This window comes from Cetorhinus maximus, chromosome 17 (genome assembly GCF_964194155.1).
Source record: "Cetorhinus maximus chromosome 17, sCetMax3.hap1.1, whole genome shotgun sequence".
Classification (NCBI taxonomy): Eukaryota; Metazoa; Chordata; class Chondrichthyes; order Lamniformes; family Cetorhinidae; genus Cetorhinus; species Cetorhinus maximus.
The window spans coordinates 34,225,632-34,297,720 of NC_135895.1; the positions used below are offsets into that span (position 1 = coordinate 34,225,632).

The following is a 72,089-nucleotide window of genomic DNA, read 5'->3' on the forward strand; positions in this document are numbered from 1 at the left end:
AGCAAAATACTGCAGATGCTGGAGATCTGAAATAAAAACAAAAAGTGCTGGAAATACTCAGCACATCAGGCATCTGTGGAGAGAAACAAAGTTAACTTTTCAGGTCGATGACCTTTCATCTGAATTGAGAAAAGTTAGAAATGTGATAGATTTTGAGCAAGTGTTAGGGAACAAGAACAAATGTGTGATTGGGTAGAGGGCAGGGGAGATTAAATGATGAAAAGTTGGTGGTGCAAGGCAAAAAGGGGGTGAAAACAGGACAAGAATCAAAAGGTGTGTCTAGAGGTGGTGTGAATGGCAGAATGCTGGACAGCTGCCCTGAAAAGCAAAAAACAAGAGTAAAATGAGAACCTGCAATAAAAAAGGAAACAAAATGGAGGCAGAGGTTACAGTCTGCAATTATTGAATTCAATGTTGCAGCATGAGGTCATGCTTGTGGACTGAACATCGACCGATAATAATATTCAGGCTTAATGCCCAAAATATGATGCTAACAGTTAGCTAGTGCAAGCAAACTATCCAGCATTGTAACCACACATTAGAAAGACTTGCATTTATGTAGCAGCTTTCACGACCACTGAACCAGTCAAAGAGCTTTGCAGGCAATGAAGTGCTTTTTGAAATATAATCACTGTTGTAATGTAGGAAATGTGGCAGCCCATTTGCACACAGCAAGCTCCCACGAATATCAATGTGATAATGCCCAGTTTCTCAATTTATTGTGATATTGATGAAGAAATAAATATGGGCCTGGATATCAGGGCCAACTCCCAAGCTCTTCTTTGAAACAGTGCCATGTCCACCTGAGAAGCTTAACGTTGCATCCAAAAGACGGCACTTCCAGAGGCGAGAAACCACCAACTGAGCCACAGCTGACACAAAGTGACAGAACAGAAAATAGCACACTGAGCAAAGGTCTGATACCATCATCTAAAAACACTGCCAATCTTAAAGTTACCTCCTTTTAAATCTACTTTTAAAAAATTTTCCAGTCATAAAATTGAGAAATGTTAGAGCTGGAATACATTCCCATTTTTTGCAATTTACACCATGACAACACCCGTACTCTTGGATTACAGGTTTATAATTGCTCCAAGTAACTATTCTCAACCAACTAAATCCCTTGGTGGTATCTAACTACAGCCTGCATTTTTCAGATACTTTTACAGGTCCCACAGAATTATATTTAATTCAGTCTGAGCTCAAGGTTCTTCCCTTGCAAAAAGCAACCAAAGCAAATGTTAAGATATGGGCATGCAGAATGCTTGCCTTAAATGTTATCAGAAATGTTTGAGTGGATGTTTCAAACACAATTGTGTCAGGAGTTATAGCATTTAATTGCATAAATTGCCTGGGAGGGTGGTGGAGGCGGGTTGCCTCACATCCTTTAAAAAGTACCTGGATGAGCACTTGGCATGCAATAACATTCAAGGCTATGGGCCAAGTGCTGTTAAATGGGATTAGGTAGGTAGGTTCAGGTGTTTCTCATGTGTCGGTGCAGACTCGATGGGCCGGAGGGCCTCATCTGCACTGTGATTCTGTGAAATATTTGGCCTGTCTGATAGGAAGCACTTTGCTGTACTCTCTCCTCCAGTAGACGGGCTTGCTGTTACAGGGGATGGATGTGAACTAATGTCCTGTCACACTGTAACATTATGCCACCTCCCAAAACTAGCATATATTTACCTAGAATTTAAATGCAAAAAATAAATTGCAGTGCCATATTTACTTTCATGCCATAGATTAGTTAATTGTTGTTACCACTATTTCAAGTAGGATTTGTGTGTTTACATCAGGCAGCTGGCGCTCAGCAAGGTGAATTCATGACATTAACTTAGCAGATTAAGATACACACAAGCATCACAGGACCAAACATGAGTGAACGATCAGCTTTTATTCAGGAACTTAATAGGCCATTAAACAAACAACTTCATCTAGTTCAGATGTAAAATATTAGCATGCAGCATCACGTAACAAAAGACAAAACTCAATTTAAACATTCCTAAAAGATTAGCATTAGTCTCAATGGTGTTCAGCCACTCAAAACGAGGGCTGCAATCAAGAGGTCCAAATAACAGTAAAACAACAGGGGAAAGTAATAAATATTAGCTGGAAGTCCACTTTGGTTCACACACCAGACCAGTTGGTTAGAGTGACAGTGGTAGAACCCACGAAGATGTCTGCTGTCTCCAGCAATCATCTCTAACAGATGACAGATGAATGTACATTGTTTGAGACCATGGAAAGTCAAGACAAATAAGGACAAAATCACTTTTCTGTGCAATCTTAGATTGAGGATAGCGATTGATATTTAATACGCAAGCCCTGCAGCTTTAACATAACATTTTTAGCAATTAATTATTTTCAAATGCAATGATCAGTACAAACTTTTTTTTTTAAATTACAAATGCTTCCTACAATGATTCAAATTTAATGAATCATAAAATACTATTACACTTTGGTAAAATTGTTAAAAGCCCTTTCCATGCAATTTGGCCAGAGGATTCCTATTGTAAAAAGCATTCCTGAGATTCCTGGGTATGAACACGCTCAATTCTGTTAACACACTGCAGACTCTGGGTACACCTGAACTATGTGAATCAGTCATTGCCGTGATCCAAAGTCCAGACCCGCCTATAGGTGAATCACATTTCTACAGACTCTGACATCATACACATAGATGACAACTTAGTTTCTCAGTTAGGGCTCCAGAGCATGGTCTGAAATTGGGCTCAGTAGTGTTTCAGCCTGCCAGTTTTACCGTCAGAATCCACTATATTAACTAAAACCAACATGTGTATTCAATCGCTCAATAGCTTAAGCCAGCGCTGCACAATGTCTTTGGCTAATGGGGCCATAATGTATTTTTCCTAGCCCACGAAAGGCCAAACATCTGATACATTCATTAGCAGGAATGGTCTTAAAAATGGTATAAGGTCCTCAAACACAACAGTATTAAGTGTCTACATGTTCTCAGAGTGCCAGTGAAGTGAACGGGTTGCTGTCTTTTTACCTAGATTAAGTCAGGAGCACTAGCAAGTCACCTCTCAAGAGCGTGCAGTGCTGAAAGGGCTGAATGTTCTGCCTGGTCTTTTTGGAGGAGGGCAAAAGGAAAGCAAAAAATTCAGTGAAACTAGCTTTGGTTAATAAAAGTGTATGTTACAGCGTAGGTGAAAAACCACCAGCCTCATCTTTTGGAATCACCATCAGGCTGATTTTCTCAAATGAAAGTGCATTAAGCACCAGCTAAAAATCATTCAGCAGGCCTCCCATTGTGCATCACTGCTTTAAGTGCATAGTTATCTGTGCGTCATCTAATACAACATTATTTTCCACTGCATATTTGCTAGTTAAAAACTTCACTTTCACTATTTTATAAAGTTAATTTACAAAACACTTTCTACCTTACAGCAGTGCTAAAATTAAAAATAGAATTGCTGGAAAGTGAAATAAAATCAGAAAACGTTGCAAATTGAATTCAGATCGGTCAGCATTTGTAAGATAGGTTAAAGAGCTTTTTGTGAGAAATTTGCGGTTCTCTCCAGATTTTCAATTCAAATCTGTTTACAAGCTATTAAATCGTTAGCAGCTTCTTGGTAGCAGTATTTCTGAACTCATCACCTGCAACATGTTGATGGATGTTGTGTGGATTTTCAGTTTATTTCCATTAACAGTATCTTCTAAAAACTAGGGCCAATTAAGAAAGTTGCAAATGACCATCTCAGGTACAAACAAAGCACAAATATTGAAAGGGTTATGCTTAACTTTAGTCTTTGATTAGCATCAATTGCATATCAACATGAGCTGATGCTATGGAGGTCCTTTCCATTATAAATTTCATTATTTACTGTAAGTAAGCTACAGGGTAGTGATTTTCCTTCCAACCACCCCCCCCAACCCAACAATATCAGTATTTTAGCTTGAAATTACTGGGCTACTTTAAATTCTCTTATTTAAATTCTCTTACTACCTCTTATTTGTTAAATACTCCACGTGTCTTATGAGTCCACATTTTGCTATGTTATGTTATGTAGGGAAGATCAATAACTTTTTTTGGGCCATTAGTAATTGACTTCAGGCAAAGGTTGGCAGAAGTCCATTGAGAAAAAAAACATTGGACTACAATCTTTCCACCAATTTTCATCGCTCCCTTCTTTTTGTGAGAGAAATGGCTGTTCATTAGGATTTGGTTCCACAGCTATTGGTTGCCTTTTGGCACTTCACCTTGACTCGAGTTTGATCGTCAAATTCAAGTTATGGCATACTATTTAACTAGTGGGGAGGGGAGCAAGCAGAGTCAGGCTCAGTCCTGTTTTCACTTGATGTTCACACAAGGCTCTCTGTTGATCATTGTTGCAAATCACAATTACTTCAATTTTTTAAAGCAACATCAGTAAAGCAAAATATCACAAAAAAAGAGGGGATGCAGACTATGTATGAACTAGAAGAACTGGTGAGGTGACTAAAGACATAAATGAGCAAAATAATTTCAGGAGGCTTTAGTAGGTGGGGATAGATAGCAAAATGAATAGCAGACCATGACTGAAAGAGGAGGATATGTGAGGCAAGACTAAGGCCTGGGGGGTAGGATATGGGGCTTGACCTAGAGTAAAGCGTTATGCCAAGTTTGAGCACTGCAAAGTCTAACCAAGCATCCAGCAAAGCTTAGTGGTCTTGGCAATATTAAAATGAAGAAAAATAATGGGCAATCCCAGACTTAATCCTGAACAAGTAATCAGATGGCACAGCAATAATTGTGAAGCTGCCAGAGAGGGAGATACTGCCAGATAAGGAGAGCAGAACATTGTTAGCACAGAATAAGTTTCTATTTCTTGCTTTGATGATGTGCCTAACTCGGGGATACCGGGGTGAACTCTAGCACTATTAACACCCAAGTTGAGCACAACTAGCAGACCAGAGGCTGGGGATCAAATTGAACCACTAGGAAAGCTACCACATTTACATTTTTAGCTGGAAAGTAGGAGTTCAATTGGAATGAAGCTTCACTAAGTTTTTAAGGCTTGTCTCTTAATCAGCAACTTTAAGGAGTCATAGAATTTTCACATAATCCTTCATAATACGGGACAAAAAAAGGTTGACCGAACTTAAGAAACCCACTCATTCTAGTCAGCAACAATGCACTCGTGTAATGTCTGTGTATATCTCTCAGTATTCAGTCTAGTTAGTTCCAAGGTGTAGGCTGTAAATTGAGGATGGAATTATGATCAACCTGGTAATTCTCTCCCATAGTGTCATTCCTTCTCAAATGGAAAGAGGCAAGATAAAAAAAAACTTATGCAATAAAATATATCCTTAAAAGTATTATAACAGCAAACAGTGCAACATGTAATTGTGCTTCAGCCTTACAGTTGGGGTGGGGGAGAGGGTGGAGGAGTGCGGGGCACAAGTGCTAAAAGCTCATACTTGCGTAAATTAGAATTCACTACACTAGGGTCCATTGAACACAGGTTGGCACATGTTACTTATTGACTCTCTATAGGTTTTCTTGTATGAATAGGTACAATAAATGAACAAAATCCATATTGTGTTTCCTTAAAACACCACTTATCCACATTTTACAATACATTCTTTTCTTTCATGTTTGTTGAATTGGAAAATGGGGCCACTTCTGATTGTGGCAAACTTTTGGCAACATTCCTATGCATTGAAGAGGCACATCTGCTTGGTATACAAGGAGCATCTTAAAACAAAACAGGTCTCCAGTGACAGTATTTATCAGTATGGCTTCTGATCATCCTTCAACCTGCTCAAAAAATTCAACCCAAATCTAAAAAATAAAATCATTTCTGGCAGCATCACTGACCTATTTGTGCTGTATTTTGCTTCACCAAGGTATATTAGGAGAGAGCTCTGCATAAAAGTCCTTTGAATATGAACAAGTTGTATGAGGGAACAGTTCACCAAAATCTGAACCTAATTACAAATCGCATTTATAACATAGGCATTTGTGGAGGGACAATAAAGATTTTGAGTGACCTATGCCCACAGATGACTGGATGGATGGCAAATGGGCATTCCTGTGAAATTTAGCTGGAATAACAAATGCCCTGTGAGCACCAGCAGGAGTCATAACTTCACATCATGGTTCAAAAAAAGTTACAGGAATCAAATCAAAGATTACAAAGTCTTAATACATGAAGTAAGAAAACAAATCATGGCTACTGCAGTGCAATTCGCTGCTACTGTTGTCAAGGGATATGTACAAAGTCCAAACAATTCTGTAGTAGCCAAATGAAATACATTTATCTTACAGTGCTACCTCTCGCAACTGCTCCAGCTTTAACTGTGCCATTGCAAGGTAAATGTGGTACCACTACTGCCACCATTTCTCATCAGTGCAGCCAGCTGTGCAAGGATAGCAACACAAGTTTTCATGCACAAGCTTCTATAGAAAAGTCCCTGGCATTGAGGAACAGCAGCAGCTTAAAGTGAAATTCATAATAGAATAGGGGCAGATGGATTCCATGGAACTAGACACCTCAGTATATTACAGAACTGTTAAACTTGGCTGAAACACTTGTTTTAAATTAAAAAAAAGATATACTTAATGGTGATAAGTCACAGGTGGTTATTATGAGCTGCCAGATGGAACTTCAAAGTACACACACAAATACTGATGACGCTTATGGACTACAGCAGCACTTAACCAAGGGGGTTTTCCGCCATGATAAAGAATGTATCCTAAGATATAAAACCGTTTCCCATCACCCAAAATAAAATGTACAAGTTTGATGTGAGGACTTTGATGCAGATACTCCCAAGTAGGTCAAGGATTGAAAGATAGTCTTTTCAGAGTTCATGCTTTTTTTGTCTTTTTCTGTATATAGGTTTTATAGTAGAAGTTGCTGAACAAAATAATAATGGTGATGATGTAGATGAATACGAAAAGATTAAACCCATCTGGGAAATCACAGTCTGTGAAGAGATTATAGGAAGTGTGCACAGCAATTCCAAAAAACTGGAGCTAAAATTTAAAAAATAAAATGGAACAAGTAAGTATACAAACATATGAAACTCATTACTAAGTCCTATAAGGTTCCCTCCATGCCCCAAAATAGCCCTCAAGGGGCTCACCAAAATTATTAACCCACCTTTCAGATACTAACCTATATTTCTAGCCATTTCTAATTTTCATTTATCTCAATATTTTTAAAATGTCTGTTGCAGGAGGTGGTCTTGCATAACTTCAATCATACATGTACAACTCCCAACCTCGATACATTTCAGGCAATATACCCAGCAATTTTTCCTGTAGTGCACAGATGATTTACTTAAGTGTGCAGGTCTTATACATTTTTTGGAGTGGTTGTGTACACATGATAACTTAAAGCAGTCTGCGCAAGAACTTTTGGCCGCCCAGTTTAGAGGGAACATTGATAACAGGTTGTCGTTTCTGCACAGAACTGGCATCCAGCATTAGAAAGGGATACTTCTATTCAGCGCCCAAGCATGGACTGCACATTTTGAGCTTATGGGCAGAATATTGCCGCCGGTGTGTGGGGGCGGGCCCGACATGCCGATGCGTAAAATGACATGCGATGACGTCAGGCGTGTGTCCTGCCGTCATTTCGCTATTTTGTTCGGCGGGATATGGCTGCGTGCCCGCCGAACTGTCAGCGGCCTATTAAGGCCATTTGAAAAAGTAATTAAAGTTGTTAACAACGCTGCCCGTCCAATTTTAATGTTGGCGCAGGCGAAGAGCCCAAGCGGCCTTCGCATTTTTCGGGAAACATCATCCACGGGCGGGATGAGGTTCCCTGAAGCTTGTATAAAATAAATAAATAAATTTGCTTGACTTCACAAACATGCCCCAGCTCATGAGGGGACATGTTTAAATAATTTTTACTTTATTATTTTAAAACTTTTGTTATCTACTTAATCTCCCTGAGGCACGGAGCTGCCTCAGTGAGATTGTTGCGCTCTTTCGCGCACAGGCCCTGACTCTCCCTCCTCCCCCCGCCTGCACAGGTAGTGCTGAGCACCACCGGCCACGCGTTATGTGGATGGGCCTTAATTGGCCCGCCCATGCAAAATGGCGGTGCACAGCCAATCAGCTCTGCGCCTGCCCCCGCCCGCTCCTGCCCAGCCCACCCGACATAGGTAAGGTTCTACCCTATGTTAAGGGGGCCATAGTTGTCAACACAATATCTGTGAAGAGTAGAAGGCAATGGCACATTAGCACTGCAGTGAGATCCTAATGCCAATTCCATCTGCTGCGATAAAATCTTAAAGCCAGACCTGCAGCAAATTCTCTCAATTGCAATACAGACTCATTGAGTTGTCTAAATACAGTAGCTTAAGGATAATTTACATAGAAAGTCTTTTCAAGTTTGAAGCTTCTTATGCAGTGCTACAAAGCAAGATGCATAAAATATTTGGGAGGAGTCGGTGGTTCAGTGGTAATGTCACTGGACTAGTAATCCGGAAATTCAGGCCAATGAGCCGAGGACATGGTTTCAAATCCCACCATGGCAGTTGGTGGAATTTAAATTCAATTATTAAAATCTGGAATGGTGTAATGATGACCATGAAACCATTGTTGATTGTCGTAAAAACCCACCTGGTTCACCAATATCCTTTTAGGGAGGGAAATCTGCCGTCCTTACCCTGTCTGGCATACATGTGATTCCAGGCTCACAACAACGTGGTTGACTCTTAACTGCCCTCTCATATGGCCTAGCAAGCCACTCAGTTCAAGGGCAATTAAGGATGGGCAACAAATGCTGGCCTTGCCAGAGGTACCCACATCCCATGAAAGAAAAAAATAAATCAGATATTATTAGATCTAATTTTTTTTGATAAAACCAAGGTTTTCTTTGGCACACTTTAAAATGAAAAACAACACAATGAATCACTAATTACAAAAATAGAATAAACCTACCAGCTGAAGCATGGTGAGATAACGCTTCCACCATAAGTACTTCTGCATGTGTGGTCCCATCGCAGCAATACCATAGTACAGGTACATCACAATATGAACAAAGGAATTCAACAAGCCAATGAAGAAAGCTGAAGAGGAGAAAGAAAACTTACTTGCAGCCATGTGAGTTAGATTTTGACAATAGCAGAACCTTATTTGCACTGTGTTTAAAAGGATCATTTGTCATGTTGTCAGCCAGCTAAATTTTAGCAAAGAGCCAGCAGAGAAGATGGGCCAAATGGTCTCTCCTCAACTGTAAGCTTCTGTCATTCTATTGGAAGTGAAAAGCTAGAAGACAATTTAGGAAAATAGAGAAATAAGCTTCACACCAGATGGTCTAATGGAGAGTTCAATGGATGGATAATGGGTGCTAGAAAATGCCAGTGAATACTCACTTGTCTCTGAACTGTAAACAGTACTGCCACCAAAACCTCTGTATGGCTGAAGTTAGCAGCATGCTAACATACCATACATAACAAGTTACCAATTGCATGCAGTTTTTAAAAAGTACCAAACACACAGTATTTACTACAGGAAAGTAAAGCAAAATCAGTGCCAGTGATCGTAGACTACTCGTGCAGCTCCCAGCAGTTGGATATAGAGAAAATCTCACAAAACATCCACGAGAACACATCCACAACATATGGTATGGTGGATGAAGCAAAATTAAAATATTTTAGATTTTCAATTTCAATTTCTCTAACAGTAGGCATATAACTGACATGCACGACCAGAGGCCATAGATTTAAAATAATTGGCAAAAGAACTAGAGGGGAAATGAGGAAAAAACATTTTATACAGAGGATTGTCAAGATCGGGAACACAGTACCTGAAAGGATAGTGGATCATGCTCCACAGGAACTTTCAAAAGGCAACTTGACATATATTTGAAGACAACTTATTTCCAGGGTTATGGGGAGGAAGCTGGGGGCTAAATTGGCCAGGGCTTTCAAAGAGCTGGCACAGATACAAAGGGCCAAATGGGACCCTTCTGTGCTGTAAGGTTCTCTGATTCCATATATTCTGTTCAGGTTATTCACAGTGATCAAGAAACCTGCTCCAATAATAACTGCTGTACTGGGAGAGCTGAATACGTTAATTATAAAACACCAGTTATTTTGTCAACAAATTGGCTGCCTGGACAAATACATCCCAACCTGAATGATGTAATGGAATAGGGTGGTTTATCTGCTAATCATTTGAATTAACTAACAGTAAATTTTCATGTAGGATTTGATTTTAAAAGTAAATGATCAATTACTTCATGCAATCTTTTCCAAAAGCTGTACTCGTCCTATAGGTCACAATTTGAGTAAATACTTACACTGGCCCCCTGGTACATACTTTACTCCAGCCCACCAGTTGAAAATCATTGTGCCATGGTGGTAAACATGAAGAAATGTGATCTGATTGTACTTTTTCCTCAGAATGAAAAATATCTGCCAAAAAATAATTAAATGGAGTCAGCAGGGCTGCAGAAATGACAAAACCAAGGGGGGGAAAACGCAAGATATGTACGGGTTATAGGGAAATAAAACACTAAATCCATTCAATCTGGTCTCTTGACACCTGTGGACAATGAGCAAAAAGGTTGAATGGTGACAAGGGGGAGCTGAGAAAATGAATAGTCAACACATTTTTTAAAATTTGGGCGTCGCTGGCTAGGCCAGCATTTATTGCCCATCCCTAATTGCCCTCGAGAAGGTGGTGGTGAGCTGCCTTCTTGAATTGCTGCAACCCATGTGGTGCAGGTACACCCACAGTGCTGTTTGGGAGGGAGTTCCAGGATTTTTACCCAGCAACAGTGAAGGAACAGTGATATATTTCCAAGTCAGGATGGTGAGTGGCTTGGAGGGTAACTTCCAGGTGGTGGTGTTCTCATGTGTCTAGTAGCGGTTGTGGGTTTGGAAAGAGCCTTGCTGAGTTCCTGCAGTGCATCTTGTAGATGGTACACACTACTGCCACTGTGTGTAGGTGGTGGAGGGAGTGAATGTTTGTGGATGGGGTGTTAATCAAAGTGGGCTGCTTTGTCCTGGATGGTGTCAAGCTTCTTGAATGTTGTTGGAACTGCACTCATCCAGGGCAGTGGAGAGTATTCCATCACACTCCTGACTTGTGCCTTGTAGATGGTGGACAGGCTTTGAGGAGTCAGGAGGTGAGTTACTTATCGCAGGAATCCTAGCCTATGACCTGCTCTTGTAGCCACAGTATTTATATGGCTAGTTCAGTTCAGTTTCTGGTCAATTGCAACCCCTAGGATGTTGATAGTGGGGGATCCAGTGATGGTAATGCCATTGCATGTCAAGGGGCGATGGTTAAATTCTCTCTTGTTGGAGATGGTCATTGCCTGGCAGTTGTTTGGCATGCATGTTACTTGCCACTTGTCAGCCCAAGCCTGGATATCGTCCAGGTCTTGCTCCGTTTGGATATGGACTGCTTCAACATCTGAGGAGTCACGAACGGCGATGAACATTGTGCTTTCATCAGTGAACATCCCCATTTCTGACCTTGTGACGTTGCTTTTCCTCTTAACTGAAATAAAATGTTTGTATCTATGCAAAGAACAAACTGGAATCAACCCTACATCACCCTCAGTGATGGTAAATTCACTGATATAGGGTTCATTAGATTTGACGTATATTATTCAGGATACTCTCTAATTATCTCTGATACAGACAGACTCGTCTATCACCAGGCCAGCGCCATTAATAATGTTAGTCTAGATAAAGCACTTTTTTTAAAAAAGTGTAAAATCTCTAAGGAGATATTAGTATTGATTTTATTCAGATTCCATTTTGAAGCCATGAAAATCATATTTCACACTGGGAGATTAAATTTCTAATAGGATTGCATTCAGTGTCCTCTTGCGTGGTACTCCACAGAGATGAATGTCAAAATAATTTAGCAGCGTGGCAATTGAAAAATATGCTTAGAATGTTCATTAAAAATTCTATGGCATAGCTGATGTTATTCAACTTTTAAAAATATTTTACAGCATACTTTAGCAGACAATAACAGACATTAGTAAGCAGATACATTTACAGAGTTTCCTTCATCACCCTGGCTACATATGGAAGCACATGCAATGCAACACCAATGTGCTAAAGGTAACAAATTAGCAGCTCATTCTCATTGTCCACAAGCCAGGCCCTGAATGTCAGATGGTGCTAATTAATTTTGCTTCCAATCTCCACCCCTCCATCATTTTCACATGGTCCATCTCTGACACTTCCCTTCCCTTCCTTGACCTCTCTGTCTCAATTTCTGGTGATAGACTGTCCACCAATATCCATTACAAGCCTACCGACTCCCACAGCTACCTCGACTACAGCTCCTCACACCCCGCTTCCTGTAAGGACTCTATCCCATTCTCTCAGTTCCCTCGCCTCCATCGCATCTGTTCTGATGATGCTACCTTCAAAAACAGTTCCTCTGACATGCCCTCCTTCTTCCTTAACCGAGGTTTTCCACCCACGGTCGTTGACAGGGCCCTCAACCGTGTCCGGCCCATATCCCGCGCATCTGCCCTCAAGCCTTCTCCTCCCTCCCAGAAACATGATAGGGTCCCCCTTGTCCTCACTTATCACCCCACCAGCCTCCGCATTTAAAGGATCATCCTCCGCCATTTCCGCCAACTCCAGCATGACGCCACCACCAAACACATCTTCCCTTCACCCCCCCTGGCGGCATTCCGTAGGGATCGTTCCCTTCAGGACACCCTGGTCCACTCCTCCATCACCCACTACTCCTCAACCCCCACCTATGGCACCTCCCCATGCCCACGCAGAAGATGCAACACCTGGCCCTTCACTTCCCCTCTCCTCACCGTCCAAGGGCCCAAACACTCCTTTCAAGTGAAGCAGCATTCCACTTGCATTTCGCCTAACTTAGTCTACTGCATTCGTTGCTCCCAATGCGGTCTCCTCTACATTGGAGAGACCAAACGTAAACTGGGCGACCGCTTTGCAGAACACCTGCGGTCTGTCCGCAAGAAAGACCCAAACCTCCCTGTCGCTTGCCATTTTAACACTCCACCCTGCTCTCTTGCCCACATGTCTGTCCTTGGCTTGCTGCATTGTTCCAGTGAAGCCCAACGCAAACTGGAGGAACAGCACCTCATCTTCCGACTAGGCACTTTACAGCCTTCCGGACTGAATATTGAATTCAACAACTTTAGATCTTGAACTCCCTCGTCCATCCGCACCCCCTTTCCGTTTCTTCCCCCTCCCTTTTGTTTTTTCCAATAATTTATATAGATTTTTCTTTTCCCACCTATTTCCATTATTTTTAAATCTATACCTGTAATGCCCTGTCAGTCTTTGAACAAGCATTCAAAACCAGGATACTAACCCTGTTTATTAAACCAATCCCTAGCAGGTGAACATTCCATTCACAACACTATTACTGGTAAGTGATACTCATTTCGAGTTTGATCATGAAACCTCGAGTTACCTTTTTGCTCTAACAGAAGTTAAAGATATCTTTAATGACATGAATGAAACAGATTTAGCAAAGAAGATCAAACTGTCATGTAGAGCTTCGAGGTCAAAGAAAGAGAAAAACCTACATTTTTACAGCACCTCAAAACTTCCTTCAGAAATATCTCACAGCGCTTAAATGACTTGGAACTGCAGCCACTGTTCTACGGGCAAATAGGGCAGCCATTTTGCACAAAAATGCTTCACAAACAGCCATGAGTTGAATAACCTCGTCATTTGTTTTTGGTGGAATGTGCTACAGAAAGAATGTTGGCCAGGGCAGAGGAAACTTTCATTCTTCTTTCATAGTCACATCAGATCCTTTAACATCCAGTTGAACAGGCACTTGGGGCCTTGGCTCACATCTCCAAGTGGATCGTTAATGAACTCAAGTCCTGCAGTGGAACTTGAAACAATAACTTTCTGACTTTCAGGTGAGAATCAATCAAAGTGAACCAAGCCAAGCAGTCATAAATGTGCTGGTTAGTGGTGTCACCTAAAATAAAGCACTCTCTATAATACTGCCTTGTCAGAAACAGTGAGACATGGACTTCACTCCTGGAGGTAAAGAGACATTGTCCTAATGAGTTGCACTCAATCCATCATCATCATTCATTTATTCACGTATATTAAGTACCTTGTGGTTTTAATTTCACTATGGAAACTCTACTATTGTGCCAGGGGTGCAGTCGCTAATTACTCCTTTATCAGTTTGAAGTAATGTTTCAAAAAAAAAAAAAAAAATCCTTCCAACAGCTTACTTACTCATTCAATTAAGGGAATTGTTAATGTTGGTCTCAGATTCAAAAGCTTCCAGGGAAAAAAGTCCTGAGAAAAATCGGTAAGACTGCCTCTTGAAAACAAGTAGTAGTTTTGAAAACCAAACCCAATATAACCACTGAAATAGTTGAAAATATTGTACTTTCAAAATTAAAAGATGGTTACTTACTGTATCCATCAGTTCAATGACTTTAGAGAAGAAAAACCACCAGCAGACATTTGCCATCTGTAAACAGACAAAGATGATAAAAAGAAAAAGCTGCAAAAGAGCAAAATCTAAGATATAAAATGGTAGAAATGCAAGCAAGTCTATCGCCATCTGAAATACAAAGGTTTTGAGTAGCCGTTTTGCAGCAAAAATTTTTAATGGGGCTCTGCTTAAAACATCGAGTTATCATTTTTCTATTCCCATGCTGACATGCATGATATTTATTTCCAATACTTTTAAAAACTTCAAGTTTTAGTGTTGCCTCACTTGCATCATGATTAAATTTCATTTGCCACTGTTCTGTTTAGATATATTTTGTCCAACATTTAAAAAAAAATTTCAGCTGTTAATTTGGTTTCAACTGCAAATGTAGCCAAATTGCACAGAGATTTTAAATCCAAGTTACGGAAGTAATTTAGAAACAGCAATAGCTCCAATGCCAATTCCTGGGATACCCAACTCAGCCCTCCTCCCCCCAGCCCCAGACACCTCCCTAAATATAGCTGCTGTAACAAATACATTCTCTTTAGCTAGTTTCTTATCTACGCCAAAGATTAATCCATAACCTCCACAACTTTGTAAATCTAGGTACATACAATAGAGCTCTCAATTATACACCTGCCTTTTCACTTCCTGAATAAAGTTGAAAAGGAAATTGGCTTGGCAGTATTTTCCCTTTCTAAAACAAGATTGACAGCAGATAGCTTATTGTACAGACAATCCTCATATTTACTCCTAATAATTTATTCCATTATTTTACATGGTACTGAAGAAAGATTAATGCATCCGTTATTGCCCATTTCTGCTTTGCTGCTTTTTTAAAAATTGGGACAACAACATTTGCCGATTTCCAATCCCCTGGTAATTCCCCAGGGTTCAGATAATTCCTCATAATGAGGAATCTTATTTACTAATCTGGGATAAATACTACTTATCCCTGAGGATTTATTTGTTTTGATTTTCCTTATTGATTAGTTCCTAAATTAAATGCTTAGATTTTACAACAAAACAGTATTGGCAGTCAATAACAGTTACCCACAAATTGCAACAGTAGTTGATTTTTTATATTATTTATGAACATATGCATATTTTGCTTTGATTTGCAATTATGGGGATGAGAGCCCTCATTTGATGCTTAGAACTTGGTACCAATGAATAAGCTGATTACCTACAGAATTGCTACCAACCCGTGATCTTTGTGCGCACTTGACATTCCAAAGTTCAAATTAGACCACTTTAATCAAAGTATGTTTACTGCATTTTCATATATTGATTCACACTTTCAAATACCGTAACATATTGTACATTATGCATTAATTATCAGAAATTTGTTGAAATGGTGCCCAGTGTTAGTCATTCTATAATTAAATAATTGTAGAAATACCAAGTTCTTGCATACATGTCACACCAACATGGGAACAAACAAAAGTATGACATCCAGTCAGCGATTGAATATTTGGTTGGGATAAAAAAAGGAAAATCAGCTGAAGTACAGCCAGGTCAAATAAAATTGAACTGGCATGCATACATTAGGGGTTATCTCATGCCAGTGCTGGAGCTAGAACAAACATTGGTTTGGAATAATCTTCCCACATTTGGGTTCATTTCTATAATTATACTCATGCTCCTCAGACTCAAATGTTAAGAGTGAATCTTGGGCTACCAAGCGGCATAATTTTTTGTGGAAAACAAAGCTAAAGAATCAATTCATAATACTACAGTTTTACAATTCTGCAACAATCAAAAAATTTCTATTGACTGCACAGTGACACAAGAGTAAACATCCCAAGCCATTTGCATAGTGTAATGATGGGATGAAGCTGGGGTGGGGAGAGGGCGAGGGGGAGAAAGTGTTGTGGTCAATGGATTTTCATACTCATAACGGAAACCTCTGTCAATCATACAGACTGTGTAAACAGTGTCCACGAGGCCGTTTTGAAAATATGACTTTTCAACTTTCAACTGACAGGAAATTTTGCAATTTGAATTGAGGCAGAACAAACTACTTAAAATGCAAGGCCACCTTCCAAGGTGAAAGTGAAAAACAAAGAAATCAGAGACCCACCAAAACTCATCTAAGGAACAGACATTAAAATGCAAAGTGGTGGATAGTGAAACAATGACTGCCACAGACAAACCAACCCAAAACCCCCTTGGAAATACACAATGGGTGAAGTATTTCAGGACAAGACTGCCAGCCACTACCGAGAGAGACTGCAAGTGACACAGGATGTGTCAAGAAAGTTTTCAGCAGAGGAAACAGGCTGGAAATCTGGGCTCTCTCTCTTTTGAAACAAGTGCATTACCCGGTTGGGAAGCCAATACTACTAGAAATCTTCCAGTGAATTAAGATCTTGTAATAATTGCAGCATCTTCTACATCTGACTGCATCCACGAAACCAGCTAATCCAAATCGGCTGCAACGTTTAAAAGTCTACGCCTCAAGGACAGTTGAAAGACACTTGACCACATATTCTTTTAAATTTTTTTTGTTGGACTCTAACTTCCCTTATTCCCGATACCTGTGCATGTGACGTCTCATTATTATTGTTTTTTTGTCGGGTTTATTGTTTTTTGTCGGGTTTATTGGTTAATAAATTTGCTCTTTTTTTAACTCAAGAAAGCTTTGTTTGATTGGTTCCTTATTGGTCACTGCATGAATAGTTAAATACATTATAATTTGGAAAAGGGACATCCTCATGAAAAAGAAACTAAAATCTTTGTTGTGGCCAACCAAGGGGGTTGAATAGAGGGGAGCCAGTGCACTCCTCCTCACCTTGTCTTAATAAAATTGGGATCTTGTATCCACAATTAGTTCCCACAGACTGATGATAAAATTAGAGTGGGGAAAGCAAATTGTTCCTTCAAAAACAATTTAAAAACTGCAAAAGGTTTTCTTGGGTCTATATTACCAAAATGCTAAAATGTCCACATTCGATGTCAATGCTTTCATACATCAAGATGAGATAACTGGCAAGAAGTTAAGGGCATTGCCCTTGGAAGAATTAAAAGGTGTAGCTAGGTGCTTTGCCCTAAAGCCAAAAACACAGAAATTTTAAAATGGGTGGAGAAACATCTAGAGGTGGAGATTGAGAACACTGGAACAGATAAATTAGCAGCAAAAAAATTAAGATTGGAGGAGCAGAAATTGGGACTGGAATTTGAGGGAAGGGAAGAAAAAGAGAGAGGGGGGCCGGATTAGGAGGAGAGAGAATTCCAAAGACGACAGCAAGAAAGGAAGATAAGACTATGTGAACTGTGTAGGGAGATAGAGGCAGCCAAGGCAGGCTGGAGAATAGTACTCCAGAAAGATCAGGGACAGTCTAGAGGCTGAAAAGGCTAGAGAAAGACAGCAGGAATCTGAAAGAGTACAGGGAATCCAGAGCAGTTCAGACATCCTACAGGGGTCAGTAGAAGCTGAGAGAGTTGGAGTAGCTAGGAGAAGAACCAATGGGACTTAAAAAAGTCCCATTGGTTCTTCTCCTAACGTCCCAGGATCATATTTGTAAAAAAGTGCCTGGGTGGGAGCTGATAAATTCGTAGGTTACAGAGGCGGACAGCGGATCCGAGCAAATCAGGCTAGCAATCCGAAAAATTTGCCTCTGTGCTAAACAGCATGAAGATGGGGACAGTGAGAAGAACAGAATATCCTTATATGTAACCAAGAGCAGCTTGGCTCTAACCAGAAATCTGAGGACTAATAGCCAGGTAAACCAACCCAAACCCCTCAGACAATACATAATGTGGAGTTACAGCCAGGAGCAGGCACAGTGTTACTGGCAAAATTATCTGTCATGCCTGCCACCAAAAAAAAAGCAACTTCAGAACCCTGATGCCAGCCTAATCTTTTCAACTGAAGACTGGCTTGTTTATAACTAACGACCTGAAAAGGCAAAAAAAAAATAATGTAAGAACATGTTACTCAAGGCCTAACACAGTTTAGGGTCACCTGGGTATCAAGGCTGCAGTAGAGCAGAACGGTTGCAATTTGAGTAAGAGACAATGGGAGCAAATGTGTTTTCTTTTTTGTTTTGTATTTTTTAATGTCTTGTGATGAAGTGGGAGCAAATCTCATTGCATTTCTTGTGATCCGGAGGTGTCATGAGGCTGCGCCCCTTTAATTTTGAAAATATAATTTTTCAACTTTCAATGACTGGAAATTTTGCAATTCGATATGAGATAGCACGAACTACTTAAAAATTCAAGACCATCTTCCAAGATGAAGGTGAAAAACAAACAAATCAGAGACCCATTGAAACTCATCACTGTCTAAGGAAGTGACATTAAAATGCAAAGTGCTGGATATTGAAATAATGACTGCCACAGACAGATCCATTCAAAACTCTTTGGAAATACACAATGGGTGAAGTATTTCAGGACAAGACTGCCAGCCACTACAGGGAGAGATTGCAAGTGACACGGAGTGTCAAGAAAGTTTTCAGCAGAGGAAACAGGCTGAAAAACTGCGCTCCCTTCACCTCCCTCTTTTGGAACAAGTGTATTAACTGGCTTAAATCTACCAGCGAACTGAGATCTTCTACATCTGACCACATCCACAAAGCCAGCTAATCCAAATCGGCTGCAATGTTTAACAATCTATGCCTCAAGGACAAGCAAAGGACACTTAACCATCTATTCTTTTAACTTTTTTATTGGGCTCTAACTTCCCTTATTTTTGATATCTGTGTATGTGACACCATGTTTTTATTATTTTCCCCCTTTAGTGGTCAATAAATTTGCTCTCTCTTTAACTGATGAAAACTTTGTTTGGTTGGCTCCTTATTGCCCACTGCATAAATAGTTAAATACATTGTGATTTGGAAAAGACATGTCCTCATGAAACAGAAATAAACCTTTGTTGTGACCAACCAAGGAGGCTGAATAGAGGAGAGTAAGTTCACTCCTCCTCACCTGGTCACAACAATGTTGATATTTCAGGAACAGTACAGGTGGAACATTTGCTTTCTTTTTAACTTTTAAGTGATCTTTGGTGTTAGCACCAAGTGTACAGAGATAACGTATCATGAAGGTTAGGTACGGAATTGAACAAATTTTACTCTTCCCTAACAAATTGCCTAATCCAATCTTCAAGCAGCACTCCTACCATACCAGTGTGAATCCATCCATTTCCTACACAGGCCATTCTCTGAGGGACTGGCAATTTGTGGGCAGCCTTCAGCTCTGGGTCTGCAACTACATTGAGATTGCATCCTTTTCTTTTTCAGATAAAATATAAAAGCCCATAACCAAATTGAACCTTCAAAAGAGTCATCTGCTTTGTAGAACAACAAACACATTCCAAGAGGCACAGAAACATGTTTCTCAAAATACACTATCTTCAAATAAAAAGTGTTAAGCCTTGAATTCAGTTAACAGATTCACAACTATGTCTTTAAACCTATTCTAGTGCAGCTGTTTTGCAATTCTACATGATAGCTTCCTGAAAAAAATGGTGCAGCTTTTCACTGCATTCACTGGTACCAAAGCACAAGATAATCACAAGAGGGTGCTATTTCATCAACACCACCACCACTGAAAACTGCTTTGGTGGGAAGGCAACACAGAGACCAAGAGGGAAAATCACAGTTATCTATCAGTCACGAACCAACATTGATGGCAGTCATGGAAAAGTCTAAAGAAGAAATCTCTTGTCTCACAGTATTAGTTTATGATGCTCTCTGCTGGATGATCAGATGAATCCTTGGTAACAGGCAACAAAGAAAATAAAAGGGAAAAAAAGGTAATAAGTAGAACTAAAAAGATATTTGATTAATGTATAAATAGTAGCTTTCAGATTACATAGCTGGCTATCGTTCATATTTGAGCCTGAACTGCAAGCGCTAGTACACCGTTTAAACAGGGCAGGAAAGCAGGGAAGAATACCAGAGCCCGATGTCCAGCCATTCATTTTCTAGCTTTGGGTGAAGGGAAATTATCGGAATTGGCACTGGAAAAAGATACAAAGTTGAAACCTAACTCTCGTCTCTTCCCTGGTACAAAGGCACTAGAACCAAATGCAGTATTTGCATTGTTGTCCCATCTAACTCAGCAAGATCCAAAATCAAACCTGTTGATCTGTATTGCTCAGCATCATAGTTGGTATAATGTGTTTGCCCACTTATCTTATCAGAGAACTGTGCTTTTATTTGAAGATAAAACATTCATAGTTTTTAATACTGTTAATGCACTGTCACTTATACAGCAATCTTCAATCACTGAAAAAATATTTTAAGTTGATAGCTTTACCATCCAATGTTTATGCAGAAATATTACCCATCTATTTAAAAAAACCACTGTTCATATGAAATGGTAATTAATGGGGTCTGAAGTAAAGTATTTCAGTGCTTCAATCTCAAATGCCTTGATGAAGCATTGGGGAGAATGCCAACATCAATAAAATGCCTAAAGACAAATCTCAAGTCAGTTACACACAATCTAAAGATTAATGTAATAGAAACATATGTTAGTAATCTAGGGCGGAATCATCCCAGATTTGCACTAAGTGTGGTGGCCGGTGGGAAAAAGTACGTTTTACTCACCGACCGCAATGGCGGCTTTTCACGCCATATCATCCCAACCCCACCTCATTAATCATACGACCCCGGGAAACGCGCCATTTTGATGGCGGGCGGGCTCCAATTTGCCCACACACCATCACCTCGCCACTTCATCACGCCGGGCACCATATTTAAAATGCAGCCGCATGCACACCTCAGTGCTTCCAGCGTAGGAGTGCTGCAAAGACATGGCCCCGGAGGGCAAGACGACCTCTGCCCCATGGTTTAGTGACGTGTCCCTCGATCGCCTTTTGGATGCTGGGGAAGCCTGATGTGATATCCTCTATCCCAGCTCTGCCCGCAGGAGGGGCAGCAACATTACCACTCTGGCTAGGTAGGCGATGGCAGTGGTGATCAGTGCCAATGCTGCACAGAAGAGGTTGGACCGATGAATGATCTCATCCTTGCCGCCAGGGTAAGGCAACCATCTCATCACTCTAAACTCTCACACTCAAGCCCATCACTCATTCACTACCCCCTTCCCCAGTGCAGCCTTCACCCTGCAGCATCTTCATTCCCCTGAGGCCACTACTATCCCCCCTTCCCCAAGCAAGCCCTAGCCCTGCAGCTGTTGAGAAGCCAGCTCCATCTTATGGCTGGTCTGGTAGGTAGAGACCTGCCCCAGAGCCCCCCTAAAAGTGATATGGCGCTGCCTGTGAAGCCTGGCGCTGATGCCTGCAAGTGCTGCCTGAAACAAGGTAGGCATACAAACCTCAAAGTCCTGAGCGAAGCGCAACTCGCTAAGTGCACGTCGCATACATACGGTTGAGAAACATGTTGGCACGTAATCACGATGATGTGCTCGAATGATCCTGATTGGGGGGATGATTCCAGCAAGTGAGGCTTATAATATTATGCAGATATATTACAATGCAGTTCCTCACATCTGACGGCAGGAAACGTGGCCCGCCATTGATGGGCAGTGTGGACGATTGCAAATTGGTTTCACGGGAAACCGATTTTTGGCCTTCTTGCTATATTGTCCGCTCATGCCGCCAAACACGTCCGACGCCAGCGGGCATGAAAAGTTCCACCCTTAGTTTTTTTATTTTCTACTTTCCACCTAGGTGTCAATGGTAACACGCTCACCTTTCAGCAGATTCAAACCCCACTCAAGGACTTCAGCACATCTCAGCTGATATTTTGGTGCAATTCATAACCCAGTAGTGCCAGACAAGAGATTTCTCCCCGAGACCGCTATCAGTGTTGGTTTATTATTATTTATTATTATTAGGTTTTCCCTATTGCTCTCTGTCTCTTTCCCACAAAGGTAGAACTTCATTTTCACATACTATGCCATGCACATGTATGTCAACACAAAGCCACCTAAGCAGTCTTATCTTAGCATGTTAAGCTGGGAGGAACTCTGAATGTATAATGAATATATATATATTCAGACGGAGATAGAAAAACCAGAACCAATTACCTTCAAGCATGCACAGAGCTCAACATCAAGTTGCTTTACACCTACTGTAGATTCAAAAGATTCATTTATTTTCTTTAACTTGATGGATAGACTCAAATTTTAGATTACTTTACATTTTCTGTTCATTTTCAAGCCTTCTCTCTAAATCATCCACTCATCCTTAGCAAATAGGCTTCTGCTAAATGCCACTCTGAAGCTAACTACTATGAATTACATAAGTATGGCTTGGGGTGATGCACAGCATAGTTTTTCTCTCTCCTTCAATGTGAGAAAAAATGCTTATTTGGACTCCTTTCTACAGCAGAATTGGTAGGATCAGGAGCAAATCTCCCTTCCATCACTGAGACAGCACCATGGTTTTCTAAAAATAAGGGAGTGAGGAATGGAAGTACAAAGGGGGTTGTGTAGCACACTAGAAATATTGAATCATATATACACAGACATTCACTTGCAATTTTCAGCTTGAACAGCTTTCATTTCCACAATATTGACAGTGCTACACTCGCTTCCTTTATGCTTCAATAATGTACAGTTTTTGGGGATCAGCTGGCTGACCATCTCACAAATTTGGTTGGGCAAACTATGTACACTTAAGACATATTCCAATGTATAACTGGGTTACCAGTCACCCCCCTTTGAAGACAATGGTGAAATTGCGACTTATTTGCTGTTGAAGACCTAGGCAGCGTGTGCAAAAGAGCCATAAAACAAGTCATAACAAAACAGAGGCAGAAGCTAATGAACAGTAATAGCACACCAGGTCCGTACTAGGAAATTTTCATGATTTCATATTAGGTATGCTTTGATTTTCCTTCAAGGTCAATCTGCCACATCACAGCCTTACTCATCCTAAAGACTTAGTCAATAGTTTAACCTTGCTTCAGTAGGCAGGGCCAGTGCAGGGGCTTGAAGAGGTTTGTCTCATTTATGGAGCATCTTTCCTTTATAAAGTGGCTGAGAAGGAAGTCATAATCTAAGTCTTAGTCATAAACCAGTTTATATTTCACCCCTCTCCTATTTTTACTTAGTTCTGTTGAAGGGTCACGAGGACTCGAAACGTCAACTTTGTTCTTCTCCGCCGATGCTGCCAGACCTGCTGAGTTTTTCCAGGTATTTCTGTTTTTGTTTTGGATTTCCAGCATCCACAGTTATATATATATTAATAAATGACCTGTAGTTTGTCTGGATATTCAGAAAGACACTTAACAAGGTGTTGGAAATCTCCGATGTCTCAGCCTTGAGTGGAAAAGAATAGGTTGCCAGGTTTTTTGACACAGAGAGAAGATTTAAAAAATTAGAATACAGAGATCAAAGTCAATGAGGCAGCAAAGTGCTGCAAGAGGGTTAAAAAAGGCAGAAAGCTGCAGGGTCCTTATCTCGGTCCTGTGAGGTGGTAAAGAATGCAGAGGAGTTATTTTGTTTAAGTAGTTCATTTGTGTAGTTACACAAATATAAGTAGCCTTTGAACTAAATGACTATGATCATACTATTGCCCTGCACATTTTAGCTTGTGTCAGTAAAGCAGCTGATGACTTGAACCAAACTTCACCTCATCTACTGTTAGCTTGGTCAGCTTTCAGAGCGATTGAAGAAACATGCATGCAAATGACTTAAGCACCTGATCTAGTCTACAAGTTTATCGAGCAACTGACACCACTGAATCTCGGAAAGAGTATCTGCAGCATATCGACACTCTTAAGAGTTTGTATAAGCAAACATTTTGTCTATGCAACTTTAGGTCCTGACTTGTTAGCACCCTTCCAAGTTCTGAAATGTTGTACTATTAACTCAGAACCAACAATGAAACCCAATGCAGAGGTCAAACTACATCTGTATAGGAAAATGTTCTCACTTCTTTTAATGAAATAACCTGCACTATGCTAACAACCAGTGCAAAGAGATGTGCCCATTCTACAAATCTCCCCCCACAGAATTAAATTTAAATGCTGGACACCTGATTTACTAATAGACTTAACAGTGATAGATCTTCAGCCACTTTTTCTATCCATGTTTCTCACCCGTAGTCCAAGCTCACTGTTGCTGTAATCCACAGGCTCGCAAAGATAGCTGTAATTTGCACGAATTGATGTCACCAGGAACTAGAATGCAAAATTAAATTAAATTATTAGATATATAAATAAGCACAATATCCGCATTATGAGTAGTGAAACAGAATAGAAACAGATGTCACAGTGCAATTGTGAGTTACAATACCACTTCAGTTCGAATCTAGCAATATCAGTTTAAGTGGTTGCCACTGTTAACCTTCACTACCAGTAAATAAAAAGCCCGTTTGTTTCAGATATTTAATACTCATGGATTGAAATGATATTCATAGCTACTTGAGCTTTGTCCTAAATCAGAAAATTATCTCAACTCATAGCCAAACTAACTTAAATATTGCTCAATGTATATGGTATGAAACGTCTAAAGGACATCTGACAAACGATTGACGCTAAGAAGAAACTCCAAGGTCTAAGTTAAAAGACTATCCTCGATTGGTTTGGAATCTACTAAATATCTACAACTATAAAAATCTATAGCTTCAATGGTGAGTTACACACAAACATTGCAGAAATTCAGCTGACATCACTAATCTTTCCCACAACCTTACAGAGCAAATTTATTGCAAAACTCTCAAAACATGATTAATGGAATATATTAAAAGGTAACCATGTGACCCTTTAATTTACAGTCAGGGTTATATAGCACAGAAACAGGCCTTTTGGCCCATCGTGTCTGTGCCAGCCATCAAACACCTATCTATTCTAATCCCATTTTCTAGCACTTAGCCTGTTGCCCTGTATGCTATGGCGTTTCAAGTGCTCATCTAGATACTTCTTAAAATGTTGTGAGGGTTCCTGCCTCTACCACCCCCTCAGGCAGTGTGTTCCACATTCCAACCACCCTCTGAGTGATTAGGTACCGACCAATAAAGTTTCCATGTTGAACAAAAATAATGATGCAACACATCTAACCATGTCTGCTTACACAATCCATTAGCTTGTGAAAGCACTTCACCAGGGCACTGGGAACTGTATTCTTTTTCCCCCCCACCTAACCTCCAAAAAGTCTTTCAATTTCATTTGTGCACGTCACGAAAGCATTGAGCAGAGAGAAGAAAACTAAGAGGATATGGGCAAGACAACGGGGCTACTTGTTGATGGTTAAAGAGAAAGCACATTTATACAAGTACAATTGCTCTTCTCATTTGGAAAAGTGCAAAGGATTGGAAAAAAAAAGAACTTTAATTGGAATGGGAAATTGTACTGGCGATTAGATAATCATACCATGTAAAACAACATTATTAATTAAATGATTTTCAAGGCAGCTCAAAACTACAAAAAATGGAACGAAGCAAAAATAACTTTCAAATAATTATACAAATATCGGTTCTCCGAATAGAGTCAGCAGAATAAAACTTTTGCCCACCTCTACCTAATGCACATCTTCCCCATCCCCCCCACCAAGTATGTAAGTCACATATTGCTTTTCTCCCCTATTTCAGTCACTCATTATCCAATCCTGTCGTGGTGGTGATAAGAGCGGCAATGAATTCTCTCCGATTTATAACTTGATGGCCTCATTAATCAGGCGACAGTTTTGCATCAGAAACTACTTCCACCACACCACACGCATCCCCCTTCGGTCTCAAAACACTGGTTCAGCCAGAGCTACCTAAAAAAATGGCTATATGAAGTGTGCTTCCCTCTGAAATTTAATTTTTAAAAAATTATTTTGAACTTGATACAAGGAATAATACCATATACCCAAAACATGCTCACCTTAAGTTTATAGAACTTAAATGTGCATCTTCTAAATAACAGAGCACTGCAAACGCTGAAACAACTCCCATGCATCTATCCATTTTACTTCTGCTCAAAATACTGAAAAATTGTTCATAACACTAGGTATGCATGAAAGCATCTTCAAAAACAACATAAACTGCAATGTAATGGCAGAAAAAGAAATAGCTAAGTTCCTGTTGTCTTGAACTCCTTATCAGACTATTGGGTGGTTCAATCAAACTTATAAACTTATAAGAAAAACCTTCGGCTCCCTGTGAGAAGAAAGTTAGCACTACAACAGTTAAATCTCAGTCAATGCAACACTGAAGGTTTTGTACATTTTGACCACATCGAGCGATTCAGATTGTAGGGTAATATTTCTGTTTTGGACATAATCGGCTATTTGTGGGAAAACTACACTCAAGAGTTGTGCTGATTTTCTGAACTGATTTCATGGTTCAAGTTTCCGCTCAAATTCATTTGAACAATCACATGTAGAGTCTTCAATGAACCTGTGCAGTTATTAATTTTGACTAACCCCCGCATTGAAAAAATATGTTGTGACATATTTGAGGGGGGAAACCTGGTGCAATTTTATTCCCAATACCAGAACTCATTGAATGATGAGGGAAATAGAAAATATGATGAAGATATGGAAAGAGAATATCTGATGCATGTTAGCTGAATTCTTCAAGGTGGAACCAGACCAAACACAGTAAGTTGAGAGGGGTAAGTTGGGAGGGGAAGTGAAGAGAAAAATAAGACTGTAAAGAGAGAATATGAGAATAGAATGGCGGTTAACATAAAAGGGAATCAATAATCTTTTACCAGAATGTAAATAATAAGCAGGAAGCAAAAAGCAGGGTGGGTCCTATTAGGGACAAAGAAGGTGACATATGCTTAGAGATACAGGAAAAGGCTAGAATACAGTATGTAATGAGTACTTTGTATCGGTGTTTATTAAGGAAGGGGATTTTGACAAAATATCGGTAGAAGTGGAGATGGTAGAGGTAGTGATAGATTGGAGAGGTTGGGGCTGTTTTTCTTGGAGAAAAAAAGGCTGAGAGGAGACTTCATAGAGGTATTCAAGATCCTAAGGGGTATGGGCAGGGTAAATAGTGAGAAACTTCCCACTCAACAGCATCAAGAACTAGAGGACACAGATTCAAAATAATTGGCAAAACGAGTAAAGTGATGTGAGGAAAGATTTTTCACCCAGAGGGTGATTGGAGTCTGGAACGAACTTCCTGAGAGGGTGGTGGAGGCAGGTTTGATCGAGGTATTCAAAAAAGGAACTGGATTGCTATCTGAAAAGAGAGAATAGGCAGGATTACAGGGATAGGGCAGGGAAGTGTGACTAAATAGAATGCTCTTTCAGAGAGCCAGTGCAGACTCAATGGGCCAAATGGCCTCCTTCTACACTGCAACGGTTCTGTGATTCTGTAATGGAACTGATAGGTAGGACGTACTGAAAAGGCTGGCTATGCTCTCAGTGGTTAAGTCACCTGGTTTGGCTGGCTTGCATCTTAGGTTGCTAAAGGAAGTGAGGGTGGAGGTAGTGGAAGGGCTTGGCAAAATCTTCCAATCTTTTCTATATGGATTTTAAGAACAAAGTACCACATAAAAGGTTGATTAACAAAATTGAGGCCCATGGAATAGGAGGGTCAGTGGCAGCTTTGGTAAAAAAAAATTACATAAGGACAGGAAACAGTGAGTTGTGGTAAATGGTTGTTTTTCAGACTGGAGGATGGTAGACAGTAATGTTCCCATGGGTCAGTGCTGCAACCACTGCCTTTATATCTAAAAATAACTTGGATATTGGAGTAAAATCTCAAAATATGCTGATGCCACCAAACTTTGGCAAACAATGAGGTAATACCAAACGACTGCAACAGGACATAGGCTGGCAGAAATGGGCAGACAAGTGGTAGATGGTGATGCATTTTGGCAGAAGGGGCAGAGAGAGGCAATACAGATTTAGTGGCACAGTTCTAAAGAGTATGTGTACATTTTCGAAGGTGGCAGGACATATTGAGAGAGTAGTTAGCAAAGCATATGGAATCTTGGACTTAATTAACAGAAGTATTAAGTACCAAAACAGGACTTTCATGTTGAACATTTGAAAAGCTTTGGTTAGGCCACAACTAGAATATTGGCCTGGATTTTCACTCCTGAGTTGGCAAATTTCCCACTTGCTACATCCACCTGGGGAAAATATGCCCCAAGAGGATCCTCATTCCGGGGGGCCCCCAGACACAGTTCGGAGGCAGCCATAGGCTGCCAAGTGCCAAGATGGGCTGTTTGAAACGCCCCCCCTGGGTTCTCTGGGACTTTGTCCCAATTCTTTTCTTAAACATTAGGCCCTCTAGCCCTCACCTACCACACCCCCTTTACGCCAAAGGATTTTAGCTACAAGCTTAGGTTGGAGAAGCCGGAGTTGTTCTCCTTGAAGCAGAGACAATCGAGGAAATATTTGATAGAGGTGTGTAAGGTTTTAACAGGTTTATGTAAGGTAGACAAAGAAAAGTGGCCCCTGCTAGATGATCTTCCAACAACTAGGGGACACAGGTTTAGGTCTGTGCAAGAGATGCAGGGGGATGTGAGGAAAAAAATTTTTTTTACCCAGTGAGTGGTCATACCCAGAATTTGCTGCCTACAAGGATGGTGTAAGTGGAGACAAATAATGATTTCAAAAGGGAAAGGTGAAGGCAAAATACTGCAGATGCTGGAAATCTGAAGCAAAAGCAAAAAATGCTGGAAAAACAGCAGTTCTGACAGCACCTGTGGAGAAAAAGACAGAGTTAACATTGAGTCCATATGACTCTTCTTTAGAGCTTTGAAGAAGAATCATACGGACTCAAAACATTAACTCTGTCTTTCTCATTTCAAAAGGGAAATGGATGGGCACTTGAGGGAAATAAACTTGCAGAGCTGTTGGGAATAGAACGGGGAATGGAACGGGCTAGATTGTTCTAAAGAGAGCCGGCATGAAATCGACGGGTCAAACAACCTCCCTCTGCCATAATGACTCTATGGCCTGAATTTTTCAGTCTGGCGTGCGTGGACGGGCCTGACACGCCAGCGCGAATGACGTGCGACAACATCGGGCACGCATCCTGATATCATCGTGCTGTCTCGCAATGTTTTGTTTGGCGGGCGCGCAGCTGACTGGCCATTAACAAATTAATTAATTGTTTACCCTGCCCATACAACCTTAAGGTTGGCGGGCAGGCGAAAAAGCCAAGCAGCCTTTACATTTTTTAGGAAACCTCAACCACGAGCGGGATGAGGTTTCCTAAAGCTTTTATGAAATCGAATAAGATAGTTTTCTGAAATATAAAACATGTCCCATCTCATGTGACACAATCACATGAAGGGGACATGTTTAATTAATTTTTTCCCCATTTATTTATTTCAATAGCGCTTCAATCTCCCTGAGACAGCTCCATGCCTCAGGGAGATTGAAGCGCTCTTTCACACACATGCTGTTTATTCACACAAGATAAAGAGATTTCAAGTGCTTGCAATTTCCGCTTTTGATGCTTTAAAGCGTCTGGATGATTGACACTTTTATTGGCCTGCAGTAAAATGCATTTTTATGAACGAATGACTGTTTCTTAAAAGCTTTTTTAAACATATTTGATTGTCACTATAGGGTTAATTTGTCCTAAACTGAGTGTATGATGGTTGAATGTGAATGTAAGTGCCATAGCTTGGCATAGAGGTTATGAGGAGCCATGGGATGTGGTGGAGGGGCTGAGCTTGGCATGGGTAAGACCTTTTGAACTTATCTTTCAAAAGGCTCCCTCATCCAGACTATGGTTCAAGAGACCTCCGAGGTGCTGTGAACCACAACTCTTTGAAAAGCTGACCCGACTCCATGATAATTGCAGAGGACTAGGGCATACCTATCCCCACAATGGAGGCGGCCAGGTCTGAGTACAGGCTTGCAACATGAACCAGCCCACACCCTTAAAGAGCACTGGTGAAAATCAGAAAAGCCAGGAATGAGGACAGGAATCCCAAAATCGGGCCCCGGCTGCCATTTTCATCCCTCCACAGAGTCTCCTGACTCAATGAAGATCCAGCCCTTTATCTCCGTTCCTTCACTGTCTCTGGGTTTAAATCCTGAAACTCTCTTCCTAACATCTTTGTGGATGTTCATGCACCAGATGGACTGCAGCGGTTTAAGAGGGCAGCTCCTCACCTTCTCAAGAGCAATTAGGGCAAAAAAAAAAGCGTGTTTGCCAGCAACGAGCACATCCCATGAACGAACAAATAAATAAAAAAAAGTACTGTTATATGAGAGAAATTATTTATTTTTCACAGCTATTCTTAGCAGCCTCTGCCCGAGATCATTATTAGAGCAAGCTTTTGCTGTGAAAGCTTATTTTGCATAATCAGCAAGATAACTTTCAATCTACTACCTTAGGTAGGATGAAATCTACATCCCAAAGATGAAATGTAGTGGGCCAGCCTACTGATTTACCCACATGGCAGTTTCATTTTTAGAAGAATTATACCTTTGGCATAAGAAAAAAGACTTTCAATTATAACAATTAGAAGGAAGCACACATACCTCCCAAAAAATGTAAGCTGAAATGGCAACAAGGGCAAAATTGTAAACAAGTAGTACATATTTCAGGTTGAATGGCTCTCGGCTCAGCATGTATTTTGGCCCATATTTGCAGATTAGAAGATAGATTATGAAGGTAACAACAACAGGAATAGGCGAGTAAACCAGGAACCAGGGGTCAGTCCTCTTATCTGAAAAATGTTAAAAAGAGACAATTAAAAATTAATTGAACTTGCAAATACACAAAATTTTACAACCTATTTCTTTTCCCCAACACATAGCACACACCATCTCACATTGAAAAATGGATCTGAAGTATAGGTGAACAATTCTGTGAAGTATTTTAAAAACATATGAAACAGAGCACTGATTATAATGAAAGTTAACAAATGCTAACCACATTTCCCACCACCTGAAGATAATCATTGGAATTATATTAAATGCTTAGCACCTTGAATATGGAAGAGGTCAATTCACATGGAGGATGAAAGAAGATTGCCAGTAAACACACATGCTACTAGAGGAACATCTTGGGTGCGGGTCATAGCAATAGGTTTCCTGTTGTGACACTGGGCTGTCACTCATGTGCAGCACAATTGGTATGAACAGTTTCTCTTCTGAACAAATGTAGTCTTTGTGCCACCACACAATCCCCACTGCACCCCTCTCCCGCTACCCCCTTCACTCCCCACAGCCCTGCCCCTGCCAAATCAGAAACTAACCAAGGTGCCAAGGATTGAGCCCAGACATATCCTGGTCTCAGCCCGATACAACAGAAATGCACAGAAGGCCTGCAGAAATTCATGAGCATATTATTGATGACAAGGAAAACTCTTTAGCACACCACTGCACTGAATAATAAAAAAAACTTATAAGTGTGTTAAAGCCAAAAACAGAGTGAAGGCCTTTAATGACACAAAACCATTGAGATTGTAGGGCAGGAAGCCATGAATTCCACTCATGTCAATCCATGCTCCAACAATGGAAGAAGAAGCATACTAAAGGGAGGACGAGGCAACCATGGCTGACAAGGGAAGTCAGGGACAGCATAAAAGCTAAAGAGAAAGCATACAATGCGGCGAAGAGCAGTGGGAAACCAGGGGATTGGAAAGCCTACAAAGACCAACAGAGGACAACTAAAAAAGAAATAAGGAGGGAGAAGATTAAATATGAGGGTAAACTAGCCAGTAAAATAAAAGAAGATTGCAAGAGTTTTTTTTAGATATATAAAGGGTAAGAGAGAGGAAAAAGTGGACATTGGGCCGCTGGAAAATGACACTGGAGAAGTCATAGTGGGGAACAAAGAAATGGCGGAGGAACTGAATAGGTAGTCACGGTGGAAGACACGAGTAACATCCCCAAAGTTCAAGAGAGTCAGGGGGCAGAGGTGAGTATGGTGGCCATTACCAAGGAGAAGGTGCTAGGAAAACTGAAAGGTCCGAAGGTGGAGAAATCACCTGGACCAGATGGATTACACCCCAGAGTTCTGAAGGAGATAGCTGAAGAGATAGTGGAGGCGTTAGTGGTGATCTTTCAAAAATCACTGGAGTCAGGGAAGGTCCCAGAGGACTGGGAAATCGCTAATGTAACCGCCCTGTTTAAGAAGGGATTGAGGCAAAAGACGGGAAATTATGGGCCCATTAGCCTGACCTCGGTAGTTGGTAAGATTTTAGAGTCCATTATTAAGGATGAGATTTCAGAATACTTGGAAATGCATGGTAAAATAGGGCAAAGTCAGCATGGTTTCATCAAGGGGAGGTCATGCCTGACAAATCTGTTAGAATTCTTTGAGGAGGTAACGAGTAGGTTAGACAAAGGAGAGCCAATGGATGTTATCTACTTGGACTTCCAGAAGGCCTTTGACAAGGTGCCGCACAGGAGGCTGCTCAGTAAGATAAGAGCCCATGGTGTTAGAGGCAAGGTACTAGCATGGATAGAAGATTGGCTGTCTGGCAGGAGGTAGAGAGTGGGGATAAGGGGGTCCTTCTCAGGAGACGGCCGGTGACTAGTGGAGTTCCGCAGGGGTCAGTGTTGGGACCATAACTTTTCACTTTACACATTAATGATCTAGATGAAGGAACTGAGGGCATCCTGGCTAAGTTTGCAGATGATACAAAGATAGGTGGAGGGACAGGTAGTATTGAGGAGGTGGGGAGGTTGCAGAAGGATTTTGACAGGTTAGGAGAATGGGCAAAGAAGTGGCAGATGGAATACAACGTGGGGAAGTGTAAGGTCATGCACTTTGGTAGGAAGAATAGAGGCATAGACTATTTTCTAAATGGGGAGAGAATTCAGAAATCTGGAGTGCAAAGGGACTTGGGAGTCCTCGTCCAGGATTCTCTTAAGGTTAACTTGCAGGTTGAGTCGATAATTAGAAAGGCAAATGCAATGTTGGCATTTATTTCGAGAGGACTAGAATATAAAAGCAGGGATGTGCTGCTGAGGCTTTATAACGCTCTGGTCAGACCACATTTAGAATATTGTGAGCAATTTTGGGCCCCGTATCTCAGGAAGGATGTGCTGGCCCTGGAGAGGGTCCAGAGGAGGTTCATGAGAACGATCCCAGGAATGAAAGGCTTAACATATGAGGAACGTTCGAGGACTCTGGGTCTATACTTGATGGAGTTTAGAAGGATGAGGGGGGATCTGATTGAAACTTACAGAATACTGAAAGGCCTGGATGGAGTGGACGTGGGGAAGATGTTTCCATTAGTAGGAGTGACTAGGACCCGAGGGCACAGCCTCAGAGTAAAGAGAAGACCTTTTAGAACAGAGATGAGGAGAAACTTCTTTAGCCAGAGAATGGTGAATCTATGGAATTCATTGCCACAGAAGGCTGTGGAGGCCAGGTGATTGAGTGTATTTAAGACGGAGATAGATAGGTTCTTGATTGGTAAGGGGATCAAAGGTTACGGGGAGAAGGCGGGAGAATGGGGTTGAGAAACTTATCAGCCATGATTGAATGGCGGAGCAGACTCGAAGGGCCGAATGGCCTAATTTCTGCTCCCATGTCTTACGGTCTTAATTAGAAGAATGGAGAAATAACTGATGCCAAAGAAAACAGACACAAGGTGTGACAAAAACAGCCAACTTTTAGCCTAATCTTTTGATCTACAAACCTTATTCTGTATCTGTTTAATGCAATAATAAATTAGTTTTTTGTGAACACACTGCTGTTTTTCTTACCTCCATTTTCCACTGCCCAGTCATAAAAGTCTCTAATCTTTTCCCAGGTAGAAGCCATGGAGTTCACAATGCTATTTGAGTCCTGAAAAAGATTAACACATTACAATTAAGGTGCCGTAATTGTTAATTGTTGGACTGCTTTCCTGTTTATTTTTTAATAATGCTCTAGTTGAGAAAAAGTCTGTGGCAGGAATGATAAGCAACTGAACATACTTTTGTTGCAAAACTCACCCTATTCCTTTGAAATGATTCTAGAAGTTGCACATGTATAGTTGGGCTCTTTTTCCTCTCTTCCCCATCCTCCCACCCCTACCCCATTGTAAACAAACTGCTTGGCCTATATTTCGACCTCTACAGGACCCAAATGAAGAAGGCAACAGAGGAAAGCCTGTGTTTTACCACGCTGGTGGAATGTCTATGGTACAGTGCATTGGAGTTATCAGCCACACCACCTGAGTAAAAAGTTCAGATACTACATGAAGCACCAAGATACTGAAGATGGCCTTTAAATAATCACAATACTGTCAAAGTCTGAAACAGTTGTTGTGCAGTATGTCACTCAGCAGATACAACATGAAGCTGACCAACTCTATTTCCACACAGACCTGCTGCAATCTCTCTCAATTGTGGATAGATGGAAATATTTGCACATAACTATATTCCACCTTCACCAACAGCCCATCCACAACTAGATGAAATAATTTCAATAATGGAAGAACCCAAACTCAACCCCCCCTCATCTCCAGGCTTCTATTTATGATTCATATAAACTAGCATTTGCGAACTATACTGATGTCTTAGATTATAAATCATTTATTAGCAAATGTATTTGATCAATGAACATGAAGATCAGTTCGTGTGTCAAAAAACACAGATTTATTTTTAGAAAGAGAAATCTTTGGTATTACACCAAATACATCTACTTGTGTGAAACCCTACAGTTAAACTGGAACTCCTTAAGAAGCCTGTAGTTTATATTAATATACGAACTAGGACCATTTGGCCCCTCGAGCTTGTTCCATAAACCTACAGAAACTTTTAATATACTATAGTCCATTTTAAACACATAGGAGTGTAATATAATATAAAACATTTTTATTACACAATAGCTAATTCAACTACCAGTAAAGTCAGTCACTACAACAAAAAGGGGTCACAATAGTTAATCCCACTAACGAAGCTCTTTCAAGTACCAGGCTAGTAACAGCAACACAGACAATGATGCTTTTATTTGGCATATTATGTAATTCTCTCAGGATAGGCGTGTCTTACATTTGCAAAATCCGTACAGCTTTGAGCAGCACTGCACTTGGGACAACTGCAAATTGATGTTAAATCTCTCTTCAAGAGAAGACTTTTACCAGGCCTGTGCAAACTAGATTCAGTCCTACTACAGGTACAGTAGTTCAGATCCAGCTATCTGAAAAATGGTATTGTCCAAAAACCAGGCCTTTTTTTTTAAAAGCAGGCTATGCAAGAATTTTAAGTGCTCTTAAAACGAGTGAAAAAGCTTACAGGCTTGCCCAGGGAGTAGTCACACCAATACTGAGTAGCAACCCGCTTCTCCTGCCCATAGTTTCCCATGGTCCAAGTGGTTGGGACAACCCTTGACCCCACAAGACCCAGCTCAGAAAGGTTTGGGGAGCTGCACTTCTCTGCACAACTTCCATTGAGTATTACTCCAGTAACCCCAAAGTGACTACAGTTTTTAAGTTGTGGCCTTACCAAAGCACTATTTAGCTTCAGTGTGGCTGCCTTAGGCTTAGATTTTATCACTGTCAAACTTTATCTAATTTACAGGTTCTGTGAAATGCCTCAGGATCTTTATCTGGAACCAGCAAGATCAGAAATCTGGCATGGACTCGGTCCCGAGGTTGCCAGTTTTGTACTTTTTACCTGTACTTGACTTATTTATGGGTTAAATTATAATATGTTTACTTCCAACTTCTCTGACCAAATAAGTGACAAAGTCACAAGGTAATTAGGATCAATACAACAGTTTTGCTGAAAAAAAGAGACATGTCTATAAGCTTTTTGTCTTGCACTCATCAGGACATTTGCAAGAATACCAATATAAGGGGGCAAACAACAGTTTATACTGTGTGAAAAGTGTGCTGATTTGTTGGAAAGTGGCTTTGCCATAAAGAATGCACCACTGATGGTAACTGACAGTTAACTGCCAAGCATTGTTTGAAATTTAAACCAGACAGCTTGACCCTGATTGGTCAAGGCATTGCCCTGAGGAATGAGTCAGTGAAATGCTGTCACTTATTTTGTTTAGCTAAAACAGGCGCAATGTATGTACATGTTCTTTTTGTCTGCAAAGAACAAAGCCCTGTGTATTAATATATGTAGCTTCCAGTACACTCAAATGCACCACATCAGCTTGACTGACAATCTTAAATTGGTTTTCAGTGTAATTCTTAGCACATTGAGGATTTAGCAAATATTGCCCAATCATGGAATCACATCTAATGTTGGACACTGTGTTCTGAGTTTTGTAAGCATGGGTTGGTTGAGTATGGTCTGTACCCTGCCTGTTGCGAACAGCGGCTGGGACATGCTATTTGATACGAACTGCCAGTCTTTGGGACGTATGGCCTACATATCTAGCATCACACTGGCACTGAAATTCATATACATCACTCATTTGTGTGACAGGCAGAACGTCTTTTTGGCTTGATGGCAAACAGCATCCTGTTAGTGGCGAATACTATTTGTGTTGCTACTGCATAGCAGCAGCATGAAACAGCTAGCTTCAGCTGTTGCTCAAATCTTTGCGATATCTTGCCCTTCCAGAGTAATCTGAGGTAGACTGGGCACTTTTCAGGGCTGAAAGTGACAGCCTTAGGCATGTTCATGAGTTTGCGTGATATACAGCGAGAAATGATTTGATCAGGGTAGCCATTATCCTGCAGGGTGTTTTTGACGTACCCTATTTCAGCATCAAGCTTGCATGCTGAGCAAATAGCTGAGGCCCTATTTACAAGGTGGAACTGTAAGAATCCCAATGCGCATCTTGACCAGTGAAGGTAGGCTTGTGGTACACCGTGGTAGAGAATCCCTCGGCAGATTTCCTTAACTAGTATGTCAAGGAAGGGGAGTTAATTTGACTGCTCCATTTCATAGGTGAATTTGAGCGCAGGATGGAGCCCATTAAGACATATAAATGGAATACTGGTAAATAGGTTAGCAATGTCAAATGAGCACATGAACACAGCATTGCTATTGATGTGCAAGTCCTGTATGGCCTTCGCAAATATGAAGGAGTCCTTCACTGGGTATGTGGAAAAATTCACTAACTTTTATACTCAAACACCTTTGCAATAATGGCATATTGCTATAGCCAGACATACATGCTTTTGTTCACTATACAAGAATGGAGATATTCCCATTCTTAAATTATGTCATCACATCATGCACATATTTAAAGTCTGTTTAAAAAAAAATCAGCTTTATTCATATCTCATTAAATAGAGGAATCAAGATAGAGGAGGTTACAAGAATGCAAGTTTTTGCACATTTTGGAACCTCAATGTGGGAGGCAACGTCAAGGAGTCAACAGCTGCAGAATTTTACATAAAAAGGGAACTCTATCTTTATTGCTTCATGAAGTTTTTTTCATTATCTTCACCACTGAAGATGGGCGGAGGTAATGTTTGCACCCATTTTGTAGATATGTTTGTGAACAACATATCTAAAAAACTAATGGGTAGATTGCAACAAAACTTGGTAGATAGGGTATGGCCCAAGGAAGAACTGATTAGTCTCTGGCAAAGATGTAGATCCAGGTCTAGATCCTGGAATCTCTTTGGCAAAGATGTGGATCCAGGTCTAGATCCTGGAATTTGTTTTAGAGGCTCTATTAACATTGGGAGGTAGGGGTGAATCGACTTTTTAAAAAGAATGTTGTGAGTTGTTTTGTTTAGAATGTTGACGATTTTAGAATGTCATGGCAGAATCTGTCAAGTCTGTCAAAATGTAAGCAGAGTTTTCAGAGCAGGTTTTTGGATATGGATTGAAGCTACCCTGGGTGGGATGGAAGGTCTTAATAAAAAATTTCCTTTTTTTTTTGGCTTTGTAGTTACAGAGCATCAACCAGGCAGAGAAAGTCTCCAGGAAGAGCTGTATAATTGAGAGAATGTTGAGTTGACACAATGTGGCGAGGTATGCGCTCTATCAAATCACAATCTTATTAAAAAATGGAACGAAACACCACAAGGCAGTATAATTAAAGGCTTAACACCACATGGAATACTTATGTAGAATGCACAACACAGAAACCAGTCATTCGCCCCAACTGTTCTATGGTGATGTTTGTGCTCCGCATGAGCCTCTTCCTACCGCTTTTAAATCATCCTATCAGCATATTCTTCTATTCCTTTCTTTCTCACATTTATCAAGCTTCCATTGAAACGCATCTATATAATTCACAATTATGTCCGGCCTTCAGCTGAAACTTACAATTTCTGTTTTATTGGAAAAGGCCTTGGATACCAGAGATTATTGTCACTCCATACCACAAGGTGCCAGAGTGGTAGAATGCTAATACACGTGCAATTCTTCATAAAAGGACATCTAGAGCTCAAGTCACCTCACTGGTTGGTGGGTTGCTAAGCAGAAATCACATATATATCCAGGAGGACAGCAAGGATGGAACTGTACCACATGGGCACATATTGCAATAAGCAGCAATAGGGAGAAACCAGAGGAGGGTGCTCTGTCCATCTCCTCAAGCTATGACAGTACTAAAAAATGAAGAATTGCATGATATGAAACAAAGGTGAAAGTACAAACAGCTGCATAACAAAGCACAACCCCACTAAAATTTGAAAAGGCATCCCTATCACCCAAGGAACCAAGTTAAAGTTCAAACAAATTATTCTCCTGAACTTCAGGCTGCAGGATAAAATGTGACATTCCTCCACAGTATATTCATGCTCACTAGGAATTAGGTCAAGGCAGATTACATACATTTTACTTGCAGTACGCACCAGGTAACAACTAAACTTATCAACTACATGATACTGATGTCTGTGCATCCCAACTCCTGCAAATAAACTACATGCCCATCATACCAGGCAAACCAATATTGGATATCAAGTTAAGTGATCTCCATGGCAGATATTAATCAAGCATCTCAACGAAAATTAGCACATTTTCTGTGTATTTTATTCAAACCATTTTCCGGAACAATCCTTCATTTTGCTCATAACCTCAGCTCACAAAAATAGAGAACTGACTCTTTGGTAAACACCTCCGTAGAAGTTCCTATCTAAAAAAGATACAAAGTAAACCAGCTCAATACAAACATACGTATAATCACTCTCTTTACCAGTATAAAAAGAAACAACAGATTAAGTTTGCCTGCCTCATGAACCAATCAATTGAAAAATGATTAGTTAACTGGCCCAACCCTTTGAAAAAGGCATATGAAAACAAGACTGTGCAGGTGCAGGCCAAAGAAACCTATGCAAATATGGCACCTATGCATCAATGTTACAGGAAGCATATCAAACAAAATGCTGCACAAGTTATAAAACTGATCAATAGTTATTCATATTGAAAAGTGTTGAACAGCAGTTGGTAAAAGCTGAGTTATTTAAAATCTCAGCGGGAAACTTTAAACAACTGTCATAACCTATATTTTCAATTGGTATGTTTGAGATGCAACTCTGAATTCAGAAATGAAACCACCAAGCCTCCAGAGGTTTTTATATAAATTAACTTAAACATTTATTAATTTAACAAGGAATTAAACACATACACATCTACAAATACTACCATAACAACTTGTAAACAAATCCCCAAATTAATCACCCCTAGGTAAATCTTCACCAAGGGGACAATAACCCACAGTCTTAAGTAGACACCAGGAAAAGCACATTTTATCTTACGAATTCAAAATGAGATCCCATGCAATTTGGTTCCTTTTTACCATTGTAGGCTTACAGGCAGCTTAGATCTTACATGCCTCTGACTCTCACATAAAACTCTTTTCTGTATATACCTAGCCTTCCCTTTTAATGCAAATTCTCATTGTATCACCAGGCCCTTTAAACTCCACCTCTTCTAACAATAAAGCCCCTTTCATAGTACCAATTTTATTAGTAATATAAACATATTGCTTGGTGTCTCCTAACTAGGTGCAAAATTTCACCTCCAATCTTTGAATGGTTTATTCAACAAAATGCAAAGGTACCCTCTACCTTACTGTTTAACATCTCAAACTACTATACATCAAAGCACCCAGTCTAGCTGGCTTTAACCCAGTTAAGACACACACACACCCCCATAGACCCGACTACAAGTCCAATTTAGAATAATTTCCAATAACATTATATACACTAATATCTTCATGACACGGAGGGAGCATCTCCATTGCACCTAATCCTTATATCTCACTTCAAAATTTAAACCCTAATCCATTAAATCTGTAAGTAATGATTAAATGCATTATTGCCAGGCAGAAAAAGTAAAAATCAATTAAATATTCAGTTCAATTCAGATGGGAAGAGAGGAAGAAAGAAAGGGATACAAGTACACTATAAGTGTCTGATTTTAAGTCCTTATTAAATAAAATTATTAAAACTCTACACGTCACTGTCAAGAAATGAAGTATTTGGGAGCCAAAATTTTCTCTCCTGTCATGTGCACTGTTGATTTTGGCACAATAGGTTGAATCAGGTGTTTTCTTTGATGGATTGCAACCAGGTCACAACAACTTTTTCCAATCAGTAGTTCTGAATGCAACATTGTAAGTGTTAAGAAACTCAAATACTTACCTTCTTTAGTTTGTAGGTCAGGAACTCCAATTCCTGAAAAACTTCAGGCCTCCTGCACATGCGCTAGCCGGGAAATGGTCACAAATGCACAGTTCGAGTTTTTTCATACCTTCAGTCAGGGACCGGCCCTGTATGCCTGCGCAGGAGGAGGAAGCAGAACAGGGCGAAAATGCAGGCCAAATTACCTGATACAGAGTGCCATTTTCTTGTAAGTGCCCTAGGGAGCAGGACACGGGGGAGTAGAGGACAGGGAAAAGGTACAAAACCAAGGAGGGGGACAGGATGAGGTCCCAAAAGGTAGTCCCAGGTAAGGGATGAAGATAGGGGACAGGAATAGGTTCCGTTAAGTGAAATTAAAGAAAGGAGCAGAATAATACGTTCCAAATTCAAGAAAGAGCTGCAGGGAGCAGACTTTAAGCAAACTGGAAGTGAGAGGAGCCGTAAAGATTGAGCAGGCAGCCGAAGGTTGGTGACTCTGTGCTGTGGGCCGTTGGGGCAAAGGTACCCCTTTGGAGCAGCAGTGTTCTGCTTGGCACAGCCAAAGGTCTGAAATTGTGCTTGGAAGGTGAAGCTTGAGTGTCCTCTGAGATCCAGAAAAAAAAGAATCTCATCAGGCGAGATTCAAATCCTGTGAGGTGGGTCGTTGTTGAAGACATTCAAGCGGGAGCAATTTTGAGAGAATTCCAAGGGAAGATCTTTAACTGGAGACTTGAAACCCTCGTGAGAAAGACAAAGTTTCAGTGAGATTGGCTGGCTCACAATGTGACAAACGTCTGGGTGGGTTGTTGAGAAATCCATGGAATTGAGTTTGGTTGCATCTGTCATCTATTGTGTAGTGTGGTGTGTCTGACCACAACTTGCCTGTTAATTCACATATACCTTATACTTACCCTGTATATTAGAGAGTATAAGATAGATAATGTAAATTGTTTTATCTTTCTGAACTGTATAGTAAAGTTTATTTATGTTTGTTCAAAACTTGTGGAATCTTGTGACTTTATTCACTTAATAAGTGTCTTGAATCTCAAACTTTATCTACTTTAAACAAAACGTTATTGGTCCCTAACCATATCTGTCACCACCCTGCCCTCCAACAATGTCCTGGGTTCTGGTCAAGGATCATACCTGTAAGCCAGAAATAAATATACACTGAAAATGTATTTTAAGGACATGGTTATAAAACCTTGCCTTAATTGAGGGCTGAGGGTCTCATTATAAAGAAGCCAGCATGGTGCAACAACTGGTACAAAATCAGGCTCCTGCTAGAGCCAGAAATATAGGCACACTTGCTCCTCGCTATATTGGGGGCTGAGAAGCACAGACCAATTTCTAGGCGAGCAAATCTTTGGCATCTTCAATAAATGGTAATTCTCGCTGTCAATTATTTTTTTAAAATCTGGTCATTTATGTTCTGCATCTGGAAAGCTTTGCACATCACCCTTCTGCCACAGGATATGAACCTCACGCTCGCCAAAAAATGGGCACTCCTGAATTTCTAGCTGCTGTTTCTATGCCTCACTTACTGTTAGATAGCAGAGTGTATGTCATGTGTATAACTCAGGGAAGCATTTAAAGCAGGTGAATGCTTAAAAACAGCCGCCAAAAATGCCATTAAAACAATAAAATGATGTGAAGCACAAACTTTTGATCTTAAATAAAAGATGGGAAAAACAATACTGAGCTTTTAGTCATTTGTCCTAATATCTCCTTCTTTGGCTCAGTATCAATTGTTATCTGAATCTCCTGTGAAGTGCCTTGGGGCATTTTCCTACTTTGAAGGCACAATAAATGCAAGTATTTGTTGTTGCAGTTGATAAGCTCAAAATGGTACAATTCCCAATAAAGCTTTTTTCAAAATCAATAAAGCAAAGTTTTCCCTTAGCAACCTCAGCTATCTAATAAGGAGGCAGCCCCATGAAAAGGCCTTAAATGGTCCACAATCTAGACTATCAGCACCAAGACAGTTCCAATAAATGGCAATGAAGAGGAAGCATTCAAAACATGGAGAAGCAATTGAGAGGTCAAGTTATGCTAACTTTTTTGATCCTGGAAGCGAAGCAAAGCAGTTCCCATAAGGTACTAAGATAAAAGCAAAATACTGCGGATGCTGGAAATCTAGAACAAAAACAAAAATACCTGGAAAAACTCAGCAGGTCGGACAGCATCTGCAACAGTTGACGTTTCGAGTCCGTATGACCCCTCATCAAAACTTAAAAATATAGAAATGAGACGAAATATAAGCTGGAAGAGGGGGGGGGGGGGGGATGGACAGGAGGAGCTCGATAGGGGGCCAGTGATAGGTGGAGGCCAGGAAGAGACTGCCAAAGATGTCACAGACAAAAGGACAAAGGGGTGTTGACGGTGGTGATATTATCTAAAGGATGTGTTAATGGGGACATTAAGGGTAGCAAGCAGGACAAGCTAGTGGCAGATGGCCCTAGTGGAGGTGGGGTGGGGGGAAGGGATCAAAATGGGCTAAAAGGTGGAGATGAAATAATAGATCGAAATAAATTTTAAAATAGGTGGGAAAAGAAAAATATATTTGTAAAAAAAAATTATAAATTATTGGAAAAAGGGGGATCGGAAAGGGGGTGGGGATGGAGGAGAAAGTTCATAATATTGAGTTCAACGATTTCAGATCAAGTCTGGAAGACTCTAAAGTGCCTAGTTGGAAGATGAGGTGCTGTTCCTCCAGTTTGCAGCTCCAGTGAAGCTCAACGCAAACAAGCTCCTCCTGTCCCACCCCCCCTCTACCAGCTTATATTTCATCTCATTTCTATATTATTTAGTTCTGATGAAGGGTCATACAGACTCAAAACGTCAACTGTATCCCTCTCTGCAGGTGCTGTCAGACCTGCTGAGTTTTTCCAAGGTATTTTTGTTTTTGTCCCATAAGGCACTGTTGCTTTCAGGTGAGAAAGAGTAAGAAAGTTTGCTTGGAGAAATCAAGAAAACACCATTTTGTTCAGAAAGAAGATTAGCCGGTGTTATGGCACATCGATCTAGTGGTAAGTGCTCAAGGTACAAGAAGTACTAATTCAAGCAGCTACCAAAAATGAGTTCTGTAGCAGTTCGAATGAATCATAAATAATACAGAAAAATTGAAAATTGCTAAAACATTTGAAATAATCATTTTTAAGTTAAAAGTCAACTGTATACTGTAAATTTATACAAATGGGAGGAGGTAGAAGAAGCCAGACAATGCCCAACAAGCCAGAAACACGGATAATCATTGAAAACTTGAAAGCATTATGTGCACAGCACTGGTCTCCATACTGATATGTGGATGACATGTAAAGGTCAACCACCTACATGCCAAAGTTGTATTATAGGTATATCTATCACCAAAAAGGACTTGCAGTAGGAAATTGAAAGAAAAGATTTTGCATTTATATATCGCCTTTCACAACAACAGGACATCTCAAAGCACTTTACAGCCAAAGCAGTTATGAAGTAATCACTATTGTAATATAGGAAAAATGGCAATTTACTCACAGCAAGGTCTCACAAATAGCAATATAATAATAACCAGATAATCTGGTTTTGTGATGTTAAGGGATAAATATTGACCAAGACAACAGGGATGACTCCCTTACTCTCCATCAAAATAGTGCCATGGGATCTTTTATGCCCACCTGACAGGGCAGGGATGGTCTCAGTTTAATGCTGCATCTGAAAGACTAACCTAAATAAGGTCTGACTATAAAGTTTAGGCAATACCTTTATTTTAAAGGCATGTCCTCTACTCCGTAGCATGAGTCACCATAATTCCCAAAACACTGTACTAATGATGCCACACAACCAACCAGGAATTTATTTGTTTCTGATGAGAAATCATTGAACTGTATTATTTCCAAGCAATAGTACAATATCTGTTAAAACAAACAGCAGCAATGGAGAAATTAGTTGATTTGTGTTCTCTTCCTCTAAAAACAGTTTGATTGCACAATCATATAAAAATCACCCTGCCAACTGAAGAATTATCATCCTTTTTACATTCATTGTTAGTGAGAGTACATACAGGGATGATTTATTAAAGCCTTTTTCTGAATCAATGGTGTTAAATTTATATGCAGGAGCAACTATTTTCACAAGTCAATTAACTCATCCAAATCAGAAATTCTCCATTCACCAGATACAACACTAAAAAAAGGCTCAATTTTAAAAGGCTTTCCAAATACATCTCAGGATTACTATTACTCCTGACTTAAGAGTGTTAAGCAACCACATTAATTAACTTATCTTCTATATTACTTGTAAAGTAAAAAAAAGTCTCAAAATCCTTAAAAGTGGAGAAGCAAATGCAGAGCAATCATGGAAAAGTTAGAAAATGATCAAAAGCAGGGTTGCTGGTGGGGTTTGAGACAGCTTTTAAAGGTAAGGAGGAGCAACAAGGCAGAGGGCAATTTTAGTCTCGCTGTTCCAAAAATGATATTCAGAAGCTACAAAGAAGGGTTGCACGGTTGATCCTAGACCTTAAGGGAGCAAAACAAGAGAAATTAAAGATTGACTTTTTTTTCCCTATCTTAAAAGGCCTAGAAGGGATCATGATAGAATTGTTTAGAACTATAAAAAGGTTTGCACAAATTGTATCCAAAGTAAGCACTTCTGGCAAATGGAAAAGTTCAGTACAAAGGAACATATCTACAAATGGAAGACAATAAAATAAATAGGAAATGCTGGCAGAATGTTTTCTCAATTTAAAGTGATAAGTATGTGGAGCAGATTAGTGACACAGATGGTGAAACAAGAAATCCTAATGGGTTTCACGAAGAAACTAGGGTAGGTTCATGTTAACAAATGGGACTCCGCATTACAAGAAATGCACCAAGGGAATACTATGGGTAGGTGGGCTAAAATGACTGGAAGTTGTCTTCTGAAAATGTTATGTCACCATTAATTTTAATGGTGGTTAGAACTACATTTATCAACGTCAAATACCCTTTGATATTTATCTGCGTAGATACTAAATTTATGAACGCAATTCAAAAGACACAGCACACCACAATGAAAGTTATTGAAATCCTGTTAGCATTTTGTCTTTCTGCACATAGTTACAAATCATTTACCAATAAAAGAGTTATCCTGGCACACATCCAAATCATCCTGTGTCAACCCAACCTTTGAGACTAGGCCTATTCCATTTCACCGCCCATGGCTTGCTTTTTTATATAAATAAAATTATCAACTAAAGCTCCATTCCCAAAGCCAATCAGCAAGACGTGTGCCTGTATAACATACGACATTCTACTTACTGAATAATCATCAAGGCTTCTTTACTAGCTCTAGACAACGGAGGTTCATGACAATAGTAAGACAATAATATTCAAACTACTTTTCCACAAAAAAAAATTGATTAAGCCCTGGACTATACATGTAGTTCCAGTAAGATATCAACATTCCAGAAGTACTTGGTCGAGTTCTTCATATACCCTGCACATGTTTTTGTATTAATATATTGTTAAGACATGCAAATGCTTACTTTAATTTTAAATCGGCAATCAGAGGTCAGGAACTTGGGCCTTCTGCACATGTGCCAGCTGGCAAGTGGCTGCACATGCAGAGTTAGTTTTTCTTCCACTCTTCAGGCTGGGAACCGGCCCAATGCGCCTGTGCAGAAGAGGGGGAGTGAAAAGGTGGTGAAACTGCAGGTCAGGTGACCTGAACCAGAGCACCATTGTACTGAGTGTCCCCCAGGGATCAGAACACAGGAGGGGGGCAGGGAGAAGGTCCCAAACCAGGGAGTGGGACATAGAGGCCCCAGAAGAAAGTCCCAGGTAGGGACAAAGACAGGGATTAGGAAGAGATCCGTAGGTATATTTAAGAGAAAGGAGCAGAGAAATAGGCTCCAAATTAAAGACAGAGCTGCAGGGAGCAGACTTGAAGCAAAGCAGGAGATCCGAGAGGGCTGCCTAAGGTTGTTGACTCCGTGCTGTGGGTCAGTACCCTTTTGGAGCAGTGGTGTTCTGCTTGACACAGCCGAAGATCTGAAAGTGTACTTGGAAGGTGAAGCTTGAGTGTACTCAGATATCCACGGAAAAGGAGTCTCAAAAGACGAGATCAAAATCCTGGACGTGGATCCTTGTTGAAGCTGTCCCAAGTGGGAGCAACGTTTGGAGAGAATGCCAAGGTGAGTTTCTTCGAATGTGGATACTGGAAGCCCTTATGAAAAGACAGAGTTTCAGTGAGACTGGTTGGCTCCTGACAAGCACCTGTGTGGGTTGTTGAAAAATCCATGGAGCCTGCTTTGGTCACATCTGTCATTAACTTAGGAGTGTGGTGTGTCTGACAGCTCACCTGTTAATTCACATGTACTGCATACTTATTTTATCTTTCCTAATCTGCATGTGTCTGTAAAAATATAGCTGGGGTGAAGGAATAGTGAATATTGAATCATATTCTTTTGTTTGTATTGAGATCTTTCCAACCATTTTGTCTGGTGTAATATAGTTCATTTTTCTTGTTTAATAAATGCTTTATTGTGTTAAAAGTTCATCAACAGACTCCTGTGAATTTGTTCAGTGAATTTTCTCCATGGTTTCAAAAAAATAAAAGTTAGGATCTATCAAGCCAGGTTTCACTCTGGGATCTGACTTGTCCAGTATTCACATCAGCTGCGATCGTAACAATATTCCAAAAACCTAATGAGATAATGACTATGCTTACTGAAGGAAATGAAAAGGATTACTTTAAATAAATAGTGCATCTTCCACCGCACTTTAAGAATATTTTTTAAACTGGTAGCTTGTCACCTTTATTCAGAATTGACAGGACTCTGGTGTATCCTCGCCCAGTGTTCATTGGTACAATTGCAGTTCCTATGATCTGATTGGTAGATCTCACCTAACCGATCAGATTGTCATCCAACCACAGTCAGAGGGTAGGACAAACTGAACTTCCAGGGTGCAGAGGCAGAAGAACAACCATTTGTATTATCTTTTCCATTTAGACTCTCCATGTTCCACTCTTCTGTTTTTGCTCTGAAATAAACTCATTGTCTTCAAGTTGAATACACAAAAGCCAGAATACACAAAATGCTCTTTTTATAGAAAACCTATCTGCGAACCACCATCTTATCTCTGCTCTTTCTAGTTCCTCATTAGATGAGCTAAGCTTTCTATTGTAGCACCTGGAGAGCTGGATACTGTACAGATCTCTTCCGCATGAACTTGCTAGGCTGTTTATGCCTTTTCTTTTCAACCTGCACGAATTTCTAATTTCCAAGCAGTACGTGGTTTTCCTTAGCAACCTATAGTGTTTTCAGAAGTTCTGAAGTAGCGAAAAGGCGTTACAGAAATGCTAGTTCTTCCTTTACTCTTAATTTGTCCCCCTGAACCGTTTAAACACGCCCGATGGTGCAGGGCCGGGCTGCAGTGGAACCCGGGCAGGGCGAAGCCAGATCCAGTCAACAGGAAACTACCCAAAAACTGTACCAGTGTAGGCCTGCATCGATCTCAGTGCAGTTAGTGCTCGGGGGGGGCGGGGAGAAGTACTTAACTTGGAAATAAAGGCCGATTCCACTGATAACCCGGTTAAAGTTAAGTTTCACTCGGAGAGTCCTAAGACAATCTGAAAAACGTATCCCCCCCCACCCCTCCTCAAAAAAAAGTTTTACTTATATTGCCCCAAATTTTTAAAAAGTGGATTGTAAAAAAAAACGTCTTTTGTATTAGTTCCTGAAATCCTTGGGACCCCAGAAATATGCGTTCGTGCTGCCTTGAAGTACATCCTGTGCATAGCATTCAACAAGTGATGCAATCAATAACGGACAATGCCACGCCTCGATAAAGAACAAAAGGAGCTGACCAACAACACTGATAAAACTTGTGCACGGGGGGGAGGTGGGGGTGGAAGGCGAGGCCGGCCCACACCGCACTCACCTGGCCGCCGAACGCTCCGCCAGTCCCGCCAGGTGATGTCTGCTGAGGGAAGAGGGGAGCAGAAGCTGAGCGAGAAGCAGCAGCGCTCTCCTCTCAGCGAGACCGAGTGTGCGTCAGCTTCCCCCCTGTGTGCTGCGCATGTCCGAGACATCATCTCCCTCTTCAGATGCCAGGGCCATTCTGCACCCTAACTAGTTCTGTATTGTAGACGTGCTCTGAGGCCGAATAGCGTTGATTTCTTTTTTTTCTCCTCCTTGTTTACGAATTGTGGGTTTTTTATTTCATTTTCGAAAAAAGGTGCACACAGAGTAAAATGTCCAATCCAGAAAATAGCATTTCGAGTAGGTTCGCACTCCCTCTCGAGACAAATCCAACGACACAAGAGGAATGAATTTTACTGGAAGTGGTCTATTTGTCCCCCTTCAACCAGAATCTTAGTTGTAATGCAGGCAGCATCGGAGCTTTGCTTTTAAATCATTGCACGTTGAAGAGTCATAGAGGTCTACAGCACAGAAAAAGGCCCTTCGGCCCATCGAGTCTGCGCCCGCCAAAGAAGTACCTAACTATTCTAAACAAAAACAGAATTACCTGGAAAACTCAGCAGGTCTGGCAGCATCGGCGGAGAAGAAAAGAGTTGACGTTTCGAGTCCTCATGACCCTTCAACAGAACTGAGTAATATTAGGAGAGGGGTGAAATATAAGCTGGTTTAAGGGAGGGAGGGGGAGGTGAGAAGTTGTTGGGGGCTGGCGGTGGTTGTAGGGACAAGCAAGCAGTGATAGGAGCAGATAATCAAAAGATGTCACAGACAAAGGAACAAAGAGGTGTTGAAGGTGGTGATATTATCTAAATTATTCTAATCCCATTTTCCAGCACTAGGCTCATAGCCTTGTACGCCATGGTTTCGCAAGTGCACATCCAAGTACTTCTTAAATGTTATGAGGGTTTCTGCCTCTCCCACCCGTTCAGGCAGTGAGTTCCAGATTCCCACCACCCTCTGGGTGAAAGAAATTCTTCCTCACATCCCCTCTAAACCTCCTGCCCCTTACCTTAAATCTGCCTTCTGGTTATTGATCCCTCCACCAAGGGGAAAAGTTCCTTCCTGTCTACTCAATCTATACCCCTCATAATTTTATACACCTCAATCACGTTCCCCCCTCAATCTCCTCTGCCTCAGTGAAAATAACCCCAGTCTATCCAATCTCTCCTCATAACTAAAACTCTCCAGCCCAGGCAACATCCTGGTAAATCTCCTCTGCACTCTCTCTAGTACAATCACATCCTTCCTATAATGCGGATTCCAGAACTGCATGCAAAGGAAGTTAATTTTTAAAATGATTTGCCTGAATCCAACTCACCCAAATCCAGTTCACCCATTCGTTCCTAGTTTGGTAACACCTGAATTTTAAAATTCTTATCCTAGTTTTTAGATCCCTCCCTGTCCTCATCTTTCTTTAGCTCCTTAACCTCTTCTAGCCCTATAACTCCGCTCCAATTCTGGTCTCTTGTGCATCCTCAATGTTATAACACAGACGGCCAGAATTTGAAGGATAGAACATTGGGGCCTATCCTTTATGCATGTATATGCTTTTACTTACAGAGACACACATTGCATGTCATACACCTCCAACAATCATGGTAGCAAGGGTGCACGAGGAGACAGGAGAGTATCTCTTTGTGAGATGGAGACCGAGTAAGTTCATGTGGGAATTTGGTGCACATGGGAAAGAGGTCCTTTAAGAAAGATTTATTGCAACTCGTAAAGTGTGTCAAATATTAGATTTCTCAATACAAGTAACGTTTATCAATAGTTGTATTACTATTAAGTTAAGGCCAAGTAAAATTAATATAAGAAAACCAAAGTAAAATAAAGTTAATGTAAGTGAAGTAAAGACAGCTCAGTCGTGTGGAATGCATGTCCTGTAGTGTGTGGAAAGTTGTGGACGCTACCAGTGACCTGGGCAACCACATGTGCAGGAAGTGTCACCAGCTGCAGAAACTTGAGCTTCGGGTTTCGGAACTTGAGCGGCAGCTGGAGTAACTGTGGCGCATCCGTGAGGCTGTGAGCTACGTGGATAGCATGTCCTGAGATGTGGTCACACCACATATTAACAGCATGGAGGCAGAAAGGGAATAGGTGACTGTCAAGCAGTCCAACAAAACCAGGCAGGTGGTGCAGGAGTCCTCTGAGGTCCCGCTCACTAATCGGTTTTCCATTTTAGATACTGAGGGCATTGGTTCCTCGGAGGAGTGCAGTCAGGGCCAAGTTTGTGGCAACACAGGTGGCTCAGCTGTACAGGAGAAGAGGAAGAAGAGGGGAAGAACAGGAGTGATAGGGGACTTTTTAGTTTGAGGAACAGACAGGCATTTCTGTGGCCATAGATGTGACTCCAGGATGGTATGTTGCCTCCCTGGTGCCAGGGTCAGGATGTCACGGAACGGCTGCAGGAGATTCTTCTGGGGAGGGGAGGGTGAACAGCTAGAGGTTGTGGTCCACATGGGTACCAACAACTTAGGTAGGAAGGGGGATGAGGTCCTGAAAGTAGATTTCAGGGAGCTAGGAAGGAGATTGAAACGCAGGACCTCTAAAGCAGTAATCTCAGGATTACTTCCAGTCCACATGCTAGTGAGCATGGATATAGGAGAATTGAACGATTAAACTTGTGGCTGGAGAACTGATGTGGGAGGGAGGGCATCAGATTTTTGAGGCATTGGGACTGGCTCTGGGGATGGTGGGGCCTGTACAAGCTGGATGGTCTACCTGAACAGGGCTGAGATTAATATCCTCACAGAGAGATTTGCTAGTGCTTTTGTGGGGTGGGTGGCAGGGGAGGTGGGGGTTTAAACTATATTGGCAGAGGGATGGGAACCTGAGGGCAAATTCGGAGCAGAGAACGGGAGGTGGAAAGTTAGTGAGTGACTCTGAAAGACAAGAAGCACAGGTTAAAAACTGTACAGCACAGGAATTTGGCAATGTTAAAAGGTATATATGTAAATATAAGGAGTATAGCAAATGAAGCCAATGAGCTGAGGGCACAGATAAGCACATGGCAGCATAATATCATCGCTATAATGGAAACGACTTAAAGAGGGATAAAAATGGTAGCTCAACATCCCTGTATTTAGAGATTTCAGGCAGGTTAAAGAGGGGGATAAAAAGGGTGGAGGTGTTGTATTATTGGTTAAAGAATCAATGACAGTTTTGAGGAGGGGTGTTATACTAAATGAAGCATCAAATGAGGTCATATGGGTTGAGCTCAGAAATAAAAAAGGGGCAGCCCCACTGCTAGAAGTGTACTATAGACCCCCAAATAGCAGAAGGGAGTTAGAAGAGCAAATATGTAGGCAAATTTCTGAGCACAAAAACAACAGGGCAGTAATAGTTGGAGACTTCAATTACCCTAATATTAACTGGGATAGAAACAGTGTGAAGGGCACAGAGGGCACAAAATTCTTGAAGTGCACTCAAGAGAACATTTTTTAGCCAGCACATAACAAGCCCAACAAGAGCGGGGCGCAATTCTAGATTTAGCCTTAGGAAATGAAGCTGGGCAATGGATGAAGTAGCAGTGGGGGACTAGTTTGGAGATAGTGACCATAATACAGTTAGATTTAGCATCATTATGGAAAAGGACAAAGATAGAACAGAAGCAAAAGTTCTAAATTGGGGGGAAGACACTGGCGAAAGTGGACTGGATACAGCTACTAGAAGGGAAAACAGTGTCAAAGCAGTGGGAGGCATTCAAAAATGAGATTCTATGGGCACAGTGTAGACAGTCCCCACAAAGATAAAGGGTGGTACTGTGAAATCTAGAGCCCCCTGCTTATCCAGAGGCATACAGATAAGATAAATCAGAAAAAGAAAGCCTATGACAGTCACAATAAGCTTAATATTGTAGAAAGCCTAGAGGAGTATTGAAAATACAGGAGTGAAGTAAAAATGGAAATTAGGAGAGCAAAGAGAGAATACAAAAAATATTGGCAGGTAAAATCAAAGAAAACCCAAAGATGTTTTACTAGTTTATTAAGAGCAAGAGAATAATCAAGGAAAAGGTAGAACCTATCAGAGATGTACATGGTAACTTATGCCTTGATGCTGAAGATGTGGGCAGAGTTCTCAATGAGTACTTTATCTTTATCTTCAGTAAGGAGAGGGATAATGCAGACATTCTAGTTAAAGAGGAGGAGTGTGAAATATTGGATACAATAAGCATAGTGAGAGAGGGTTCTCTGCAGTGGAGGGACTGGCATCCTTGAAGGTGGATAAATCACCAGGGCCGGATGGCTTGTATCCCAGGTTGTTAAAGGAGGCCACGGAGGAAATAGCAGATACTCTGAGGATCATTTTCCAATTCTCGCTAGGTACAGGCGAGGTACCAGAGGATTGGAGGTCGGTGAAAGTTTAAAAATGGTGTGAGACATAGGCCAGATAATTATAGGCTGGTCAGCCTGACTTCGGTGGTGGGCAAATTATTGGAATCAATTCTGAGAGACAGGATAAACTGTCACTTGGAAAGGCATGTATTGATCAGGGATAGTCAGCATGGTTTTGTTAGGGGAAGACCATGTCTTACTAACTTAATCAAATTTTTTGAGGAAGTAACAAGGAGGATTGATGAGGGTAGTGCAGTGGATGTTGCCTACGTCGATTTTAGTAAGGCATTTGACAAGGTCCCATATGGTATACTGGTCAGAAAAGTGAGATCCCATGGGATACAGGGTAAGGTGGCAGGTTGGATCCAAAATTGGCTCAGCAACTAAAAACAAAGGGTAATGGTCGCCAGATGTTTTTGTGAATGGAAAGTGGTTTCCAGTGGTGTTCCACAGGACTCAATGTTGGGGCTCTTGCTGTTTGTTGTATATGTTAATGATTTGGACTTAAATGTGGGAGGCATGATTGGGAAATCTGCAGCTGACACAAAAATCGGCCGTGTAGTTGATAGTGAAGAGGATAGTTGTTGTCTCCAGAATTATATCAGTGTTTTGGTTTAGTGGGCGAAAAGGTGGCAAATGGAATCCAATCTGGAGAAGTATGAGTAATACATTTGGGGAGGGCAAACAAAGCTAGGGAATACTCAATAAACAGGAGAATATTGAGAGGGGCAGAGGAAGTGAGAGACATTGGAGTGCATGTCCACAGGTGCCTGAAGGTTGCAGGACAGTTGGATAAGGTGTTAAAGAAAGCATATGGAATGCTTTCCTTTATTGGACGAGTTGTTGAATACAAAAGCAGGGTTGTAATGCTGGAACTGTATAATACACTGGTTAGGCCACAGCTAGAATTTTGTGTACAGTTCTGGTCACCACACTACAGGAAGGACATAATTGTTCTGGAGAGAGTACAGAGGAGATTTACAAGAAAGTTGCCAGAACTTGAAAATTGTAGTTATGAGAAAAGATTGGATAGGCTAAGGTTGTTTTCCTTAGAACAGAGGGTGCTGGGGGTGACCCAATTGAGGGACTGAGAATACAAAATTGTGAGGGGCCTAATAGGGTAGACAGGAAAAAAAATAAAAGCAAAGAACTGCGGATGCTGGAAATCCAAAAGAAAAACAGAAACAGAAATACCTGGAAAAACTCAGCAGGTCTGGCAGCATCGTTGAAGAAGAGCACAGTTGACGTTTCGAGTCCTCATGACCCTTCAACAGAACTAAGTAAAAATAGGAAAGGGGTGAAATATAAGCTGGTTTAAGTGGGTGGGCAGTTGTTGGGACAAGAAGCCAGTAATAGGTGGAGATAACCAAAAGATGTCACAGACAAATGGACAAAGAGGTGTTGAAGGTGGTGATATTATCTAAAGGAATGTGCTAATTAAGGGTAGAAAGCAGGAAAAACAAGGTACAGATAGCTCTAGTGGGGGTGGGGTAGGGTGAAGGAATACTAAAAAGGCTAAAAGGTAGAGATAAAACAATGGGTGGAAATACATTTAAAAATAATGGAAATAAGTGGGAAAAGCAAAATCTATATAAATTACTAGAAAAAACAAAAAGGAGGGGGAAGAAACGGAAAGGGGGTGGGGATGGAGGAGAGAGTTCATGATCTAAAATTGTTGAACTCAATATTCAGTCCAGAAGGCTGTAAAGTGCCTAGTCGGAAGATGAGGTGCTGTTCCTCCAGTTTGCATTGAGCTTCACTGGAACAATGCAGCAAGCCAAGGACAGACATGTGGGCATGAGAGCAGGGTGGAGTGTTGAAATGGCAAGCGACAGGGAGGTCTGGGTAATGCTTGCGGACAGACCGAAGGTGTTCTGCAAAGCGGTCACCCAGTCTGCGTTTGGAAAGACCTGTTTCCCCTAGCTGAGAGATCAAATACCAGGGGGCATAGATTTAAGGTGATTGGTAGAAGGATTAGAGGAAACATGAGGAAAATCACCCAAAGGGTGGTGGGCAGTCTGGAATTCAGTGCCCAAATTGGTGGTTGGGGTGAAACGCCCAACTCATTTAAAAGATACCTGGAACTGCGGTGTAGGAATTAATGCTGGCGTCATTGCTGTTTACGGTGTACATGTATGATTTGCTGTTTGTCCAAAAGTAAAGCTACCTAAGTTTGCATATGGATCAAATAATAGAGAGCAGACAAAGCAAATACAAAAATCTGGATAGGTTGGTTGATGATTAGAAAAAAGCATTTAATGTGGAAAAATATAGGAATACAGGAACAAGGTTAGGCCATTAAATCTCGGGGACCTTCACCATTCAGTTTGATTATAGTTGACCAGTTACCCACTTTAGCTCTATATCTGTTAATACACTGACATCATAAAAATCTATTTATCTCAGCCTTGACAGCTTCAATTGTCGGAACACCATTGCTTCTTGATTTCCCACCTAGCTCTAAGATTATGACCTCTTGTTCTTGTTTCTCCACCCATCAAAGGAAAGAGTTTCTCAGTGCCTGTCATATTGAATCCTTTTAACATTTTAAACACGACAAAAAGATCACCCTTCAATCTTCCAAACTCAAGGAATACAAGCAACATTTATGAAGTAAGAGCTGGAGAGGCCTTTTGGCCCTTTGAGCCTGCTCCATCATTCAACAAGATTATGCTGATCTTCTACCTCAACTGCACCTTCCCGCACTATCTCCATATCCCTTAATCTCCTTCTTACTCAAAATCCTGTCAACCTCTGTCTTGAATATACTCAACGACTGAGCATTCACAGCTCTCTGAGGTAGAAAATTCAAAAGATTCACAGCCATTGGAGTGAAGAAATTTCTCCTCATCTTAGTCCTAAATGTTCGGCCCCTCATTCTGAGACTGTGACCCCGTGCTGTAGATTTCCCAGCCAGGGGAAATATTTTCTCAGCGTCCATCTTGACAAGCCCCTTCAGAATTTGTATGTTTCAATTAGATTATCTCTCTAAAGGAGGTGGCCATAGAAATAGTAGATGTATTGGTTGTCATCTTCCAAAATTCTGTAGACTCGGGAACAGCCCTGGCCACGATTTTAAAAAGGAGGAACAAGAAAAACAGGGAATTAGCCTAACATCAATGGGAGGTAAAATTGCTAGAATCTATTATGAAGGATGTGATAACAGGGCACTTAGAAAATATCAACGGGATTAGACAAAGTCAACATGGATTTATGAAAGGGAACTCGTGTTTGACAAACCTGCTTGAGTCTTTTGAGGATGTAACTAGCAGAATAAATAAGGGAGAACCAGTGGATGTGTTGTATTTGGATTTTCAGAAATCTTTTGATAAAGTCCCACATAAGAGGTTAATGTGCAAAATTAAAGCACATGGGATTGGGGGGGGGGTAATATATTGGCATGGATTGAGAATTGGTTAGCAGACAGGCTCAGAGAGTAGGAATAAATGGGTCTTTTTTGGAATGGCAGGCGGTGACTAGTGGGGCATCGCAGGGATCAGTGTTTGTGCCCCAGCTATTCACAATATATATCAATGGTTTGGATGAGGGAACCAAATGTAATATTTCCAAGTTTGCTGACGACACAAAACTAGTTGGGAATGTGAGTGGTGAGGATGATGTTAAGAGGCTTCAAGGCAATTTAGACAAGTTGAGTGAGTGGGCAAATACATGGCAAATGCAGTATAATGCGGATAAGTGTGAAGTTATCCACTTCGGTAGGAAAACAGAATAGCAGAGTATTATTTAAATGGTGTTAGATTGGGAAATGCTGATGGACAAAGGGACCTGGGTGTCCTTGTACACCAATCACTAAAAGAAAGCATGCAGGTGCCGCAAGCAGTTAAGAAGACAAATGGTATGTTGGCCTTCATTGCCAGAGGACTTGAGTACAGGAGCAAGGATGTCTTACTGCAGCTGTACAGGCCTTGGTGAGACCACACCTCAAGTATTGTGTGCAGTTTTGGCCTCCTTACCCATGAAACGATATACTTGCCATAGAGGGAGTGTAGTGAAGGTTCACCAGACTGATTCCTGGGATCGCAGGATTGTCATATGAGGAGAGATTGAGTCACCTGGGCCTGAATTCACTGGAGTTTAGAAGAATAAGAGGGGATCTCATTGAAACGTATAAAATTCTGGACAGACTGGATGCAGGGATGATGTTTCCCCTGGCTGGGGGATCTAGGACAAGGGATCACAATCTCAGGATATGGGGTAGGCCATTTAGAATTGAAATGAGGAGAAACTTCTTCACTCAGAAGATGGTGAACCTGTGGAATTCTGTACCACAGAGAGCAAGCCACTGAATATATTTAAGAAGGAAATAGATAGATTTCTAGATTCTAGAGGCATCAAGGGGTATGGGAAGAGAGCAGGAGTATGGCATTGAGATAGAGGATCAGCCATGATCAGATTGAGTAGTGGAGCAGGCTCAAACGGCCGAATGACCTACTCCTGTTATTTTTCTATGTTTCATTCTCCTAACCTTTGGGGAATATAGGCCTAGACTATTCAATCCCTCCACAAAGGACAATCCCCTCATCTCAGGAACCAGTCTTGTATTGTGTATTTTTAGTCGGGGTAGTGCATAAACTTGAGCAAGGATCTTATAGTCAGTTTTGACGGCTCTTTTGTTTAGAGACAATAGGCACAGTATCACTGCTACAAACATGGTGACTAATAAGATGTGCTTTATTGAAGATTGAAAACCAGCTTTATTGAATGCTTCAGTCAGGAATGGGGCTAAATAGCAATGAGTTGTTTTGTATTTCCAGCTTCAATTAGTTTATATTCCCTCTTGGTATACTAGTTTTTTTTTACTAGTGAGTATGCTATTTACTATAAACACAACAAAGAAACAAAAACAATTCCACCTCACTAGTAATGGACAAGCAAATAAGCATTACTTTTTTCATAATTGTATCATAATTGCTCTTTCTCTAGGCCCTTATACATGGCCAGTTTCCATTCCAAACAATTAGTTTATTGCTTCAGTTGCACCTGCAAAAGTGATCCATCTGTAAAACAATACCTTAGTTTATGTTTCTTCCCTCATTATTCAAATCTGCTTCATCAATCAGCCTGTGACTGAGCAGTGACTGAAAGATGACAACTTCTGCATTAGTCTACACTTGCGTTAAATCCTGAATGTGCGGTCACATTTAGAGGGTAATGACGGTGAACGTTCATAGTTTGCCATCAAAAACCCTGAAAATTCCAGGCCATTCAAATACAATTTCAAGAAACATTTTGGTGAGATTTGAAGAGAGAAATGATTTGGTGAAAAGAGATTGTCTTGTTCTCAAAAATACTTGTATGCTGCCAGCAGCTGATATAACCGTGTTGGTTAAAGGCATTATTTTGTTCCTTAGCGTTAAAATTGTTACACTTAACTGCACTACCTTATGTACAGTAATTCATTTTCAACAATAGATGAATGCAAATTGGTGGAATAAATTATGAGCTCTCTGGATGAAGCTTAAGATTTAGGATGTTAGGTGATGCACAAACTGAAGGATAAGTTGGCAGTCAGTGAATGCTAACAGGAGAAGAGGCACAAGTTGTTGGCTAGTGAGGGTACTGCAAAATAGAATGCGAGTGAGCAGGAAATAGCAAATAAATGGGCATGAGAGAAGATGTGTTCGGGTTTGTCTTGTATCATTTGTTCATTTACTATTTTTGAAAAGCTTTTTCACCCACAGCATTTAGAATAGCTGAAGACCTACGCTAGTTTAAAAAAAAACTCTAAATCCTCTATCAGTTTTGTAATTCAAATTTTGGCACTCAACAATCAAATTGTTTACTGACTACACAAAAATACATTTGGAATTTGGCAAAATTGATGCATTTTCTGAGTATGGCTGCACACAATGTTTACCATTCATAAGAACAGTACATATATTGTTAGTTCTTTCAATAGAAGATTTCTTCAGAATAGTCAGTAGGTGTGCCCTTGCCCTGATCTTTTCCAGTTATGTTGCAGTAGCTATTAGAACTTAGAATTAGTTTACAATGATACCATAACATGACTTTCACTACAACAACAACTTATATTTATATAGCACTTTTAACATAATAAAATGTGCAAGGCATTTCGCAGAACCATTATAAATCAAAATCTGACACCGAGCCACATAAGGAGATATTAGGGCAGATGACCAAAAGCTTGGCTAAAAAGAGAGGTATTAAGGGGTGAAAGGAGGATACCAAGGGAGGTAGGTAAAAAATATTTAGAGAGGGAATTCCAGAGCTTTGGTCCTGGGTAACTGAAGGCATGGCCTTCAATGTTGGAGCATTAGAAATCAAGGATGCGCAAGAGGCTGGAATCAGAACAGCATGAACATTTCAGAGGGTGTAGGGCTGAAGGAGATTACAGGGATAGGGAGGGACAAGGCCATGGAGGGATTTGAAAACAAGGATGAGAATTTTAAAATTGAGGCATGGCTTAACTGGAAACTTGTGTAAATCAGTGAGCACAGGGATGATGGGTGAAGGTACTTGTGACATGGGCTGCAGAGTTTTGGATGACCTCAGGTTTATAGAGGGTAGAATGTGGGAGGCCGGCCAGGAATACCCTAGAATAATGAAGTCTGGAGGTAACAAAGGCATGAGTGAGGGTTTCAGCAGAAGAAGAGTTAAGGCAGGGGCAGAGTCAGGTGATCTTACGAAGTTGGAAACAGGAGATCATAGTGCCAGTATGTGCATATGGTCAATAGGTCATCTCGGGGTCAAATATAACAAATGGTGCCTTTGCTATCGTGCAGTGATAATTGGAAGAAAAACTATATACTGACTGCATAGTTCTCCATTGACATGGATTGTAAATGCTGAGCTAGACAGACATGAAATAATTAACCAAAACAAAGTTAAAAGGTACTTTTCTTCTCATATTATAATTGATATATTGAATCCAGCTATTGCTTTAATGCTGTGTTCATTACCATCTTTTTAATAGAATTGGATGATAACTGGTTTCGGAACAAGATTTAGGGTTATAAAGACAACCATGTGTAGACATGAAGGAACCTTATGTGCAGTGTGATATTTCCTAGGACCATTGAAATACAACATCAAGGGATGCACAGGGAGGCAGTGGCGTACTGGCATTGTCACTGGACTAGTAATCCAGAAACCAGGGTAGTGCTCTGGGGACCTGGGTTTGAATCCCACCACGGCAGATGGTGGAATTTGAAGTCTAACGATAACCACAAAACCATTGCTGATTGTTGTAAAAACACATCTGGTTCACTAATGTCCTTTAGGGAAGGAAATCCGGTGTCCTTACCTGGTCTGGCCTACATGTGACTCCAGATCCACAGCAATGTGGTTGACTCTTAACTGCCCTCTGAAATGGCCTAGCAAGCCACTCAATTCAAGGCAAATAGGGATGGGCAACAAACGCTGGCCTTGCCAATGACACCCACATCCTAACAAAGAATAAAAAAAAAACACTAGTCAATATCTTATAAATTAGGATATCTGAACTTTTGCTTGATTTATCTCTAGGCACCAGAGATCCTTGCATATTCTTTCCTAAGGAAATGTAATAGTTGAATTGAATATAATCTGTAGAAGTGTTGGGTTTGATTGGACCAAATGCCTTTTCTTGTTCCATGCTTTCTTTTGCCTTAGTGACAGTCCCAAGATCCCAACTAGATGAAAACAATGTGTTCCTCAGAGTCTGTGAACACCTCATTTATATCTGCTCCCATAACTTTCAGTCCACTTCATAATTCAATATTTGCCTGGCATCTTTTCAAAGGATTGCTTCACAGAACAAGTTACAGATAGGAATGCAATCTGCATATGGTGGAAAATATTTTCTAATATCTAGGCTCACTTGAAACTTGCCAGTTTTTTTGTTTGTGTCCTCTAGTGCTGCATTCAAATTTTAAGTTAAAAATAAGGAAAGTATAAGGAGTACTTTCTGGTTAAAGCTATCATTAGATGAAAAATAAATCTTTGCTAAATTGGAGTTAACGTTGTTACTTCATTGAACCCTCTTTCGCTCCAAAGCTGTTCCATTGAAGTCAGTTAAGAGAAAAGCTGCTTGCATTCTAAAGCAGCTTTGTCCATTTTTGTAGATTTAGTTACTTCAGACCAGCATGGGAGGTGATCTGAAGCAAACTCCAGGAATTATTTTATTCATTGAGTATCCAGCCAGTGCAGTATATTTATTTTCCAGTCAGTTTTTGTGGCCTCTGTTTACCAGTATCCACTGTTGCAGTGATAGAATAATAAATCATGTTCCAATTTACCTGCATTCCATGTCATCAATTTTGAGCATATCATCAAGTGGAGATAAGTCTTTTTACAGCAGGATGAATGAGTAATCAATGCCTGGGTTTAGGCTACTGTCATGGCACTGGAATAATTCTGTTAGTATGTTGCCTAGTCATCTTCTCAACTGGATTAATATTATGGTTCTGCGGATCATGGGACTAAAAAGTAACTAAAGGCAAAAGACAAATCAGACAAAAAAAAAGATTTTCTTGGTGGAATAATCTTCTGGCTGTAATGTTTCATTGCTGCATCACGCCACAGGTACTGTACAAAATGTATTTATAGACCATATGATGTTCATTCTAATTCTGTGGCAGACCAGACAACACTGTCAATGAATTGCAGAACCTCAGGTATGCAATCCAGTAAAATATTTTAAATAAATATTTTACCATTCTTAAATTTTTAGATATTATCTTTTCCACCCTTTAATCTGGAATACCCTACCTGGCAGGTTTTTGTTGAAAGTGTAATGCCTGCCCAATTTTCTGACTGCTTTCCCTGGCAAATTTTCCAGGGTTAATTTAAATATTACTTTAAACATTCTAGTCAGACTCCAGTTGGGAGCTCACCATGTGGGTGATGGGGAGGGCAACAGCACAACAAATAACATGTTGCTGCAGGATGCAAACACACATAGCAGCTTAAAGTGCCAATCATTGGGAAAATTAAAAATCATAAGCTAAGGCATAGAGTCCTCAAGTTTTCAGAAGCATCAGTAGAAGTGCTACTGGCCCAAAAAGGGCTAATGGAAAGAGATTCTGTTTGGAACAGAGAAGAGAAAGACATCCTAAAGAAGTGCCCAGGTGCAGTGGAAAGAAGTGGCCATTGTTATAGGTATTACCTTAATGACCCCATACATGGTAACTCAGTACCAAAAAGAGTTTAATAACCTTATCAGGTTAGAAAAGATATGAGGAATTAAACACACTTTTCAAGAATGTGCCACACTAAATATGTTTGTCACTTACAGTCATCTTCCTTTTAGCCATGAGCAACTTTATTTGTGATTCGTTATTTCTCCTCAGCCTCTTTGATCTTTTTGACATCATTGACCACGCTATTCTCCTCCAACACCTTTCTTCCATTGCCTAATGGTTTGCTACCATCAATGCTAGATGTCCATTTGTTATACAGGTATGATTAACACCCATCCTAACAGAGGTGAAAAATAAGATGTATGACATTATTGTGTCCTTACTGGCTCATTACAGGCACCCATTTAATTTGGGTTAGCATGTATAATCAAAGTGATGCTGCCAAAAAATGGTTAGGGATCCAGGGTAACAGATTCCCTTCACATTACTGATGAAATATTGACAATACATAAATTCAACCTGTTAAGCTTTCCCATTCCTTGAGAAGACAGGTAGTTAATCTGTCAAAAAGATTCTGCCACTCACAGTTTTCACAGGAAATCATACATATAAGCTGTGTTATGGTTTTAAGTGTCTAAGTAGCTAATTTTCTATGTTTTATAGTTTTATTTTCAGCTGCATTTCAGTATAATGCATAAATGTCTGCAAAGATGGTTTCCAATGCTCTTCAACACTATAGTGTTCTGCATGTAGAAAGTGTTGGTTCTAATTGACCAACAGAGGGCATGCTCCCTATTCAGGCATTCACTCTGAGGAAATTTAAATTTCTCCTGTTGTAATGGACAAAATTTTGCTTGAAATGTGGTCATCTATCTTATATTGACCTGGACTCAGATGTTCAGTGATACTATTCTCTACACAATTCTTCATGTGTACAGTAACATATGTTAAGTTCCAATAGTTGTTTAGAAATTAAGACCGAAACTAAGCTAGACTCCTTCAGACAGAGTTTTATTGCTTGTCATAAAATTCTTCACAGACAGAACTAGTCTCAGCTGTGATCCCTTTTATACAACCAAGTGGGTTCTTAGTTAAACAACCTATTAATTAACAATTGAACTTCTTTAACTGTTTCCTTCCCTAACAGATTTCCCTCTTCTTAAAAAGAAAGTAACCCTCAGTTTATATAATCACAAAAAACAAACATCAATATATTTTCATTCAATAAATTGACCTTATTCCCCTCCTTAAAAAAAACACATGTATAGATATGTCCACACAAAATAAGTATTTTTACTTAAAAAAAAGACATCCCTCTTTGAGGATCTCTAGTAATTTATTGGAACTCGCTGCTCTTTTGGTGAAGTGGTCAGATAATTGGTAGCTGCTATCAATCCATTTGATCTTGGCAATCTCCTTATTCTCGAGCATCTGGTTTAAACTTGCAATGTCAATTCGTAATCTCTTCTCATTGAAGCACTTTGTAGAGTGAACATTTTCCCAAAGTGACTTATTATCTATAAAACATTCGATAGGTACTGTTCCTGAATACCCCTTTTCATTTAAAACTTCTGCCAGTATCTTTGATATAAAGAATGCCATATCTACCGCCTCAAGGGGGAAGAGTCTCTGCTGCTAACATACTTTTTACAGTTCTTCGTATCTTTTTAGATTCCCATGCCAAATGCCAGCATTTGCCTTTTTCTCCCATGAGAGATATTATAAATCTTCCCGCACTCTAGAATCCATCACATAGATTTGCATAAGATGCATCACTGAACGCAGTTTCATTTTTCTAACATGACCCAAAGATGGGAATTTCAAAACACGCTGCTCCATTTTTAATTTTGTCAACATTTTGTTTGCCCAAATGATTTCTTCAACCTTGGTATCGTTCATTTTGGTGCTTAATTTTTTTTAATTCATTCATTCGGTGTGGGCTTCGCTGGCTGGGCCAGCATTTATTGCCCATCCCTAGTTGCCTGTGAGAAGGTGGTGGTGAGCTGCCTTCTTGAACTGCTGTAGTCCATGTGGTGTGGATATACCCACAGTGCTGTTAGGAAGGGAGTTCCAGGATTTGGACCCAACGACAGTGAAGGAACGGCGATATATTTCTGAGTCAGGTTGGTGAGTGACTTGGAAGCGAAGCTCCAGGTGGTGGTGTTCCCATCTATCTTCTGCCCTTGTCCTTCTAGATGGTAGTGGTCGTGGGTTTGGAAGGTGCTGTCAAAGGAGCCTTGGTGAGTTCCTGCTGTGCATCTTGTAGATAGTACACACTGCTGCTACTGTTGCTACTCCAAAATGTCAAAACTGATGTCTGGCCTTGTTTGTTTGCCTAGCCAATTGAGTTGCCCAATTAGACTTCGGAGTTCTTCTTTTTCTGTTTCGGAAGCCGCTGTATCTTTCTGTGAGGCCCTGTCATGACTAATTGCAATGGGATTGACGTTCTCTAAATAGGATTGCTGATGTAGAAGGACATGTGATCCACTCTGCCTGATTTCCAATCCAATGTGCTTAAACACACCAGAAGCCAGACTTCCAATTTGAAACTCTGTTCTGAGCCCATTAATGACAACTGTTTCAAATTTGCTACTACTACCCCACAAAAAATAAATATCTACATGCATCATAAAGATGCAAGTTACCCTCCATGGTGCCAATAAGACATTGCCAGGCCTGCTTCCAACTGAAGACAGCCCAACTTTAATAAAACTGACCTCACTGAGAAATACCAAACTCCGGAGGCATCATTTAAACCATATATACATTTATTTAGTTTCCAGAGAGTCCCTTCTGCGTTTGACACCTCTTTTTGTAGACGGAGAAAAACTTCCCTTTGAAGTTCGTGTCCCTGCAAAAAAAGCAGCTTTAATATCAATGGACTTACATTCCCAAGTATTTGTAGCTAATAGAGCTAAAAAGATTTTTAGCATATCTTTCCCTGCTGTAGTTGAATCTACTCTTATATCCCGGTCACCCAGTTTTTTTTCAAACCCTCATGTCTGGCTTTAGCTTTATAAGTCCCATCAGGAAGCATCTTTTCTGTGCATATCCATCTATGAGATAGCTGGTTGTCCCCTATCTGGCACCTGTGTATACCCCAAATTCTTTCCAATCATGTAGTTCCTGCTGCTTGGCATTCTCTATTAATTTATTGCCTAATTTGTTTGAAGCTGCTAAGACTTCTTGATCACATGGGCTTCTGCTCCTTGTAGTGTTACCAGTCTGTGCCATGTTTCCTGATCTTGTTAAGCTACGCCCTCTATTCTGCCTTCTATCATGCTCTGGACTGTTACCATTTGATTTCCCTCTCCCATTTATAGATGCTTTTTCAACAGTTCGAGATCTCTCCCTAGAGGCATGTTCACTCCCAGACCAACTGTCTGAACTGATACTGTGTTTCCTTGCCTTTCATGTCTTCCATTTTTGTACTTGATGTTCCCAATCCTTAGGCCTAACCTCCTGTCCTTTATCTCATACATTTAACTAGTTTTTATATTTTCCAGTGGCCTCCCCTGCTCTACCTACAATCGTCACTTCCCACCATTGACTGGCCCCTTCTGGCAAGTATGTAACTTTAGTGCCAGCTTTAGACAGTTGTCCTCGGGAAAAATTACCTCATTTTCTTCATCCAACTTGCTGTCTCCACCTTCGATACCCTGTCAACTTCAGCTACCTGGTCCTTACAATCATGCAACATATGTGTATGAGAAATTGAGAAATACATGGTTCCTTGTCCCTTCCTACAACACTTTCCAAACCTACAAATTTGTACTCCGCAACAACTAACCTTGATGAGTGTACCTGAAGAGTCTGGTTCCCATGTTGTAAAATGACTTTTACCATCTTTAACTATAATCTTTCCCATGCATTTCCAGTCATTAAGTCCTCTTTTATAGTATACCATGGGCAGGATCTTTAGGTCGGCGAGTTGGAGGCGGGGCCCGCCTCAGGGAGATCAGTGCGCTCTTTCGCACGCATGCGTGAAAGAGTGCACTCTCGGCTGAGGGAATCCCCCTACCGCCCGCACAGGGAGCGCATAGCGCTTCCTGGCGGACGTCATGCTGGGCAGGCCTTAACTGGCCCACCCACATAAAATGGCAGCGTGCCCCCAATCGGGGGCGCCGATCGGAGGTGCACCCACTCCTGCACTTCCCCCTTGATGGGGGGAAATTCTTCCCCATGTCTCCCTGATTGAAAGTAGTTTTCGATGGATGTACATCGTGTCTTAGAGCTCACCAAATTCTGAAACTTCGGCTTTAAGGAACGCTGTTCTACCTAGGTGTAGTGCATTTAAATGCTCAGAAAAGGTAGAGCTAATCGTAGCTCTCTTCCAAGCTGTGCGATGATCATTTAGGACAGAAGGAATTTTTGTGTTTCTACCAAAAACAAACTGATATGGACCATAGCCCCCAACCATCTGCAGTGAATTCTTGGCATGGACAGCCCATGCTAGAGCTGATATTAATTTACAGCTTGGTCTATCCACCAATATTTTTTGAAGCATCTCATCTATAACCGTGTGATTCCTTTCACACACTCCATTACTAAAGGGGCTTTCAGCTGTGATATTCATAACTATTATGTTCATGTTTTTGCACATATCCCAGAACTCATCGTTAGCAATTTCCCCCCATTATCAGTGAGGAATTTCGCTGGTGGTCTCCATCTGGCCCCTATTCACTACCTGATCCACAATTATTTTCTTTACTGTATATGATTGTTAACTGGCTAAACTTTGTTGCCAAATCTACAAAATGTAAAATAAAAATATTCTTTTCTTTATCCCACACCTTTAAATCCATCGCCCCAACTTTATTGAAATCTCTCGCTAAAGATAGACTCACTATCAGCCATGACGATGTCCTTCTGCATTTCTTACATATATCACATCTATCACTTATCTCCTCTATATAAATTTAAATTTCATCCCTTAGCAAAATTTTTAATCTCTGCAAAGAAAGGTGGGCAAACTGCTGATGTAATTTGAACACTATTTGCTTTTTGTCTTCCAAATTCTTATCCCCTGACACTAATAACACTCCTTTAATCTCCTTAGTAGAAGCGTAAGGTTTCATTAAAAGGAATACAGTAGTGTCCAGATTGCATAAATTGTAAATCCACAGGTTTTCCAAATACAGTGGCCTTATCATTTTCCATGTCCAGCTTTATTTGCGCTATCTTCATTGATGGTCTGCTCAATAGTAATGGTATTTCACTTGACCCTACATCCATGCTGATGAAATGATTGACTCCAGCTATCTTACAGGGAACCACTACCCTTTTCAAAGATTTTAGGGTATTATCATCTCCAAATCTAAAACTGGTGGAACTCTCAAATTCTTTAACCTTATTCCGGTCCTTGTCATTTAAGGATCCAGGTGGCATTTTAACCAGTTTATTCCACAGACTGTAGACATGCATCCGCTATCTAGCACCGCTAGAAGGACTCTGCCACCAAGACATTCATCACTAGGCTGAAACTTCTTGTAACTAATACAATTCCCTCTCTTTGGTCAATTTCTCCAGCTTCTTCTTCAGAGCCTTCTGTCTCATGTTTAATTTCAAACACATTATATTGTTTAGGACTGTACATTGCAAAATGGTAATTTGAATCACATCTAAAACACCAATTGACCACACCCTGGGCATTTCTGGGGTTCATTCTTTTGTCGTAATTCCCTAATTCTTTTCTCCTGCCATAATTTTCCAAGGTGTCCCCGTTGTTTCTAGTTATAAATTTCCTTTCGTACAGATGCCTGCGTCCTGTTTCTAAATGATCTCGCCATCCCATTAGCATTCTATCCTCCATTTTCTGTCTTACCGCCGAATGGCCCATTTGCGCCATGAACGCTGCCAGAAAGGAATGTTTTCCGTCCCATTCTACCATTTTGTACCTTGTGAAAAATCAAGGCCTTGTTTATAATCCTAGCCACATGAAACTAAATACAAATTTTTATTCTTGTCACCAAGGGCACAACAACTAGCTATTTTTGGAGCAACCATAAATGATACCCCCCTCAGTGGTTCCAGTAAAACATTAATACCATTTTAAAACTAGAGTCAGGCGACCTTATAATGATTAAGTTTAACTTTCAAGAGGAAATTCACTTTAGTGTTCTGTGAAGTAGATCTTTTTATTGCAAGTTTTTCTAAGTTAATGAATACTTAAACAGCTTTACACAACCACTAATATTTGAAAGGCATGAGAGAACTCATGTTTCTACCTCCACAAGGATTCCCATGTATTTAAAGGGTTATGATCTAAGATAGGTGAAAAATCTTTTTCAAAGTGTCTTCGATAATCCAGCCAGAACTGAAACTTTATCTGCCTCTCTGCACTTCTGTGATCTTCCTGCTTATCATTCCCATTCCCAACAATCATCTACTTCAAATGCTTCTGTAAATTCTTAATGGCTGTTGATCGCTCAGTGAGATTCAGGAAATGCTACTGAGAGACAAAGATATCATGGTTTCCTTGCTGTATCAAATTAATCCATTTCCTTTGAGAAAATAAGACTTGTTTCAGAACAGAGAAGCTGGAACAGCCCGTAAAGAGTGATTGACCTACAGTAAAAGACTTCTGGTGTACAAATTACAATGGCAGTTACTTAAGCTCCTTGGTTGAAACCTTTATAAACTTTACAGAGCTGCTGCTACTTTTGTATGATGGGTAAAGGGATGCCTAGTTTGGCTATCCATTTGATTGCCCCCTGAGATGCTGAATGGAGAAATGAGATACCTCCTGCAACAGATCCTAGTGGGCAGACTGAAGTCATGTATTGATCACCTACATGTAGTCTCTCTATGTGTGTGAGTTCATCAAGATGACTGAGTTCCTGAAAATGGACTCGGTCTGAAAAGCACGAAACATCGAACTTCTGAGAGAAGTTCCTTATTTTGAACCTTCACAGCTCCAAAATATAGTGCATGCCAACTCTGAAAATATGATTCTCTCTTCATCTTCCTGTCTTATTTCCATGTTTTTCTTCCTGAAGTATAGTTGCTAATAAACTTTACTTATTGCCTTCCACATTATGAGAATACCCCCCCCTCCCAATTTTTCCTGTTGCTTAGAATATTGAATTCTCCATTCACTCAATTTTAACTCTCTGCAGGGTCTGTGCTTGGGGGCTGAAACCAGTGGAGGTCAAGGAAATGTGAAAACTGACAAAGAGCGGTCAATTTTAACAGGCCAGAGATGTGGACCTCCAAAGGTCCAGGCGTTAAAAGAAAAATGCTTGTAACACACCAGCGATTAAGAGATATTTGCAGGCTTGTTGAAAACTTTGAGGATCATATGCAATAGTATGGAGTTTGTGTCACCAATGTATGCAGCTTTGGTGGAAGCTTGGATGGCTAATACCCAAACACTGTGCCCCACCTTAGGGAGACTGGTGCACCAAATGGGTATAGTCTGATGGTCCATATCAACATTAGCTTTCAAGGTATCACTCATCTACTGAAGATCAGTGGGAGTTCTGAGGCACAGCCCATTGGGACCACAGCACAGTCAAGCAATGTTGCCTCTAATTCTTCTCTGTTTCCCTTTAAAATTATTGTGCAGCAGCGTACGTATGCATCTTAAAGTGAATGTTGGTTCACTTAAATGTTTGCTGTAGCGCATGAGATGTTCTGGGGCACACCGATGCAATTTACATGGAACACTGCACTCTCTCAGGAGCTTAGCTAATGGCTTTTGATGCAAAACTTTTCCATAAGTTTTTTGGAAATCTTTGTCATAAGTCTCTCTGTAGTCCAGTTGGGATGTCACTTCCTCAAGGGAGAACTTTGGTAAGACAGGATCTGAGGCCATGTTGCCTGCTGTTTAGTAGGCTATCCTTGCATAGTCAATCCCTAAGTGTACTCTAACGATAGATTCCATAGGGCAGAATTTTACGCCCCATGGGCAGGCGCGTGCCCGACCTGATCGAGCATAAAATCGCGTGAGATGACGTCGGGCAATTGCCCGACAACACCATGCATTCGCACAATATTTCACTCGGCAGGTGTGCACAAAAGTCGGAAGTGCGCCCGCCAGCAATTAAGAGGGAAATTAAGCTCACTAACAGCACTATTGTCTCCGATTTTTCGGGGCCCGTCCAACCTTACGGTTAGCGGATGGGTGAATCGGTCAGGCGGCCTTTACATTTTGATCAAGCCTCATCCAAGGGCAGGATGAAATCTCTGTTATGAAATAAAGTAAAAATAAATATCTGTGGACAGCATTTTTATGAGGTATATTTTCAGGTGCTTGATTGTGATGCATGGACATTTTTTTGCAGCTTTTTAAACCTTTATTTCATCATTTGAAGATCTGCAGCTCCTTGAGGCAGCTGTCTGCCTTCAGGGAGCTATCTCGCAGTGCTCACCCGCGTCTGCGGTGATGTCATCAACTGTCCTCTTCCCACCCCCACCCTGGCGGCGCTGAGCTTTTCAGCGTGCGTTTCACGCTGGCTGGCCGTTAATTAGCCAACTAGCATGTAATCGCGGTCTGTTTCCCGGCCACTCCCAGGCCTGCCATTCACGCACGCCCGCCAGAGGTAAAATTCAGGCCATTATTTTACACAGAATGTAAGTAAGACTAAAGATTCTGCAATGTCTATGTCTATATTTTATTAACCTTTATTTGAAAATGGGTAACTTATTAACCTGTTTTTAATCTACTAATACATTTCCAGTATCCCTCATGAATGTCCACTCCTCATAAATCCCCTCCTTAGTGTTTCTGAAGATTTTGAAATCAATATCATCAATCCCCAGGGATTTATATATTTTTTGAGCCGTTTTGGCTTCTCTAGGAACTTGACTTGAATTTATATTGAAGTCATGAATTTTGCTTTGGTCAATTTTTGACAAGGCCTGGATTTTGCAGCTAGCAGCAAATTAAAAGCGCTTGCTGCTGACCTCGAACAAAGCTGCCCGCAAAGATCTAACAATCTTTGTGGCATAGTTTTTGTTCTTTCTTAATGTTAGTTTAAATCTGGCACCAAGTCAAAGGAGTGTCTTGGCGTGCAGCAGCAGTGTCAGGAAGCAAATAGGCAGCCAATTGTATTGAAAAATTCACACACAGCAAACCAGGAAGTTAAAAGCACTTAATATTCTTCACGTTAATTTAAGTTTCCAGATAGAAAAATAAGTACTCATGATTGGATTAAGATAGAATCTAAAATAAAGATTAACAAACTTGTTAAAATATAAATTTATTATTTTAAATATATGTGAAATATTTGTATCTAATGGAGAAATTTGATATGCCCCTTTCATAAAATTTGCTTTATTGGGCCAGTGAGGGTGTATAGCAGTAATTATGAAGTTATGACGCTGTTAAAATGCAGCTACACCTCATTCAACAAGGTGTAACTTTGTTAAGGCTATTTACAGTGAGAATAACATGAGTCTTAACCAGAGTTAAGGATCTTGTCAATTCAATTGATTTCCATTGATTGCAGTCTGGGGTGGCTTAACACTGCACCTGCTAGAGAAGCAAAAAATCACTGACAGCTAGAACCATAGAACACTACAGCACAGAAAAACAGGCCATTCAGCCCTTCTAGTCTGTGCCGAAATATTATTCAGCTAGTCCCATTGACCTGCACCCAGTCCATAACCCTCCAGACCTCTCCCATCCATGTATCTATCCAATTTATTCTTAAAACTTAAGAGTGAGCCCGCATTTACCACGTCAGATGGCAGCTTGTTCCACACTCCCACCACTCTCTTAGTGAAGAAGTTCCCCCTAATATTCCCCCTAAACCTTTCCCCTTTCACCCTAAAGCCATATCCTCTCGTGTTTATCTCTCCTAATCTAAGTGGAAAGAGCCTACTCACATTTACTCTGTCTATACCCCTCATAATTTTGTAAACTTCGATCAAATCTCCCCTCATTCTTCTACACTCCAAGGAATAAAGTCCTAACCTGTTTAATCTTTCCCTGTAACTCAACTCCTGAAGACCTGGCAACATCCTAGTAAATCTTCTCTGCACTATTTCAATCTTACTGATATCCTT

At 40.6% G+C, this 72,089-nt stretch overlaps 1 protein-coding gene across 4 annotated transcripts; it reads right to left on the bottom strand.

The window, feature by feature from the left end:
• Window positions 1-1,877: 1,877 nt before the first annotated feature.
• Window positions 1,878-48,734, bottom strand: elovl8b (ELOVL fatty acid elongase 8b). Of its 4 annotated transcripts, XM_078560956.1 has the most exons (9): window positions 48,606-48,724; window positions 47,516-47,705; window positions 33,941-34,022; window positions 30,758-30,945; window positions 24,409-24,489; window positions 14,369-14,425; window positions 10,266-10,380; window positions 8,903-9,030; window positions 1,878-6,985 (listed from the first exon to the last, which is right to left on the bottom strand). In XM_078560956.1, exons 3-9 carry the CDS (start codon window positions 33,996-33,998, stop codon window positions 6,818-6,820), a joined length of 795 nt encoding a protein of 264 aa, XP_078417082.1. In that variant the 5' UTR covers window positions 33,999-34,022; window positions 47,516-47,705; window positions 48,606-48,724; the 3' UTR covers window positions 1,878-6,817. The 4 variants fall into 4 exon arrangements, with proteins under 4 accessions (XP_078417082.1, XP_078417081.1, XP_078417080.1 ...); XM_078560955.1 differs by lacking the exon at window positions 47,516-47,705 and having other exon boundaries at window positions 48,606-48,734; XM_078560954.1 differs by lacking the exons at window positions 47,516-47,705; window positions 48,606-48,724 and adding an exon at window positions 46,208-46,283.
• Between the last annotated feature and the right edge of the window lie 23,355 nt (window positions 48,735-72,089).

What these genes read in the sequence shown, in the direction of transcription:
- elovl8b (XM_078560954.1), bottom strand. Translation starts at nt 46,258, where the DNA reads ATGTGCAGAAGGCCCAAGTTCCTGACCTCTGATTGCCGATTTAAAATT. An exon ending in CTGGGCAGTGGAAAATGGAG is followed by an intron (nt 30,946 to 33,940) that starts GTAAGAAAAACA and finishes AACATTTTTCAG; the next exon opens with ATAAGAGGACTGACCCCTGG. An exon ending in GTATGTACCAGGGGGCCAGT is followed by an intron (nt 9,031 to 10,265) that starts GTAAGTATTTAC and finishes TCTCCTCTTCAG; the next exon opens with CTTTCTTCATTGGCTTGTTG.